We start from the raw sequence: 72089 nt of genomic DNA on the forward strand, positions 1-72089 counted from the left end.
TGACATAGGTCTTTGAAAACATTTAAATATGGATACTTGTAACAATTTGTAACTCTTTGTATGCAGTTTATATGCATTTCAAACACGCCAAGGCTGACCTTTTTGCAAGCAATACTTTATTTCACTGGGAATCATAATTCATTATACAAGCAAGTTGGCAAAAATAATTCTTTGTTGAATGTAAAGTTGAAATTATTGACCGTGCGAGAAATTACCTCATTTTGGATGATCACCCCCAGATTTTGACTGATGTTTTTTTTAACTCTGAGAGTGCATTGAGGCCTGCTAACAAGACCTCAGTGCCAGTGTTCTAACCTTTTACAAAATGTATGTAGAATTGGCGAGCCACAATTGGCATAAGTTAACTTACTTTTAAGTCCCAGGTATTTTTTTATTTTATTTTATTTAATGCGATTTTATATAGCGCAAACATTACCCGGAGGTGTCAGAGCGCTTTACATAAGAACCAGTCGCGATACATAAGGATTTAGGATTACATGCATTACCTAAAAGATACAAACAGAGAAAAAAATTGCAATGTACAAGTTCTAAAGTCACACAAGGAAGAGATACAAAAAACATTGCAAATGTAAAGGTAGTAAAGTCATTCAAGGAAGGGATACGAATGGATATACTCTAAGAGTCACATAGGAACGGCAGATAGTACAAAAGTCTACTGCATATACTAGTGATTAGAGTTATCTCTATATACATAGAAGGGATATGAATGGATATACTCTAAGAGTCACATAGGAATGGTAGAGAGTACAAAGATCTACTGCATATACTAGTGATTAGAGTTATCTCTATATACATAGGGAAGGGATATGAATGGATATACTCTAAGAGTCACATAGGAATGGTAGAGTACAAAGGTCTACTGCATATACTAGTGCTTAGAGTTATCTCTATATACATAAGGAAGGGATACAAATGAATATACTCTAACAGTCACATAGGAATGGTAGAGAGTACAAAGGTCTACTCCATATGCTAGTGATTAGAGTAATCTTTATATACATATATATACAAATAGTAGATTTTCTCAGGTCAAGACCCAAAAAAATAGTAGAGCAGAGTTCCATTAAGTGGGGGCGGAGGGGGACACAGTCACAACACCAAGGGAGGGTGGGAGGGATACAAGGTTATGGATGAAAGGCAAATCAGAAAAAGGAAGAAACATTTAAGGATCGTCACGGGGGAAACGAGGGGAAAGGACGAGGGAATGGACAAGATGGCGGGTCAGGGTCCAGAGAAAAGCGGCCGAGAACAGCAGCAAAATGGCAGGCAGGGCAAAAGAAAAAACGTAAAGAAGTCCATTAGAGTGACCCAGTGAGAATAAATTAGAGTGCCAGGAGAAGTCTGGGGGGTTACATAGTTCAGAAATCAAAGTCCGGAAGGGAGAGGAGGCGTGAAGGTCCGGATCCACTGGAGTAACTTCGAAGACAATCAGCCGGTCATGGCTCCCTCGCCCCCATACCTGGGAAAAGTTCACTGGTTCCTCGCTCTTGCCTGGCTGCAGCAGCACTTTGTTTGACTACAACAGAAGTTGTTGGAGAGGGGGCACATAGGGGTTGCTGCAGTCTGTGTTCTCACGCCTGGGTGGAGGGTCAGCTGGGTTCTCCCAAACCCATGGGTTGCCCGGGCTTACAGAGCCGCGCTCACGAATCATTCTCGGCCGGCCAGCACCCCCTGCAGCCAGAGCCCGGCTCTCTAGGGCGAGGAGGGGCAAGGCTCGGACTGCCTCCGCCTGCTGCACGGGGCTTCCAGCGCCGCATCTCTCTGAGCTCTGTTGGGTGCTGCTTTCGTTTTGTTGCCGTCCTATTGGCTCCTATCTATGGCCTATTTATGGATAAGGTCCGAGGCACCCCAATCAGCAGGTCGCAGTGTCGGGATGTTGCATGTTGTGTGTCTTACACGTCTCTTGGTCCCCTCAGAGCGGCGGCCCTCAGTGTCTCTTCTGGGATCTCTCAGCGGCAGTAACAGTTTCTGGGCTCCACGATTACTTCCCATTCCTGTCTTGCGCAGTTTTGCGCTCTTCCGGTCTCTTGCCTCTGCCGCTCCTGTAGTCCCTTACCGGGACCAGTCCTCCTCTGTTAGGGCAGTATATCTGGTCCTGGGCACACTTTGCAGGGTGAAGGCACAGGGGGTTGCAGGCCCGCTTCAGAGGCGGCAGCGATCACCGCCGCACCCCAATCGGTGTCCCCCGCACCACCATCTTGGGGTCAGGCAGTCTCAGCGGAGCGCGCCTCAACCTACTTCTGCCCCCAGCCCTTCTGCCACCTCACGGGTGGGTCCCTGTTATTGTGCTGGCCTCTTACACTTCTCCGCAGGCCAGCAGGCACATCCAGCTTTTCAGGTCTTCTCACCAGCAAGGGTCTCTTCGACGAGCCGTGGACGCCATTTTGTGCAGAGCAGAGAGGAGAATCACCCGTTTCTCAGTGTCACGGCTCCTCAGTGCCACGAGATTGGATCCGGGTGGGCACTGATTGTGCCAGCCTGAATGTGAGAAGGTACAGCATGGCACCCAGCCTGTCACAGTAGACTGGAAGAACAGATTTAAACTGTTAGTTCAACTTTGCCATTTAAACCAATGGCAGAGCCCATATCCCTCTTAATGATTTTTTTTGTTGTTTAAATATCTTTATTGGTATTTTATTTTTTAACATGGCTCACAACACACATCCATACAAAGGCTTTAGATGTAAGTAAAGCAACTGTGGCTGACCTCGGTTTCGCACTCAAATTTCAATGTCGGATAATTAGTTCAGTATTGTGCACAACAACATCCGGAGCTGGCCATAAAAGGCTCCACTGTCAAGACAGATATCAAATTTTGTAAAGCGAGGGATGGTGCACAAAAATCAGCAGTGCAAATACACTGTCGTATTCTTGAAGAATCCTTTATTATTTTCAATCTTTAAAAAGGCATCAGCCAACGCGTTTCGTTCAGATATGAACTTCTTCAGGGCTAAGAAATAAAACCCGGTGACATGTAAGACAACCAAGTTCAGTTTGTGAGTAGAAACTTCCACCTCGTCAAGACGTCAGAATCTTTAGAATAAGTGGACGCGTCGTATTTAGGAGGAGTTTCTAACGCAAATAAGCATCATCGAACGAAAGTAAACACGATCCAGGAGTTTGATAGAGATTCAGTATCAGTGAGAGACTGAACCACAAATCCTTGACATGTAGGCTGTGAAACCCTCAATTGATCTCAAAGCTAGTTGGGATCGAAGAACGCTTTCCAATGAGTTAGATCTTGCCTAACCGATATTGCAGATCAGACATACATGAGTAATGGAGGTAGGAACTGTGCATAAATCGATAGGCCGTGGGATAGGGCATGTATAACCCTATACCACCAATACTGGTCTCCCCAAACCGGAGTAGGTAATCTCCGTAAATCCGAAGTCCACGTCTCAAGACTCGAAATATCAAACGATTCGCTGATGAGTACCAATAAAGCATATTTTCCACAATATTCTAAACAGAACTAAAAACTTAAAACATCAAAAGAACATCTGCCATCCATGAAACCCTAATAATGCTAACCATGCATGACTGTATTTAAATAGATATCATTAGAACACTACCACACATCCGCACACTCAATGGATAATTGTCACATCACACATATCAGGGCAGAGCAGCCATTAACGAGGAGAACCCCTGTGTCTGAGGACGAAGGGGGGGAGATGTGTGGGGAGCCATCTGTAACAGACCAAGGGGAGCGACATAAACCAGGTCCGCCAACACTGAGATGTGCCAACTCTCCTTAGTTAAGTAGTGGGGAGGAGGGCTGGTGAGTTTATCGCTGATTGGCTAACGGAGCGGCATCGATTGCTGTCTGATTGTCAGTCTGGAAGGTGACTAGCAGTGTGTCCCAGACTTGTGCAATGGGGAACTTGCGAAGCCCAGCTATCTCCTCTCTATGTACCGCTGTACTCCCCGCCTGATCCCATACTATGAATGAACCCCTCCGGGGAACTGCATTTTTCCATTTCTTAGTTATAAGACGTTTTGTAGTGATGAGACCCAAGTCCCGAAATCTCAAGGTAACTTTATTCTTTTTTGATCTGGCGTACAACCCAAGAAGGCACACCTCCCACGACAGTGGCATGTCCGTGTTTGTGCATGAAGCCAGGCTTGTGACCACCTCCCACCAGTAATGCTGAAGGGATGTACAGGTCCACAGCATGTGGAGCAGATCTGCATCCACAGATTGACAATATAGACATGCGGAAGTGGTGATGTGGAAGTACTTATTGATCATGTCAGGCGAGAGATATGCCTTTTGTGTGATGCACGTTTGGATGAGCTTGAACCTCGAGTTTCTGGGTATGTTCCTAGCACCCTCCAATAGAGCATCCCATTCCTTGTCCTTCCAAGGCCGACCTCTATCTGCCTCCCATCTGTCCTTAAGTCATGTCATTGGTCTCAGCGTGTGTGTGAGAAGTGCCTCCGCCATCCAGTGCACCACATGTGACCCTGTGCCCATCACATGCAAATATTGCACCAACAGGTGCGTCAATATATCCCTCTTAATTATATATGTGTCTTCCCTTTGGAAGGCCTATTGAGCCCTTAAGCAGGGAGCTGTATATTGTTAAGTAGGATGTGCACTTTCATATGCCCAAACAGTATAAGCCCCAATTTGTAGTTTTTACAGTGGAAAGGCCGGTGGTCCCATTAGCAAGTACATTATTACACACTGGCTCCTCAGCTGTGCTAACTCCTCAATGGGACCACTGAAATGGGTGCTTCAAGGCATCAAATTAATCATAACATTAAACCCGACTTAATAACCAAGTCGAATTTGATGTCATTTTAAGGAAGGGCAACTTTTAGAAAGCTGCCACTCAGTTACTCGGTTTCTCCAGTGGCCATTAACAGATACTGGCCACCAGACAGCATTCTGCCCTTCTGGGGAGGAGTGCTAATGATTCCCAAGTACAGGAACAATATATGCCCACCGGAGAGAGAGATGTAACCTTCCCCTCACAGGAAGTCACACAGGGTGTCGGCATAAAACGTGAGCGCCAAAGGAGAAGCCAACTTTGATGCGCAAATGGCAACCTCACTCGAGAGGGGCTGCTCATTTGTTCAGGTAGATAGGCTGCCAGTGGGAACAGAGAGGGAAGACCAGTTGCCAAACTGGTTTTTGCATGGGTGTGTAGCCCACAGGTAGCCACACATCTAGGGTGGGCTGCCATGTTCTCCTCACCAAGAGAGAGGGCAGGCATCTTGGGAGTGGGCAGAATAGTGCACTGTGGGATAGCTAACATGCCACACATAGTCAGAAGGCATCATAAGGCGGGAGGGAACCTGGTAGTCCACTAGCTAGTGACCGATTCATCTCCTGGCAATCTCCTGGCAATCTCTGGCAATCTGACTTCAGATCACATCTGGACTGGAGAGAAGACTGAAGAAGCGTTGTCCTGCTGACCTCTAGACCTAGCCAGAGAAGCTGCCCCAATCGCTGGACTGCACTTGCTGCTCCTGGGGTTAACAAAGGGAGGAATGTGCATATGGGGCCTGGCTCATAGAAAAAGTGCTCCGGAGCCCCAGATAGAGAAGGTTAACGCCAAGAGTCAGTCGCCTGACTTTGTTTCAACACCAGGGCCACAAAAGCTGAAGTAGCTCGTTTGGGCCAGTCAGTAGCGAAATTCACCAAATCACAGCGAACCACAAATGTGCAGCCAAGAATACCTCTCTTCGATGCTCAAAATTAGCACCCTATTCTGCTGGACCCAGGTGTAGGAAGGTAGATCCCTGACTATGGTTGCCCCCAACTTTTTTGCCTGGTGTTTTGCTGGTTTTCTGACTTAGTTGACCTGGAGCCCTGCTATTCAGGACCCCAGGCCTACTGCTCTCTCTGTAAAATGGATTCCATGTACCTTAGGTACATATCTAATTGGATACTGAGTCACCTTATCAGTCCCTGTACAGAGTACCTTAGGTGCCCAGGGCATAGGTGTACCCAGGGCCTACCAGGGGCTGCAGCATGTATTATGCCACCCCTGGCTGGCCATCCAAATCTGACCCAACTGGCTGCACGGCAGCTGGGGCAAGGTGGTGTAATCACCCTTTGCTTTAGATATAGTATTCCTATATCTAAACCTAAAATGGGCACATATATTCCTATCAGTCACTCCTATGGCAGGCCTTAACAATCCTGAAGGCAGAGTGCGTGGAATAATGTGAAATGGTGCTCTGGCATGAGCTGAGCCCGTTTGCAGCTTGCGGAACCAAGTTCTAATAGCTGTTCCATGATAACGCTATACCATATACTCTTAAGTGCATTATAATCCTCACGGTTATATGCCAACTCTGCTATCGCTTTATCAAAACATGTCGAGTAAGGTGTCATACGAATTGGAATACTAACCCCTCGCCAATTCTGGTGACGGGGTTAGCATTCCACCCTTCTAGAGGGACACGACATGTTGGTAACCTGTAACCCCGGTTAAAGTCAGACATAGCCTCAGCTCCACAAGATGGATGCTGCCACCGAGACACAAGTCTGCCCTCCTGCTGCTGGGAGTCCTCCCAGCACAGGAGGCAAGGACAAAGGGTTTCCTGCCAGGGGCGGTGCCAGCACCGTCCCAGACAGGATTTTGTGTATTCTAGGTAGGCAGGGCTTTAGAGGAAGGTGACTGCAAGTGGCACCCCGGTGCTCACTGTGCATATGCCGGCTAGAACCAGTTCCAGGGGCACACCAGCCCCTGAGCTGGGGAAAGCCCGGCATGGGAGAGGGGTGTAACCACCCCCCTCCTAGTCCCACCCATAGGGCAGGACTTAGTCGCGTGCCAGCCCCTTTTTGCAGGATAAAGGTAGGAACTGGCCCCCTTCCAAACTAGATCAATCTTTGAATCCTGAACCGACTTTCTACGAGAGGAACTCAAGACTCTTCCTAAGATTTCTCCCTTGTGACTAAGGAGTAGTCACCCTGCAGCAGCAGGCACCAACCAAGCATCGCGGTCTGCTGTAAGTCTCTCCTCCGGATCAAGACTGCCCAGCACGACGAGAACCGGCTTCCCTGGCACCTCTGACCTCAACCTGCATCATCAGCCCAGCTGTGATCCGTGGGTGTGACGAGACCTCGAGGGACCGGCCATCTTTAAAGACTGCACGATGCTTGTCCAGCACGACCACCGAGTGACCCTCGACTGAGTGCTTTGGGGTAAGAGAGGCCCCGACCCTGAGCAGCTCCAGCACCGAAGTTCAGCCCCCCTGCATCCACGAGATCTGCGTGGGGCCCTTCTGCTCTTTGCTGCTCACCGCGTTGTCCAGGTCACTTGCCCGTTGGCTAGTGGCCCTCTTACGACGCTTCACGACGACAAACACCGCTGGTCTGGTTGCTCCAGACTAGCCCTTGCTCCCCTCAGGAGCACCCTGGACCCTCCTGGTCCACTCCAGACTCCATTTTAAGTCCACCGCGTGGGCTTGCATTTGCCAAGACTTGTTGCCCCAATCCTGGGTCCAGCGACGTCGACAGCAGATACCTTCGTGGGACAGCTCGCACCTCCATCCTGGTCGCCGACAACGCCTCCTGGTCCGAGAGACTGCAGAGCCCAGCAGCGCCCACTCACCTGGTCGAGGTGACTTCGTCCGGTGCCATCCTGGTGCCCACCTAAATCACTGGCTAGTGATTCAGAACTTGGTCCCCTCTGCTTACAGGTCTTCTTCTTCCCTGATCCAGGCTTGGATCACCACAAACTTCTTCACTGGCCGCCTGCCAGCAACTTCTTTCTTCAGGCTCCTGGTTCTTCAACAAGGGTTTCCGACGCAACTTGAACCCTATGCAGCCGCAGCCCCTGGGCTAGGTAAACTGAGTACTCCGGTGCTCCAGCATAGTCCAACACCCTAAGTGTTCGGATCCACTCTTGTTTTCGACCCACCTAGTCGGGTTCGCCCGAGAACAGTAACTTTGTGATTGCTAGTATCCATAGACTTGTTCCCGCATTACGCGTGAGAGTTCCCACTCTGCACACGGCGTCCCTAGGCCTCCTGCTTCTAATCTAAGGGTTCAGCATTGTAGGCCTAGCGTTTCTACAGTCTACAAAAGTATTACTTACCTGCTAGTAACTTCGCATTCCATTTCTTGTGTATATGGTTTTTCGTGCCCCTCGGGCATTTGTGTAAATTGTGCGACTTTAAGTATTTCTTTAAGAGTTTTGTTGTGTGCTTACCTCCCTGTCTCATAAAGAGCCAGGGTAGTCCTGTTATAAATAAATATACTTTATTTTTGATAACAACTTGTGTGGTGTCCTTTCACTTGGTGTTCAAGGAGTAATGTGATGGTAAAACAGCTGGCTTAACACGCCCTCTAGAGTCTTAGCCTTAGACTGCTCGTATCCATGCTACTAGGATAGCTGGTCTATAAGGTTGACTTACAACCAATCATCAATAAGGGTTGTCTGGACTGATACATAGTGATCACTAGAATAGTGAGCACTGCATATCAGGCCAACTTCTCACACCAGGAGAGTCCCCAGAATGCATATTGGTCACCAATTAGGGACACTAGCCTTCACCAAAGAAAACCGCTGGACTCTCTGTGATCGGAACCCGGTAGCCCAGTTATCACTGGACTTCTGCTGGACCAAAGAGGACTTTGAGGGCCATCGATCCTGTGGCTAGAATTGCTCCCCTTTCCCATGGACCAAGGTATAACCCCAGGAAGACCCCTGATGACTGCACAGCACCCTAAGCATCCTATACCATCCTCAGCATCCTGTATGAATTGGTCACCCAGTCCGGGCCAGAACAGACAAATACAACTCATTAAAAGTTTTAGAAAGAAGCATCGGGCAGACCCCCCGACGTTCACGGAGCAAAAGCAACTGGAGATCCAGATCTAGGAGGCGCTCTACCTCCGGGGGCGGCTGATGGGAAGACGGCAGCCCCCGACCTACCGATGACTGATCCTTGAACTATAAGCGGCAGAACTTTGGAGCACATGAACACCTGCGGTAACTGGTAGGATGGGGACACCCTACTGGGCAACCTTGAGGCTGAAAGGAACGGCTAAGAGAGACTGTTGAGCTATAGTGATTTTGATTGTATGGGGCGGCGGCAGCGGGGAGGGGGGCTGTATTAAGGGCAGACGCTTTCCCCTTGTACAGAGTTTGTTTCTTGGGGGGGAGGCTGGGTGAGTGGGCGGGTTATTGAGGATCCATTGGTGTGGACGCCCTCGGGTCCCGCGTTCGGGATCAGGGGTTGCCCACGCCGCGACAGGTACTTCAGAGTTCTTGAGGTATGGGAGGGCAAGGTTGGGGGGGAAAGGGAGAACTGGGTGTAGGGGGTATGTTTGGGTTGTGCTGCACAGTTGTCATGTGATCTCACTAGTATGTGTGTACAGGTATACGAGGCCTAGTAACTGGGCATATGTCCTAAATCTCCCCGGATGGCTGACGAGGGAACCAGGCCGCTAAACCCCAGGGCTTCCATGTATGTCCTAAGCTGGAATGTGCGGGGAGTGCTTGACAAGGTTAAGAGGGGGGCGGTTTTGCGACAGGCGAAAAGAGAAAAAGCAGATGTTTTGCTATTGCAAGAAACACATTTGTTGGTCAACAAAATACTATGTTTACAAAGATATGGCTACCAACAGTTTACCATGCTTGGTTTGTTAGAGGGTCCAGGGGAGTGGCCAAATTGGTGCATCGTAGACTGTCGTATGTTCACTCGTCACAGTGGTTTGACCCGCAGGGCCGGTATGTTTTTATTAAAGGAACGATCGGTGAGGAGCCTGTGGTGTTTGGGAGTGTGTATGCCCCACCTCCACTGCAGTGGTCGCTTGTTGAGAAACTGTTTGCAGTATGGGCGGATATTCCCGAGGCACCGGCAGTGATTTGGGGGGACTGGAATGATGTTATGGACTGCCGTGTGGATAGATGTCGACCGGGGGAGGGCAGGTGGCTGATACGCCCCCTAAATTGGGAGATCTGATTACCGGGATGGGTTGGGTAGACACATGGCGCTACTTACATGCACAGAGCAGGGCATATACCTACCTGTCAGCGGTCCACAAATCTTTCTCGAGATTGGATTACATATTCGTTCCCCGTGCAGTGATCGGTCGGGTGGAATCGGCGGTGATCTTGCCGCGTGGGTTGTCGGATCATTCCCCAGTAGCAGTAGAATTTCGGCTGGATAGGGGGCGGCAGCCATTCCGGTGGCGCCTCTCCACATGGCATCTCCAAGGGGAAGACTATACGAAACATATGGGGGAGGCCATAACGAACTTCTTAGATGAAAATGTTGGTTCGGTGACGGACGCTGGGATGGTGTGGGAAGCCCTGAAACCCACACTGCGTGGAGTTGACATGGCATGGTGCGCGGCTGCCCGAAGGTAGAGCCGGGAAGACATGGTGCGCGCAACAACAGAAATTGAGGCCCTGGAGAGACGTTGCAGTGAGGAAGGGGGCTGTAAATCAATGGGGCAACTTCAGCTGGCACAGCAGTCCTATGTGTCCCTCCTGCTGAATGAGGCGCGACAGGTGTGGCTGGCGACGCGCAGCAGAGTCTATCAGTGGGGGGACAAATCGGGTTCGATGCTCCATAGGCTCTGTCAAAATACATTCCAAGCACAGACCCTACCGGGAATCAGAGACGCCGTTGGGTCCCCGATCACGGACCCGCGGGAATTGGCAGACAGCTTTGCAGCCTATTATGCCGAGCAGTATGCCCAGAGGGAATACCTCCCAGCAACCGAGGTAGACAAATTCATTGCGGACTTGCCGCCACGTGCGGTATCCGATGACGTGCGAGAGAGCCTGGATCGCCCATTGACCGCTGAAGAGTTGGGTACTGCATTGGGGGAGCTTAACACTGGGAAGGCACCGGGACCCAATGGGTTCCCGAGTGAATTCTTTAAGAAATACCATCTCCAACTGGGCGCTCATTATGGAGCGGCGTTGGAAGAGGCTAGGGAGCGAGGTAGCCTTCCGGCGGATTGGAGACATGCGGGGGTGGTAGTGTTTCACAAACCAGGTAGGCCTCTGGATCAGCATGCGTCCTACCGACCGATATCCCTCCTGAATGTGGAGGCTAAGATATTGGCCAAGGCGCTGGCTAACCGTCTTCTCCCACACATAGCAGACCTGGTCCACCCGGATCAGGCCGGGTTTATGCCACGTAGGGCGACGAGGCACAATATTAGATGCGCCCAAATTGCGGTGGCGGCGGTTAGGGGCACTGGGGAGCAAGCAGCCCTACTCTTAGCAGATATCGATAGGGCCTTTGATTCCCTAAGCTGGGTTTACCTCTTTGCACTCCTGGCGCGACTAAACTTTGGGCCCCACTTCCTGTTATATCTCAAACTGCTATATACGGACCTAACGGCGTCAGTGAGGGTGGCAGGAGCTATATCCGACAAATTTTCCATCAGGCGAGGTACAAGGCAGGGGTGCCCCCTCTCGCCATATCTATTTGCCCTTGCGATGGAGCCACTGGCTGCATGGGTGCGCATAGATGCGTAATTGCGGTGCTTCGAGTGGGAGACCGGTCCGTCGGATAGGATAGCGCTCTACGCGGACGACGTTCTGTTTTTTATTACCAACACTAATAGATCGGGACCGCGTATCCTAGAAATCATGCGGATATTTGGCGAAGCATCTGGGCTCTACATGAATCCGCATAAATCAACCTTATTGATCCTGGGAGAACGCTCCCGGGTTGGGTCGTGGGCGTCCCCGTTGCATGTGGCGGTGGGTGGTCTCAAGTACTTAGGAGTGTTCATATCCGAGACTCCTACTGTATCTTGGGAGAGTAATGTAGCGCCATAGTCTGATCGGGTTCGAGCCGAAATGAAGACATGGTCTCGTATGCCCCTCACAATATATGACCGGTCAGCCATCTTTAAGATGGTTGCCCTCCCGCGTCTCCTCTACCAGCTGCAGAACCACCCCTACCCGATTCTGCCCCAATGGTTCAGGCAGGTGGACTCGGCGCTGGGACAATTCTTATGGACGGGCAGTGCTGTACGGGTGGCATTGCGCACCTGTTTCTTGTTGACGTACTGTGGAGGGTTGGCAACATTATCGTACTATCAGTCATCCCACTTACTGGTCCTAAACGAGTGGTGGTACGGGGACAGACGGGACCCCGCGTATGCTTTGGAAAGACACCTAATGGGGTCAGACACCCTTCACACAATCCTGTACTCGGCACCGTTGTGGAAGAGGCTGCCACCAGCCACAAGGTCGTCTTTCAGACGTGGAGGCAGGCTTTACGTCGTATGGGCTGGTGGGGCACCTTAACTGAGGAGACTCCCCTGTGGCATAATGGATGTCTGCCGGCGCTGGCGACTCTTAGCGGGTTCCGAGGCTGGGACAATATAGGAATATCGACACTGGGGGACGTAATGTCTGGCACGACTCTTATAGCCTTCCAGGACTTAAGTAGGGAATATGGGATGCCCCGGTCCCAATTTTTTAAATATCTCTAGTTCCGTCATGCCATCACACCGAGTTTAGCGGGCCTTGACTCTTTACCTGAATTTAGCCCACTGGAGGCCAAAGTCTTCATGGGGGATCTAGGAGATAAGAAGATATCCAGTATATATCAAACCCTGATGACCCACTGCTCTACCTCCCTGCACAAACTGAGGGATGCCTGGGAGAGAGATGTCGGGGCAATGGAAGAAGAAGATTGGCGGGAGGCACTTGAGGCCCCCAGAGGGGCTGCAATTGCAATGCGTTTGAGGCTAGTTCAATTTAAATATTTACATAGAATCTACTTTGCAAGAGAAAAACTGTGGCGGTCGGGCCTGATTGCATCCTCAGACTGTCTTCGGTGTGGTCGGGAGGTGGGGACATTGATTCATACGGTGTGGAGCTGTGGCTCCTTGGTCAGGTTTTGGGGGGGTGTGGAGCAGTTTGTCTGAGGTTCTGGGATGGGAGCTTCCGCGTACTCCGCGGTTGGGTCTACTGCATGTCTTAGAGGGGGTGGGAGGAAATGCATATAAACGGCATCTGTTGTTGCTGGGCCTCACCATTGCCAAGCGGGATGTAGCTAGGGCATGGAAGGATCCCAGGGCGCCATCAGTACTGGTGTGAAAGAGAGGGACAGACTTCTGTATGGGATAGGAGCGTCCGATATTTGAGGCCCGGGGATGCCTAAGGAAACACTATAAAATATGGAAGCATTGGGCTGACTACAGAGGCCTGTGGCTAGACCCCCAGTGGAACGGGAGGATTTTCCGGGGATGATATAAAGGGACTGGCATAGCTGATGATTGTACACATCTGATTGGGCATTGTACTCGAAATATCAGATGCTTTCGTGCGGCAGGGTGGGGAGAGACCTGGGAGGGGGGAGTTTGGGGCTAGGGGTGGGATAAGGTGAGGGGGGAGCATAGAATGGGATTTGCTATTGTTGTTTATTCTAAGAGATATCCAGATTGCCATTTGCCTGATACTGTATAAATGCTCCCAGTTTTCTCCGGGTTACGGAGTGCTGCGCCTGGTGTGCAATCTTTCAGTAAAATCTGTTCTGAAAAAAAAAAAGTTTTAGAAAGCTTTCAAATTTGTTTGTGCTATGGACTAAAAAGGTGGGATTCGCGTTGTACTTAAAAATCTAAATCTTCTAAACCCTTTGGTGGATTTTGCTTGTCTTGGTGTCTAAAAATTCATAAAATATAATCTAGTTTTATAAATTCTGTCAGATTTCTTTGGTAGGTTAAGATAAGGAATCACAGGTTTAGAACTGACAAGTAACCAATAAGTATTAATGATTTGATTTTTTCTTACACTTGTAAAAGGCCTGCCAGATAAAAGAAGATAAGAAAAAAGAAATCGTCTGAAGCTGAAGAAAGAATCAGACGTGGTGTAGCAGTCTCTTCTTTATCCCATCCCCTTTCCCCCCTGGGGTTTCATTGGCATTAGTGTTTATATACACGCAGTGCTGTGAAATCTTGGAGAGGCATTGGGAACTTGCGACATTCTGCTCCTGTGCTTTTGAGAAGAGCACGTTCTGGCACCGTCTTTGAAATAAAAAGCACTTGCAATTGCTTTGCCAGGCAAAATAATGACCTTGGCTCCTTGGCTCCCAGACCTAGCACTGGAGCGCGCATGCGCTCCTCGCACTGCGAGGCTAATTGTAATCTGTAAAATTTCAGAAGTGGTGTTTAAGCCCCGCCCCTGCATTTCATTGGCTTGCATCATCATCCATGCTAAACGCTGGTTTTGGATTGTACAGAAGGCTTCTTACTTCCTCCTTGTTACCGCCCTGTCTATTTTTAGCCCCGCCCATCCGGACTGCACGGTGTACTTGCAGCGGTACACTATTGACTTTATTAGTTGGTGTAGGCACTTTTTTCATTAAAGTTAATCTGCTTTCACGTCTATGCATAACATATATTCTTGCTGCGTTACATTGTTTTCTATATTATTATTATTGGTTGTAGGCAATTTTTTATTTAAGTGTAGCTGCTTTCACATGTTCGTGTTGATGCGTGGCGAAGGAAGCGCCGAATGTCCTCAGATTGTCCAATATGAGCCGCGGAGAGGTTAGTACGTTCGGGGAAATAGGCTGTGTGTTCAATTGTTGCTCTTCTTCTTTCACGGAAGAGGTTAGTACGTACTGGGCAATATGTTGCGTGTTCAATTGTTGCTTTTCTGCTTCCAAGTTGCTGTGCATGTTTGCGTGTGTTGATTTGTGGCGAAAGAAGCGCCAACTGTCCACCGATAACTAAAAGTCATTGTAATTTACAATGTCAATCGCTTAAACGTGTGTAAATGCACGATCTAATGCATTGCAAATGCTTGTTGAAACTGCATGGAATGAGTATGTTATTGTTATTGTTGCTCTGCAGATGCCTTCTGGAGTCGCCGGCTGATCTTCAGAAGATTAGTCAGTGCCGGCTGATCTTCAGAAGAAGATCAGCCGGCGCCTCCAAAAGGCACTCTTAATATTGATGAGCGTGAAGAATGGTCTTGGCCCTATTATGTTTAGTGCACTATGGCATAAATATATGAGGGACAATGCTGAGTTGAAATGGCCGTTGATGGGAATTTTGAACAGAAATAATAGTAATAATATATATGTTTGTTTTCACATAGGAAGAGGAGGCAGTCTATGTTTGATGCCCTTTGAACATGGTGGAAGGAGGCTAATAGAGGCTATAAATGATGGAAAGGAATCTACAAAAAAGGGGGGCGGGTTGATGGCACCCATATTTCACCTATAGCTTTAGGCATTGCTGAATGACAAAAGCTGCTTTGAGTCTCAGACATGGACTGCATTCTGGGAGTGGCACATAGAAATTCGATGCATGAAGAGTGAAGGCAATGAATGGGGCCTGCTCAGATGCTTTCAGTCTGATGAGTAGTGTAAGGAATGCTCAATTAATTAATTCATGATAAATTTGAGTGTGTTTAATTTAGATTTCACCTGACCATAGAATGCGCATTTCATTTGAAAAATGTGTTTTGAACATTCAAGGTAGCTTGTATTTGTGCTGAATAAAAAAGCATTTTTAAAGCGTAGTAGGGAAGATGAACAGACAGCTTGTGATTTAGTTTGCTTTGGAAGGCTCAATGTGCGGCCTTGAGATAAGAATGGAAATTTTCTCTCCATTTCTGTTCTGCCTCTTCATGCAGAAATACACAACCTTTTTCTTGAGTTCTGCAGAGGAAAAGGAGCGGCTCATTGGGCAGCTTCTGTGGGAAGACAAGGAGAGGCAGACATAGATAAAGAGCGTGGAACGAGGGCAGATTTAGATGTTAAAAGTCTACGTTTTATGTTTTGACTAACTGGCTTTATAAAGTTTTAATTTTCCTAAGCATTTATTTCTCTTCATGGTAGATTTTGCAATTATTAATTATTGATCTAGCTATGTGTTGAACTCACCCTTGCATTATATTTCCTGAACACTTTAAGAGTCCTCACTGATTTTTATGCCCTACTTTCCAAATAAATAGGGTTTTCTTCCTTTAAGGAGGGTTTTGTGTACAATCTGCTTTGTAGGAGAATAATTGAGGATCTATACAGCTGTTATTTCTATTTCTGCTGCTTCTGCTCCTGCGTTGACTATGGCACATCTTGCTTTTCTTTGTATTATGACTGCTGGTACCCCTGACACACCTATTGCCTCAGGCCCTTTTTCGCTAACGCTTATATTTGCAGTACAGCCAGCAGTGATGATAATGTCTGCTATTTCTGTTGCTAATCCCATTGTGGTTTTTCCTCCCCCGATATTAGTGAGTACTGGGTCACAGGTATGTGGATTTGAGGATAGAGACTGGACAAAATTGGAGGAACATGTGGGCCATACGTGTGATCTGAAGTGGCAAATGAAGGAAAGAGGGTAATAGCTAATAAAGGTGCTCAGTGGGTTCGTGTGGTAGGTGTGTGGAATGTGATAAAAAATTATAAGCCTTTTGTGCAACAGCTTGTCCTTAGGAATATGACGGCTATATTGCTTGGTTTCTAGGAGAAGTGTTTTCAAAGATGCTGGGCTGCAGATTTTGTGTGATATTAACTGGGATACTTATTTTGCTGGGCGGCATTGTCATGCCTTTGGATTCTCTTACTCCACTGAGAAAAAGGATGGGGGTAAGTTAATGGCTTGTCGCCAGAGCAGATGAGAGTGTGTCTGATGTAGTTTTTTTACTTGTCTTGAAGGTGTTCCTAGATTATAGTGGGCAGGAGTTGCCTCCTGAAAGGGGATTTGATTGTTTGTTCACAGATTTGTTCCTAATGTGTTTTATTAAATAGTGGCTTGGTTGTAGACTTTTGAGAGTACTTGGTCTACATTGCCTCTTTCTGTTACATATTTAACATAGCACAATATTATGAGTTTTTCGTTGGGTTTTTCGGATGTATTAGCTGTAACACACATTTTGCGCCCTCTTGTTTTGACTATTGGTCCTTTTACCATGGATTCTCTGTTTCAGTTAATGTCTAATTGTGGTGAGAATATGATGGGTTTGGCATCCTACTATTACTGCTCTCTGGCAGGTGATTGTATGATGATGGGTCTTATTAGTGTACGTAGTGACTAGTGTTTTGTTTTTTCCCCCTGAGTTTTGCAGATGCGCCGTTCACTTTGTGGGCAACAGGCGATGCAGAGGTGGGATTGCTACAGATATCGCTGGTTTTGATCTAAGCTATAGACAACGCTATCTTGCTTTGTATCCCTTACTGTCGGATACAATGGGTGGGGCAGCAAGCCTTGTTGTGCATGATGCAGGATTTGGTTGAGAAAGGCGTGGTTGAGGAGACAACTGTTAAATTGTAATAGACCCATTATTTCGATTGTGTTTACAATTTTGTGACTGATTGGTGTGAAGTTAATGAAAATGTGGTCCTCCAACATCCTGCTGTTCTAGCCATTGCTATGCTTCTGCTTATGGTTCCTCCTGCTGCTCAATATTTTTCTGTCACTGATCTAAAATACATTCTTTGGCAGTACTATTTATTTCACTAATAGGTCTTTGTCCGGATTCACATTGACTGGTAGAAGTCATACGCTCTGATGCACTTCTTAGGACTATGCAGAAAGACAGAGCATCTATGGTTAAATAAATAAAAAGATGAGTTACTTGCTCATCGTTTAAGACACAGGGCAAAGCTGTAGGGACAGTACAGTTAAATAGTTATTGCATTTAGCTTCGAATGGAAATGAAGAATGCTTTTCAAAGGTAAATATTGTCCACAGGAGTTCATCTATTTAGTTCACCTACTGTCGAAGGGGGGTAGGAGATTATCTCCTTGGCAAATTAACACATTAAAGAAGTGCATGAGGTGCATAAGCCTTTATTCTGAATGCCTGAAGCAGTCTTTTGGGCACTAACGCTTGAGCAACTAACAAACTGCACTTCTCCTGTGCTTGGTACACAAATTGTTCCATGTTGTTTTGTGTTGTAAGTACACAAGACAGTTTGTTGTGCGCTTTCTGTCTTTGATACTGTCGCAAGAGCCCTGCCGAACTGTCTAGGGGCGGTCATGACGGTGGCCGTCTTCATAAGACAATCGATTGGACTCGTTTTAGCCACTGATTTCACAGATATTGTACCCCATGCTGTGAACATGCCCTTGAATAAAAAGAGACACAGCACCTTACCAGTGCATGTCTAACTGGCTACAAACTAGCATTGTTTGGCAAACACATTGTGATTAAAAGATTTGCCACTTTGAACTCAGCCATGTTACTGCCCCTCCCTTCTGCTAAATGATGGAATCGAAAAGGAAAAGGAGATGAAAGGATGATTAGACTAGATTGATGTTTCCTTATCTGACCGTCAAGGGGAAGTATATGTCAATGGCTCTTGTTTAAATTCCCAGGTGGCACCAACACTATTGCTTATGTTACAGCAACACTACATACAGTCGCAGAGATATCACAAGTCCCCTATCAGTTAGCCCAAGTAACTGAGCTAGACGCCTTTATTAGAGCTTGTGAATTGTAAGTGTAGTGCCCACTGGAAAGTAACTGATGATGTGGGAAAGGATAATGTGTTTTCAGATCAGACAGCTGAGGAAAATCCCCAAAATGAAATTAAAAGAATGTTTGTAGCAGGCCCTGCTTGTTGGGTACCGGAAGTCACAATGTTTAAGTTGAAAGTACAGCACAATTGAAAGGATGAGGGATGGTGAATTGATAGGCAAGGGAAGAAAAAAGAATGTTTCCAAATGCATGTGTATTTCCCGTGGTTAGGAGGACACATTGCTCAGCCCATGCACTGTATGGTGCGTATGATGCACGATCCTGGAAAGGGTACCTGTTTGCCCCCCTCTTGATAATTTCGCACCACACACTTTTCCTTTTTGAGGTTCTTCAGATGAATAATATAGGAATAGACAGATGCAATGATTCAAAGTATGTCCTGATTGTTCTTTAAGAGCTTAGAACATGGATTGAGGCTTACACCACTACTCATTGTTAGTAAACAAAATTATCTTTGCCAGTTAACTGAAAGCTTGTATTCTATGTCAGGACCGGAGGCTCCGATTATGCTTCTCATTTCTTTTACTGAACTCACAGCAGCCAATAGAAAACTCAGTAACAAAAACGCAGCATGGATCACGTGATCAACCATAGAGTCTCTGCCTGTAAAAGGTCCATCCACCTAATTAGTGTCCTCTTTTTTTGCTGCACCCGCAGCCAGTTAAGTGCTCTTCACCTTTATCTGGTATCGTTCTCAGATTGTGCCTTCTATGTGCTGGGCGGCCAATTTGCTTAGGCTGCCTATCGTGCTGTGTTAACCGCTTTTCTATTTTGTGAGGATCGGTGCCCACAGAGATGTTCCGCTTGTTGTGGCGCCTGATTGGCTCTGCGATCAAAATCTTCAGTAATACCTTGGCTGGCAAGAACTATTGTGTTGTATTGCTCCTTCGAGCGCGTGCTTACCGGTTAGCGTTCTCTGTATCGTGCAGCCTTGTCGCCGGTCCTTTTTTGGCGGAGCGGGAGGTGCCGGAGAGCAAGGATGCGCGTCCTAGGTAACGCGTAGTCCTCTTTCTGTTTTCAATGCACGGCAGCCATCTTTGCTCTCAGTTAATACCAATCTGGCTTGAGTAAACGCGCACCTGCGTTTTCAGGCTCCTGACCCTGTTTTTCACAGCATTTGAAGCGTGTAAGGCTTGTTGTGCTCCCCTGACACTCTGCACTCGTTTCACGGTGTGGGACCTGTATATTGCTTGCATTGATTTTGCCTAGAGTGGCTTTCTAACAAGCTCTTCCTCCTTCCACATCCTACATGAGTATTGCTAACATCCTTTACAGGATTATACTGAGTTTGCCTGGGGACCTTTGCCACTCCCCCTGATTGTGTCAATATATCAGCCAGGGTATACATTAAGATCCTAATAATAACCCTAATCCTAATAATAATAATCTGAACCTCAAATTTACAGGGGAAATTAGTGCGGAAGCGGTCAATTTCCTAGACCTGAAGGTTTTCCCTGTGGAGGGCAGACTGTGCACGGCATTGCACAGGGAATGGACCGCAGGGAATTCCGTACTGCACGCCAACAACTGCCATCCAGAGAAAACAATAATTAGCATATCATATGGCGAGCTTTTAAGAATTAAAAGAAACTGCACACGGGCGTGTGATTTCCAAGTTGCTGCTAAACAAAGCATGAGGAGGTTTGAGGCGAGAGGATACAGTAAAGCCACTTTACATATGGCAAAATCTAAGGTTGACAAGAAATCCAGAGAAGATTTGATAGCTGTAGGAAAATCTAACATCAAGAAAGAGAAAGCAAAAGAAGATAATGCAAACAGCTTGAGAATGATAACCAACTATTCCTGTGACTCTATGAATATCAGGAGGATCTTTGCCAAAATGTGGCATATTTTGAAGTCGGACCCAGTAATAGGGAAGGACTTACCTAGGGCACCTCTTCTACCTTTTAAAAGAGCGATATTCCTACAGAACAACCTAGTGCAGAGTTACTGCGAAAAGGAGAGCAGGGTGTCCCCATTTGGGAGATTGGCAGGGTTTTACCCATGTCTTAAATGCAGGGCTTATAAGAATAGCAGGAAAGTGTTGGAATATCAGGTACCAGGCATGAAGGAACCCATGAAGATCAAAAGCCTGATGAACTGTAACACAAGCCACACGGTATACTGTTTGGTATGTCCGTGTGGCTTGCGTTACATTGGGAGCACGATCCACCCCACCAAAATAAGAATTTTGGAACACCTCAGGGCAATACAGAATAGGGATCCATCGTATCCGGTGGCTAGGCATTTTGAGAGGTTCCACGACAGCAATAGAGATCTTTTGAACTTCTTTTGTATGGGCCAAGTGCCCTTAAATGTGAGAAGAGGTAATAGACTCTTACAGTTACGCAGATTGGAGTCACGGCACATCATTGAAAATCAAACCAAGAGGCCAGGTGGCCTAAACAGTGGTGAGGAGATGGCCGTACATCTGTAATGCTCCCCATTCAATAATGTATAATATGTGATTCTGTACTGTTTGCATGTACTGGTTTATTTAAGTAACAGCAACTCTATGGTTATTTTGATGGAGTAAGCATTGGCCCAGATCGTGGCCCATCCAGGCCGAAATAACTTTGAGCCAAAGAGATACTTTAGTATTATTATGATTAGTATTTGGTAGCCCATCCAGGGCATTATTATTTACTTAATGTTTAGTCACATGTCTAAAGAATTTTATGCTGTGATTGATGCGTTTTGACTTTCTCTTTACCATTATGCATGTTTAGAAATGGCCGACACCTTTGTTATTTTTTGTTTGGGTGTCCTTTGTTTATTTTTCCAGTATTGCATTATTTAAACTTGCCTCATGGCGGCGCCGGACATTATTGAGAAAGGTGGCAAACCGAAATGCGTCTGGAGTTGTACTTCTTGTAAACCCAATAAATCTAGGATTTATAGCGTTCCTGTGAGTGTTTTGCATTTTGTGCAGTGGAGCTTTGGATTGTTGGATCCGCGCGGCGTCTGTCACCGCGCTGGAAAGCACCCAATCGCAAGTGAATGGGAAAGTGAATGACGGACAACGGAGCAGTATATATATATATATATATATATATATATATATATATATATATATATATATATATATATATGAAAAAAACGAAGGTTGCCCTCAGTAGAAAGGTCACACCCGGGGAGCTGAAACCTCCATCGTGAGGACAGCATTAGAGCCAGCATTCACCTCCCAGCATTCGCCAAACATGTTTCGGAATCACTGCCTTGATCACTGGCAACAGGAGGACATACACCAGCAATGATTGGAACACGCCTCTTTATTGTAATAAGTCCCGCCCCAGTGGGCGTAGAGGTCTCGCTGAGTAGGCGTGTGCAAAATTGCACCCTGGTCTTTGTAGTTCCGCTCAATTTAATCCAAGTGGGTGCTGCTGTACTCCTCCCATTAAAAACAATGTTAACCCCAGTGGGTGCATGGTGCCAATGCCAGTATCAATGTCACTCACAGTTGTGTACTCCCCAGTCCAAACGGGTCTCTGAGTGAAAAAGACCCTGGATCCGCTTGTGTCAGCGGCGGGACCTCTCTGCGACCGAGCCAGCCGCTAAACAGGAAAAAAACGAAGGTTACCCTCAGTAGAAAGGTCACACCCGGGGAGCTGAAACCTCCATCGTGAGGACAGCATTAGAGCCAGCATTCACCTCCCAGCATTCGCCAAACATGTTTCGGAATCACTTCCTTGATCACTGGCAACAGGAGGACATACACCAGCAATGATTGGAACACGCCTCTTTATTGTAATAAGTCCCGCCCCAGTGGGCGTAGAGGTCTCGCTGAGTAGGCGTGTGCAAAATTGCACCCTGGTCTTTGTAGTTCCGCTCAATTTAATCCAAGTGGGTGCTGCTGTACTCCTCCCATTAAAAACAATGTTAACCCCAGTGGGTTTGCTTGAGGGGTTGATGCATGGTGCCAATGCCAGTATCAATGTCACTCACAGTTGTGTACTCCCCAGTCCAAACTGGTCTCTGAGTGAAAAAAGACCCTGGATCCGCTTGTGTCAGCGGCGGGACCTCTCTGCGACTGAGCCAGCCGCTAAACAGGAAAAAAACGAAGGTTGCCCTCAGTAGAAAGGTCACACCCGGGGAGCTGAAACCTCCATCGTGAGGACAGCATTAGAGGCAGCATTCACCTCCCAGCATTCGCCAAACATGTTTCGGAATCACTTCCTTGATCACTGGCAACAGGAGGACATACACCAGCAATGATTGGAACACGCCTCTTTATTGTAATAAGTCCCGCCCCAGTGGGTGTAGAGGTCTCGCTGAGTAGGCGTGCGCATATATATATCTCAGTCCTCCCGGAGTCCTAGAATCTACACTTCTGGTGTTTCAATATGGCTGAGTATTATGAGGACTACTATTATGAGGAAGATCCATCAGGATCCATGGAACAGGACCTGGTGAAGCCCCTGGACGCAGGAGTCCAGCAGTCTATCAATATATCTCTAGTCAGAGCCATTGACCCCTCAAACGTCATTTATGCACATATGCCAAGAAACAAGGATGGCTTCTCACTGCAGATAATCGCCCCAGTGCCGGTGGAAAAGGGGTTAGGAACCCGCACGCTGCGGATTTCACCAGACTCACAAAGTCTTCGGCTGACCAGGAATATTCCACTCCCATCAGAGAAGCGACTATTACAGAGGTCCCTCAGGATGATGACCAGGATACATCCTCGGATCCTTCCATGGATCAGGAAGAAGCTCCTAGACCCTCCAAAAAGCAGAGGAAAGAGTAGCACGTGGATGCGTCCTCAACTCCCAGGGTCCTTAACTTTGAGCCCACGGAAATTGTACACCCCAATTCCTCAGCCAGGCTTCCACCCCAAGAGGTGGCAGAGTATGTTCAGTCCCTTCTTCGTCAGGCTTTTGACAAGGAGGTAAGGGCGAGACTTAGATCTGAATGCTCCAGACCTGAGCTGGCAGGCAAGTTAGCGGAGACCCCCGAGGTAGATCCGTCCATGCTTACGTACTTAAAGAAATATTCCAAAGATCCAAAAAAGGGTCTTGATAGGTCTTGGCAGTCCCTTGACCAAAATTTTGGAATTAGGTTTTAGGGCCAAAGAATCGACAATGGCAATCGATCCGAGGAACTAATCGGCTGGGTCCAGAGGGCGGTATGCGAGCTTGGCAAGGCCAATTGTGCGTTATCTCTATCTTACTAAAATTGGACCCAAAGTTAGCTGAGCTCTCAACATCTGAATCGGGTCCCCTGACCCAGGGTCTACTGTTTGGGCAACCCCTCTTTAAAGAGCTAACAAAGTTTGACAGAACTTTCAGTGGCCTGGACAAGGCTCAGGGTTCTCTCAAGCAGGCTTTTTGCCTGTTTTTGGCAGGGCCGGATGATTTTGGGGGCGCTCGTTCGGGCGGGGTTACAATCAAGGCACCCTGCGTGGACATCAAAGAGGAGGTTATCAAGACTCAAATACCAATTCCTCCTTCTATCCTACCTGACACTCCAGAAACAGATTCCGCAAAGGAAGATTTGGAGGTAATGTAGGCGGCCAACAAGATGCCGGAAATACAGGTGAGATTAATTTCCTGTTCAGAAGTGATGTTGGAGGGCAGAATAGCGTGTTTTCTAGACAGCTGGCGCACAATCTCTCAGGATGCTTGGGTTTTGGAAACCGTACAGGGGTACAAGTTGGAACTGTACGACTTCCCTTACCAAGACAGGCCACCTCTACAGATGTTTTTTTCCCAACAAGATCAGATCCTTATCTCCGTAGAAATAGATTCCCTTCTGCAGAAAGGAGCAATAGTGGTCTCTATGCTCCACCCTCAGGGTTTCCTCAGCAATGTCTATCTGGTGGAGAAGAAAGGGGGTGTTTCCAGACTAGTCTTAAACTTAAAAGACTTTGACGCCTGGATAGTTTACAGACACTTCAAGATGGAGGGCATCCATCTTTTACGCGATCTTCTCCGTGAAGTAGACTGGATGGTCCAGCTGGATGTGAAGGATGCGTATTTGTCCATTCCCATCTTCACCCCTCATCTTCGGTTCCTGCAGTTTCTCTAGCAAGGTGCCTGTTAAGAGTACAGGGTTCTCCCTTTTGGCCTGTTGCCAGCACCATGGTGCTTCACGAAGCTTCTGCGCCCTGTTGCGGAGTCTCTCAGGGCTCGGGGGTTCACCTGATCGTCTACCTAGTAGACATCATTATTATGGTGAACACTCCCCATTGGTCATCTCGCACCTCGAATGGACAATCAACCTCTTGCAGAGTCTGGTGTTTATTGTAAACCCACAGAAATCGATCCTGATTCCGTTGATCGACTTTCGGGAATTCTTAGTCAACTCCCTTACATGCCAGCTCCTTCTTCCAATGCAGAAAATCAGAGCTATCAACCGGGAGCTGAGATCAAAGCTTCACAATCAGATCGTATCCCTCAGATCTGTGGCTCGGATCGTGGGTTTGTTGGCCTTGTCAATCCAGGCAATCTTCCCGGGTCCCCTCCACTATCGGGCTCTCCAGCGGCTAAAAATTCGACATCTCCAGAAAGGTCTTGGATACTCAGAAACGATTCCCCTCTCAGAGAAGGCGAGGCTGGAGATGTTATGGTGGTTGAAGCACATGGAGGCTTGGAACGGCCGAGCCCTCTTCGGATCAACTCTGGATATAGTGATTGAATCAGACGCCAGCCGGTGAGGTTGGGGAGCCCGTTGCGGCCAGTTGTCCACGGGTGCGCGTTAGTCGCCGGAAGAACTACAATTACAAATCAATTGCCGGGAACTCTTAGCTGATTCCTTTGTGATCTGTTGCTTATCTCCTCAGAAAACAGACTGTTCTTCTTCGGATGGACAACATATCAGCGGTACAATATGTGAACAAGTTGGGCGGTACGAGGTCCAAAATGTTGGCGGAGATTGCCACGGACTTCTTGCATTTTTGCCTCCATAACAGGATCTCAGTAGTGGTGGAATATCTTCCGGGCCGCAACAACGAAGTGGCGGGTTGGCACTCACGTCATTTGGAGGATTTCAGCAATTGGAGGCTGCACCCCCAAATATTTCAGATATTGAACACCCTTTGGGGTCCCTGTCACATAGATCTGTTTGCTTTTCGCCTCAACCAAGAGATTCCCAATGTTTTCAGTTGGCGGCCGGATCCGGAGTCTCTGGCCACGTTCCTACATGAGTGGCCAACATCCACATGACCAGATGTCATTGAGCGGAATTCATTCTAATCACACCACTATGGAGAGCGCAGGTTCCCAGTTGTTCTGGAAATGATTTGTGAGGTTCAATCCTTCTTCCGAGGTTAGGGAACCTGTTGCTGGACACTCTACAGAATCCTCATCCGTTGGTGGAGTTGGGGCAACTCCCGTAGGTGGCCTGGTGGGTTTCAGGGATAGATGGAAAGTCCCAGGCCTTTCAAAAGAGGCTTACAGATTTATCAATGAGGCCTGGTCGGCCAATACACACAAAGGATACTCCTCTTCTTGGAGACGATGGTGTGATTGGTGCTCTCCACGAGACATAGATCCCTCTAAAGCACATGTTTCTTTAATTGTTAATTTTCTGGCTTCCATCGCGGCTTCAGGTCTAGCCTATACGACAGTGAAAAACTTTCGGTCCGCTATCTCTGCAGGTCATGTACACGTATATGGCAAACCTATTGGTGAGCATCCACTGGTGTGTATACTGCTCAGAAGCGTTCGCATGGTGAAGCCCCCGTGTCCTAAGTACTCTCAGTTATGGGACGTTTCTGTTGTCTTGAAGTTTCTGGAGGGGTATAGAGTCAAAATATCGAGTTTTTAATATCGATATGCATTAATATCGATTCAAAAATATAGAATGGACACAATATCGACTGGACAGAATATAGACTACAAAAATATTGAATAGTATAGCATTAATATTGAATCAAAAAATATAGAATGGACATAATATCGAATGGACAGAATATAGATTACAAAAATATAGAATGGACAGAATATAGACTACAAAAATATCGAATTTGAGGTAAGTAAGTTAATATCAATTTTTTAAGTGTTTTTTATGTTAGTATATGTTTGAAAAGTGTATATCTATTATATTATTTATATTAATTAATTATTTTTATGGTATTTAATTTTTGCGTAATATAATTCTGTAGCGGGTTGTGGGTTTATAGGGGAATAGGGTGGGAAGTAATTTAATTATAATTAAATAAATATGTTAATTTATTTATTGGTATTTATTTTAAATTAATTGTTAATTAATTATCAATTGGTAATTAATTAAAATATAATTGGTAATTAATTTTAATTATGTTAATTTTAGTAATTTATTTTCTGTAGCGGGTTGTGGGTTTATAGGGGAATAGGGTGGGAAGTAATTTAATTATAATTAATTAAATACGTTAATTTATTTATTGGTATTTATTTTGAATTAATTATTAATTGGTAATTAATTTAAATATAATTGGTAATTAATTTTAATTAATTGATTAATTGATAAATATGTTAATTTTAGTAATTTATTTTCTGTAGCGGGTTGTGGGTTTATAGGGGAATAGGGTGGGAAGTAATTTAATTATAAATAATTAAATATGTTCATTTATGTATTTGTATTTATTTTGAATTAATTGTTAATTAATTATTAATTGGTAATTAATTAAAATATAATGGGTAATTAATTTTAATTAATTTATTAATTGATAATTATGTTAATTTTACTAAATTATTTTCTGTAGTGCGTTGTGGGTTTATAGGTGAATATGGTGGGGAGTAATTTAATTGTAAGTAATTCTATTTTTTAAATCTTTTTTTATCTAATTTTTAATTATTTTTTAATTGTTAATTAATTTATTGTTAATTGGTAAATAATTTGTATTAGTATGTATTTATTTATATTAATTAATTTGTATTTGTATTTTTAATTGATTAATTAATATATTATATAAAAGTGTTCATTATTTTAATTAATTTGTAATTGGCATTAATATTTATTTTATTTTTATTTATATATGAAGTATTTAGTTTCCCTACTGTTGCACTCACTGGAGTGGGAATAGTAATTTTTACACTCCTGCTATCCAAAGCTTTCCCTACTGGTGCACTCACTGGAGTGGGAATAGTAATTTTTACCCTCCTGCTATCCAACGCTTTCCCTACTGTTGCACTCACTGGAGTGGGAATAGTAATTTTTACCCCTACGCTATCCAACGTTTTCCCTACTGTTGCACTCTCTGGAGTGGGGATAGTAATTTTTACACCTATGCTATCCAACGCTTTCCCTACTGTTGCATTCTCTGGAGTGGGAATAGTAATTTTTACCCCTACGCTATCCAACGCTTTCCCTACTGTTGCACTCTCTGGAGTGGGAATAGTAATGTTTACCCCTACGCTATCCAGCGCTTTCCCTACTGTTGCACTCTCTGGAGTTGTATTAGTAATTTGTACCCCTACGCTATCCAACGCTTTCCCTACTGTTGCACTCTCTGGAGTGGGAATAGTAATTTTTACCCCTACGCTATCCAACGCTTTCCCTACTGTTGCACTCTCTGGAGTGGGAATAGTAATTTTTACCCCTACGCTATTCAACGCTTTCCCTACTGTTGCACTCTCTGGAGTGGGAATAGTAATTTTTACCCCTACGCTATCCAACCCTTTCCCTACTGTTGCACTCTCTGGAGTGGGAATAGTAATTTTTACCTTTACGCTATCCAGCGCTTTCCCTACTGTTGCACTCTCTGGAGTGGGAATAGTAATTTTTACCCCTATGCTATCCAACGCTTTCCCTACTGTTGCACTCTCTGGAGTGGGAATAGTAATTTTTACCCCTACGCTATCCAACCCTTTCCCTACTGTTGCACTCTCTAAAGTGGGAATAGTAATTTTTACCTCTACGCTATTAAGCGCTTTCCCTACTGTTGCACTCTCTGGAGTGGGAATAGTAATTTTTACCCCTACGCTATCCAACGCTTTTCCTACTGTTGCACTCTCTGGAGTGAGAATAGTAATTTTTACCTCTACGCTATCCAACCCTTTCCCTACTGTTGCACTCACTGGAGTGGTAATAGTAAATTTTACCTTTTCCGCTATCCTACGGTAAAAATATTGTAATTTTTTTATTAATATTACGCTTATATACATATATATATATTTATATATATATATAAAATCAATTTGTATGTTTTTTTAACTTACATTAATTATTTATTAATTTTAAGGTTATTTAAGTATTTTAAGTATGTTTAAGTTAATTATATTTATTATATCATTAATTTTTAATTAATTTAAAGCATTTTTATATTTTTACATCGATATTTTTGATTCGATATTTTTGTACTTACCTGTTTGTAGATAGGAGGTCGATATTATGGCATTCTATATTTTTACCTCGATATTTTGGTAGGTCGGTAATTTGGCATTCTATATTATGTCAGTGATCCTTCTGGAGGCTTGGCCTTCTAATAAATATCTCTCTCGCAAGCAGTTATCCGCTAAACTGACTATGTTATTATGTTTAGTTTCATGCTAAAGAGTTTCAGATGTTCGTGCCCTGGACCTAGCGGGACGTAGGTTTTCTCCAGAAGGAGTTAGTTTCATTATATCTCGGAGGACTAAGTGTAACACTTCCTCAGTTTCATATCTAGCTTTTCCCCATAATCCTAAACTGTGTCAATGTGTAAAGGATTACAAGGTAAGTACTGCAGAATTTGGTGCTGATATGCAAGGCCTATTGTTAATTTCTCTGCAGAAACCCTTTCGCCCAGTGACTCCAGCTACCTTGTCACGATGGATGCGTTGGCTCATTGGCGAAGCGGGTATTGATGTTTCAAAATTCAGGGCTCATTCAGCCTGAGGTGCTATGACATCTAAGGCCTTTGCAGCAGGTGTCAGTCTGTCAGACATTATGAACGCAGCTGACTGCTCTACAGAAAGTATGTTCAAGGCCATTTATTACAAGCCCATTGTGGATGTGGCCTCTGTGGTGGTGTCTTAGCTTTGAACAGGCATAATCGGAGCATCCGGTCCTGACATAGAATTAAAAATTTGCTAACATTCGTAACAAGAATTTTCAATTCTATTAAGGACACGGAGGCGAGGATTATCCCACCCAGAATGATGTATTAACATGTTGAAGTTGTTTGCTATATGGTGTATATATTTTATTAGTCATACATGTTACTCTTATCCTGACCCTTTCCATTGTTACAATGTTCAAACAGTTTTGGAACGGTGCTACTGTTTTTTTTCCCTGTTCCTCTCAGGTGCTGATACCAAATGAAGCTTGTACAAAATGGGGTGGTGATGGACGGAGCATCAGAACCAATCAAACACTCACACCCAATCAAAAGATCTGGGTTTGATCCATCACCGTTCTTTAGCCCACTCTGCCACCCCAGTTCAGACATGGCTTTATGCAAATCAGTCTGACCCTGTGCCTCATGGGAACAGTCCAGCCCGAACTGCCAAGCCATGCCTTCCCTGGACCGGAAACAAGCTTCCGAGGACCGGTTTCTGGCATTCCAGCCGTCTTCAGCCCGGCTTGCTTGAATCCAGTGGCAAAGTGAGCAAGGGACTCACGTCTGAGCATACCCTGCCACACGTATGGCGGCCAAAGCGGTACAAAAGGGGGTGGTGATGGACGGAGCATCAGAACCAATCGAACACTCACACCCAGTCAAAAGATCTGGGTTTGATCCATCACCGTTCTTTAGCCCACTCTGCCACCCCAGTTCAGACATGGCTATATGCAAATCAGTCTGACCCTGTGCCTCATGGGAACAGTCCAGCCCGAACTGTCAAGCCATGCCTTCCCTGGACCGGAAGCAAGCTTCCGAGGACCGGTTTGTGGCATTCCAGCCGTCTTCAGCCCGGCTTGCTTGAATCCAGTGGCAGAGTGAGCAAGGGACTCACGTCTGAGCATACCCTGCCACACTTATGGCGGCCAAAGCGGTACAAAAGGAGGTGGTGATGGACGGGGCATCAGAACCAATCAAACACTCACACCCAGTCAAAAGATCTGGGTTTGATCCTTCACCGTTCTTTAGCCCACTCTGCCACCCCAGTTCAGACATGGCTATATGCAAATCAGTCTGACCCTGTGCCTCATGGGAACAGTCCAGCCCGAACTGCCAAGCCATGCCTTCCCTGGACTGGAAACAAGCTTCCGAGGACCGGTTTCTGGCATTCCAACCGTCTTCAGCCGGCTTGCTTGAATCCAGTGGCAAAGTGAGCAAGGGACTCACGTCTGAGCATACCCTGCCACACTTATGGCGGCCAAAGCTGTACAAAAAGGGGTGGTGATGGACGGAGCATCAGAACCAATCAAACACTCACACCCAGTCAAAAGATCTGGGTTTGATCCATCACCGTTCTTTAGCCCACTCTGCCACCCCAGTTCAGACATGGCTATATGCAAATCAGTCTGACCCTGTGCCTCATGGGAACAGTCCAGCCCGAACTGCCAAGCCATGCCTTCCCTGGACTGGAAACAAGCTTCCGAGGACCGGTTTCTGGCATTCCAGCCGTCTTCAGCCTGGCTTGCTTGAATCCAGTGGCAAAGTGAGCAAGGGACTCACGTCTGAGCATACCCTGCCACACTTATGGCGACCAAAGCGGTACAAAAGGCGGTGGTGATGGGCTAAAGAACGGTGATGGATCAAACCCAGATCTTTTGACTGGGTGTGAGTGTTTGATTGGTTCTGATGCTCCGTCCATCACCACCCCCTTTTGTACTACCAAATGAAGCTTGAACATCTCCTGTGGAGAATAAGTCATTTCTACGCATTTCTTCCTGTGTTCCAGGTGCCTGGTCCCTGTTCAGAATGGAGCCCCGTTGGGCCTCACGTTAATCGGGCAAGAGGACTTTCTTGTTTGGATGCTGTTCGTCTGGAGCAGGGTGTTCAGAGACTTAACTGATTCTATGTTTAAGAAAGAAAGAGGACACTAATTAGGTGGATGGACCTTATATATGCAGAGACTCTATCATGTGATCTTTACTGTGATTTCTATTGACTACTGTGAGTTCAGTAAAAGAAATGAGAAGTATAATCCTCGCCTCCGTGTCCTTAATAGAATTGAAATTTCTTGTCACGAATTTTAGCAAATTTTGAATTCTATTCACTCATAGGTCCGTGACGCCCTGCAGTCACATCAGAGGGCCCGGACACAATCCCAGCCTGGCTACTTGTTATGGCCAATTTGAAGTGAATAAGACTAAGACGGATCAACAGAATAATTAAGTGCTGAATGAGGCAGTACCACCACGAAAAAAAAAGAGAGGAGCTATCCAGAAGTAACAATTTCTCAATAATTCTGTACCTGGAGTCCCTGGATGCAATATGTGGCCTTGGATGGAAGTATAGTGCACCAAATGAAAAGTCTAATTAGTAGGGATGGACTGCATGGATGAATGAATGAATCAATCATAGCATTTATAGAGCGCACTACATACCTGTGAGGGTCTCAAGGCGCTGGGGGGGCGAGCTGCAACTGTTCGAAGAGCCAGGTCTCGAGAAGTTTCCTGAAGGTTAAGAGGTCTTCGGTATGCTGCAGGTGAATGGGGAGGGTGTTCCATGTCTTGGAGGTGAGGTGAGAGAATGATCTGTCGCCGGCGGTCACTCTTCGGATGTGGGGGACAGAGGTGAGAACGCGGTCTGCGGAGCGAAGCTGGCGAGTGGGGGCGTAGAGGCTGAGTCAGCTGTTGAGGTATCCTGGTCCGGTGTTGTGGAGTGCCTTGTGTGCATGGGTGAGGAGTTTGAAGGTTATCCTCTTGTTGATGGGGAGCCAAAGCAGGTCTCTCAAGTGGGGTGTGATGTGGCTGCGGCGCGGGATGTCGAGGATCAGGCGTGCGAAGGCGTTCTGGATGCGTTGGAGTCGTTTCAGGAGTTTGGCCGAGGCTCCTGCGTAGAGTATTCGGGTATTTATAAATGATGCAATTTATAAAACTCATAAATACCCCAGATGGTCTATGTGTGTGTTGCTTATGATTAAATGTTTTCTCTATGAATAAACCCATGATTGGTTCAATTGTTCAAAGAAATAATATTCACCCGACAGAACCAACTGTTACTTTTGCATACGATTGCCCAGGTTCTGAGGGATACTGGGTTACCCCATTGCTATAAACTCGAGTGGTGCCGGTGGCTGCTATTATAACACAGAAGTGTTAGTGGCACAGGCAGGCAGGCAGCCCAGACTACTCAGCAGACATTCTGGGGGCTGGGCTCTGAGCTGCCTGCTTGCTACAATGTAACAGCTAGTTTGAATCACCGTGCTGCACCTCGGCATACTTTTAATTTCACTAGTCATGGATCGAGGCTGCCGCCTGTGATGCTAGCAGGCAGCAGGTAAATTCAGAAATTGGCCCCTGCTGTTAATGAATTCCGATCTCCGCTGTCGGCACGCTAATGAATCCCGCTGCCCGTTGCATTTCAAGTGACCAACACAGCTAGTCCCACCATGGCCCGGGCAGCAGGTGTTACTTAGAACACCCGGACATACTGGGGCAGCCAGAGTGGTTAATTCACGGCCCCAGAGCACCGGGACCCATGACTGTGAAGTTGAACAGGTCTGAGCAAGCCTGATACGGGCAGCCGGTCACCACAAAAGAGAGGGAAGCCAGGCAGCCGGCGTCCCCTAAATGCAGCTGCTCTCGAGCTGGCAGCCACTGAATTAATTTCAAGTAAGTGTGTTCCTAGTCCTGGAGTCAGTGAGGGGAGTACAATAAGAATTGCTGTCAGTAATCAAGTTGAAAATCTGTGCTCAGCTTGCCTTCTGACCTCCTCCAAGTTCCACACCCACACTTTCAGCCACACTCAGACTTTCACATAGCAGCCAACAGTGACGCGCACACACCACATGCTTGGCACAGCACCTTTCTCAAGCCGGCTGATGTAACATGATTTCTCTGTGCTGGCCTAAATGCTCACTTGACACTGCTTATTAATGCCACTACAAATGATCTATCATCTCCCACATAACTGCCTACTAGCTCGAGGCTGCAGCTGCGTAGGATGTGACCAGTGCTTTAAATGGGCCGGTACTCACCGGTACGGAGTACCAGACTATTTAGATGTGTCACTCTGAGTACCGGCACTTCTCTACTGCCCGAGGAGAGTACCGGTACTCATTAAAAGGTCGGCTCACTGGCTGAGAGTGCTAATGAGCATAACTGGAACTGTCTGGCAGCCAAAGCGCCACTTCTGTAGCCCCGATCTGAGCCCTGCTGAGCTATTCGGCAGGGCTCATTTGAATAATGTGCGGTGCTCACCGTCAAGCTGTGCTTGACAGAGCAGGGTGGAGATTTATTTTACCTGCTAGTGTGTGCCTGTGATTTTCAAAGCGCCGCACTTCAGGTAGTGAAAAGTCAATGCAGGGTAATACGTTAAACATACATTTTTATCAGGGGCAAGGTTGGCGGATTCTCACACTTCTCGTTATTTCTCTAGATCGGAGGGTTAATGTCCAGCCAATGCGATGGAAGAGGCTCCTTGAGAGCTAATATAACTACTTTATGCACCTACCTTCCTAACGTCAAATGCCTCAATTACCTGGTCTGTACATAGAAGGCTTTCTCTGATGAGACACCGCAGCAGGGCCGCTGTGTGACTCTGAAGAAGAGACAGGCTAGCGATCCACGCAGTGCCAGGCCAGAAGCTCCTCTCGGTGGATCGTTCTGACTGCTGTAAAGAGATTCAGCTAAGTCAGATAATAATTTAATAATTTCCTGCTGCTGATCGACATTTAAAATGTTTGCTACAGAAATGATTAGGGGGCTTCAGCATGGCAGAGGGCCTTGCAAATGGGCACACTAGAGTTGTCCATCTGTGCTGAAAATGTGCTATGTTTTGTCTAAACTAGCAGGTTTGGTGATTTATTAGTAGTGCAAAGTGTTTACCATCCCTGCTCGACAGTAACACTACTAAGCAGCACCCTTTATTTTCTCAGCACAGTTAGACTTGCCAAGTCATGTGATTATTGTTGCCCTGGAGAGAGGTCAGAGTTTTCTCTACTGGCAGTTTTCACTCTCATCATAAAGTAGCATAGAGGGTTAATATGCCTCCTTCAAAAAAGCATATTGTATTGTACTGTATTGTATGTGGATAGCTCAGTGAGTTGCTGTTTTGTCACAGAGATCCCTTTGTTACATGTGGTTTTACCGCAACTGAAGCTGAGGTTTGGTGGAGGGTGCTAATTTTTTTTTAGAAATTAACAATAGCTTCAAAAGCACTTGCTACAGAGTTTGACTTCCTTGTTGCTTAAATGAGTGTGATTTCTGATATTTGTCTATTTCCATTGACTTCATTCCATGACTTTGGTCGCAAGAATGGGCCACTCTTACTGTTACCCATCTAGTTGTTGCCTGACTCTCATAAATCCACTGAATCTATGAAAATGTCACCACACATAAGCAATCTGAAACATTAGCAGCTAAACTCAAATGAGTGTAATTTCTGATATTTATATGATTCCCTCCTCGTCATTGCTTAATTTTGCTCGCAGGAAAGTGTCACTCATAGTCGTTGAAATGTCACTCATAATTACAATGAAAATATGAAAACGTCACACATAAGCAATCTGAAACCATGGCAACTATGGAGTCCGTTCAGGCCCTGTGCTGTCAATCACATTCACAATATCCTATGCATTTGCGCAAACACAGGAATCATGGCAGTCCCCTGGCAGTGAAGATTAAAAAAGACTTGGTGAAGATTATAACATGGCTTTTAACATACCAGAGGCTTTTGTGTGTCTGCTTATGTTTGTGTGTTTGCCTGCATTTGTATGCCTGTTTTTTGTAAGAAAAAAGCGAGAGAGAGAGAATCAAGACACTCTTGTGGAGAGGTGTGGCTCACTGGTTAGAGGCGGCAGACCTGTAAGCAGAGAACGGCCCGGGACCAGGGTTCAATTCCCGACGCGGCAGGATCTTGGACCAGGGTCAACGGACTCGATAATTCTCGCCTCAGTGCCTACTCTAACTAGGGAACACACTCGGTAACTCTGGGCATTAAGCTTGCCTCATCTCTACAATGGCCCCCCACAGACGCCGGGGATGCCTGGTTTCACCCTGGAGATACCCAGAAAGGGAGCATCTCACAGAGAAAACCAGGACGGGTTCCCCAGCGATCTACAGCGCCAGGACACTCGGGTAGAGTAACAGTGCGCTTTACAAGTATCCCACATTTACATTTAGGAGGTATTTTAAAGAAAATGGGTGGAACTTTGTGTGTTCATGTCTGCGGCGACAAAGGTTCATGAATAACATAGTAGGGAGGGTTGGTGGGTGAGTGAGTGAGTGGATGGATGAGTGAGCAAGGGTGGATGTATAGATGGATGGATGAGTGAATGGATGGATGAGTGAATGGATGGATGAGTGTATGGATGAAAGAGGGTGAATGATTGGATAAAAGGGCGCACGATGGGTGGATAAGTGAGAGATTGGATGGATGAATGAAAGGGAGGGAAGATGGATGAAAGGGTGGATGATGGATGAGTGAAAGGAGGGATTGAGTGAAAGGGTGGATGGAATGAAAGGGTGGATGGTATAAAGGAGTGAAAGGGTTGATGGATAGATGAGCGAAAGGATTGATGGATGAGTGAAAGGGTGGATAAAAAGATGGATGAGTGAAAGGATGAATGGATAGGTTTAAAGATGGATGGATGGATAGGTTTGGATATGAAGGGTGGACAGACGGAATGGTGAAAAACTGAATGATAGATGAAAACTGAATAGACAACAGAATGTAAAGGGTAAATGGTGGACATCAGCAGGTAAATGGTAGGATGAAAGGATAGATCAATGGAAGAGACAAGAGAGATCTTCTGGGGAGGGTCATGATGATTTGCTTTATTTGCTTGTTGCTATAAGAGCTTCGGTTTGATGTGGGGGTGTTTTCAGTTTCTTCCTACTCATGTGCTAAAAAAAATATATAGTATTGTGGCAAACAACATCAATTAACAGTATGGCATTAGGAAGGTGCAACTATTGCAAAAAAAGGAAATGTTAACATATTATCGCATTTCTCTTTCATTTTGTGTAATGAGTTAACCTGCTTTGTTTATATAAACACATTTATCATGTGTTTTGGTGTGTGCTGCAACTATTATGGAATTTGTTAAGTATCATTATGTCTTGCCCTTAGCCTCGCCCCTAGCCCCGCCCACTCACTAGAACTCTAGCTCATTTTAATGAGTACCTGCACTTATTTTTTCCCATTTAAACCACTGGATGTGACCAAGTAAGTGTGTGCTTCACAGGGCCTGAGGCAACCTTGCCCAAAATTCCCGGGGTGCGTGCTCCTGTCTGCCCCTGTCAGTTTTCACTTCACTTCACTCTGGCGAGCCAACAGCTCAACTGTGCTTTACTTGGGTGATGATAGGCACTGGCGTAACGAAAATTGTGGGGGCCTCCCTGCAAGGTATGTAGAGGGGCCCCCTCCGGGCTCAATTAAGAGCTCTCCGGACAGAGAGCAGTAACGAGGGGGCCCCCTGGAGCTTCGGGGCCCCCCCCGCACTGCGTGGGCTGCGGGGGCCTGTGTTACACCCCTGATGATAGGAAATTAAATTAAGCGTTTTCAAGAGGCTTGTAGGTGTCTCTCAAAGGTAGTGCCCATGTTTGTGAGGCGGCTGATACCGGATGTATACGTGTGGTACATGACTGCAAGCCAAACTGAAGTTGAAGTGCATTAAAAATACACTAATTATTTGAGCATGTGGATGGAAAATAGAGCAGGACGTTTATTTTGTATATTAACTTATTTGTGCTGAGCAGCCTTTAGTTGAATGGGTCTTTCCTTGAAGAACTTGGAAACAACTGTCTCAGTGTTGAGAGAGACTCGTTTGTAAAATTATAAACACTACAGCGCACTAGCTGTTGGCTATGCCTGAGACTTCTCTGCACCTCCAGGTGCTTTGCTGCAGTAGGATTTTTTTTGTTGCTCAAATTAAATTTCCCTCTCTTCATTGCTTGATTTTGCTCGCGAAAAGTGTCACTCGTAGTCATTGAAATGTCACTCATAATGACATTGAAAATAGGAAAATGTCACACATAGCAATATAAAACCTTGGCAGCAGTGGTGAAGACTCCATCTGGGCTAGGTATATCTTCTTTTTAGTCTTCTTTATTCTGCCTTCACTATAGACCCTGGAGTCTGTTGTGCTTCATAGTGGTATATTGGGGAGTTAACCCCTGATGGTGTCTAAATCTCCCTTGGCAGTCACTTTTGTGAGTTGATTTTTAACACAACATACCCTAGATATTTGCAATTGAGTAACTCAGGAACAGAAGCACGCTCAAAAACAATGCAAAAAGCATTCCCACTCCAATATCTAATTTGTAAAATTCAAAAAAGTTGTTAAAATAAAAAATAATACCTCTGGGACTCTAAATAAGAAGTACTTTTAACACAGCGCAATCTATTTAAGTCCTTCTAACTCCTCTTTTTTGCGAAATTTTGAGGCAGTATTTGGATTTAAAAGCTCTCTGGAATTGATTAAACAGAGCAATACTCGTGGAACTTCGTTTCTCACGTGCCTTAGAGGTCACGGACTTTAAATAAATACTACGCAACTACGGGTGATACTACGCAACTAAAAGAGCGTCTCTTTAAGATGGCCGACGACTTATGAGAAGAAGCGCTCAACACCGTGGTGTAGGCAAAAGACATTCAGTCACTCAACAGACTCACGGTCGCCCAGTCTTTTCTGGTATTTATCTATCCGATTTGTCAGGTATCCAATATTACTTTGTTTGCTGCGCTGTAAACGGAAGTGCTGCAGAACAAGTCAGACGTGTAAGAAAAAATATTTTTTCGTACATGAAATCAAACAATTGTAGACCTTCGTCTCTTTCTACTGCTAAGAGGTTGTATTTCTTTGTGACGTAACGTAGTCCTCTTTTTATGACGACAACTAGGTTATATATATATTTACACGATTAACCCGCCCACCAGAGCGCGCGCGACTGCCGTTGAGAGTGGACGAGGTCCATTTTGTGCTCTGTGTGGGAAGATGAGCGACAGCGGCGAGCAAGCTTACGGCGAGCGGGTAAATGTTCGAGCTCTGCCCTTTGGGGGCACTTAAGACTTTTGATGACTACTAGAATTTAAGATTTATTTCCATCTACAGCAGTATTAAACAGATATCTTTTGTCTGGAGGCTAAATATCATGTATCAGGCTGAGTTAAGGGCGCCGTGGGTGCATTGTTACCTGATGGAATGCATTTTAATAAATGTGATATGCTTTAATAGTTTATTACTGTGATGTATGCTTAGTTTATAAACGTGTCCGCTGTGCCTTAACGCGGGGCCGGTTTTGCCGTTAGGATTTACGTGAGGATATCGAATAAGAGGGTGGTAGTTTTTCGGTTCAGGACATTTACGTTGCATTGGCTTTGTCCCCTAAGGGTCCTTGTTGCCTCTGCTCATTGTTCTGGGCCTCCGTGAATTGCGACTATAGAAATAAAATGGCGGTCGCCCTGAAAGGGGGCAGGAAACGGAGTAGTCAGACGTCACTTCCTGGCGCCATCTTGGGGTCTGACTGGAAGGGGCAACGTGATCATCAAAATGGTGCTTGTGGGCGTCAGGGGTTTTTCCTGCATCTAATGCGCTTTGCACAAGAGGGACCTTGGCCCTCTAAATAAGTTGGCTGCAATATTTGCTACATGTTTAATATGGCTTAGACAAAGTAATGGTCATTCCAGTTGGTGAATGTGGTGTGATTGCCGTTATTGACCTGTTACCAGCGTTACGTTTTGGACAGCTAGAGAGTTCATTCAGTATGATTTGCATTAGCTTACGTGCTATGCTGCAGTGTAACTTTCTTTAAAATGGCGCTCGTTACACTAACATTGTTGCTGGGTAACGGTAATTAGGCGGAGTATACTTAAAACGTCTCTTCTACCATACTGATACAAAATTATCACCCGCCAACTCCTCGTATACGAATCTAAATTTTTGGGGGTATTACTAGTTGGTCTTCGCTCTTAATTTTAAGTGGGACATGTGGACATTTTATTAACTGTCGTAATTCAAGTTGTTTACACCAAAACTGCTGTTCAAATGCGAATAGCTGGCTATGGGTTGTAATTGATTTGCTCAAACTGTTCTAACTGAATTCATTTAATTTGCTTGTTTTTTAAGTTGCCGAACATCATCTCTGCAGAACATAATCACTTGAAGTATTGCCTAATAATCACACGAACGTTACAGAAAAAAGAAATGGGGGCATGCGCAATTTACTCTGAATGTTTGGATGAGAAGCACGGTTGCGTATTTTCAGCACAATGAAAAATGAACATTGCCTTATTAACAACGCCGCTCCTCCTGAGGAAGCATACGATTGAAGACATTTGGGGTCTTACCGCTTGCCCGCTTTCATAGTTGCCACCAGGGTGTAATGGAATCGCTGTTTATAATCCCTAAGAATGGCTGTTGGCGTTTTCAGTTATTTTGGGGATGTGGGTTTTCGGGGCGACTGTTTCTGAAGTTTGTTAAAGTCGACAGACATTGCATTCGCTTTCTGTGGAACTGTGCAATAGGAGGGGAGCTGCCTGAAGCCATGGACTAGTCGTTTTAGTTCCGAGCTTGGCGCTTATTTTTATCCCTGAGTTTTTAAACTTTCTTCATCCTGTTTTTTTCTATTAAGGTTATTATTGAAGAAGGAAAATGCAGAAGAAGTCATTTGACAAGTTTTATAAATGAGAATTATTTGAAGCTCAGAAATAAGTGAAGCCGAAATTTGAAAAAAAGAATGCATGCTAATTTTCAAACCAGAAGTCCCTCTTATAGAATATTAAGAAATTTGTGTGAAGTGGGGAAGATGACAAGAAGTCAGAATTTGAAACGGAAGAATGAAGAAAAGAAATAGAAATGAAGTTAAGATAAGAAGTAATCTGGAATCAGAAAGCACTACGCTAAGTAATTATTAGTATGTTTCTGTGTCCCTGTATACTATGCTGAACATATGCATGCATCATCTTTTTAAGAGAATCTATATACAGGGTAACTTAACAGGCTTAATAAATTCAGGCAGTTATAATTGAAACTGCTCATAAATAAATGAAGTTCAAAATAAATCGGCATTTATTTCACTGCAGCTTGCTATAAATTAAGCACCTAGTTATAGTTCTTGTTGTATAGCTATGTACGTTTACACTTTCAATGTCTGCGTACGTAGGTATCTCGTTCCGCTTCTAGGAGCGCAAGTGCACGGCGTTCTGGTAAATCTGCAAGCCACTCCCCTAGGTCTAAGGACGGATCGAGGCGCTCCAGAAGCAAGTCCAGGTCAAGATCAGACTCTAGGTAAGTGCTGGAAATAAGAACGGTTTATATTGGTCTCCTATATTTTTGTTGTATCGGGTTGAGTGAAGGAAGGTAGTTTAATAGTTTATCGATGTGATGTATAGCGGTTTAGATCCGGTTCCGTTGGGCCTTAAAGCTGGACGTGCGCCCTGCCATGGCTGTTTGTAAAGCGCGCCCTGTCACCCGTAGGGGTAGGCGCTGAAGATCCTAAGTTTAGCTATTTTAAATCACGTCTATTAGGGTCATCTTCATTTCAGTAGGTCGCTTGTTGATTGTCTTAAGCTGAATGCTTGTTACGTTTAAACTTGCAATGTGGCTTAACTCCGAGGGCTTTTGGCATAGTGTGATTTTCCCGTTAGGAAAATAAGCCAGTGTAACTGCAGGATATCGTACTTAGGCAAAATGGCAAAGTCAGAAGCCCTGCTGTAAGTAACTTTCCATATGGAAGAATGCCTCAAATTAACTTAGTTGCTAGTGTTACATTGTCTCCCACCGCTAAAACCAGCTGTGTTATATTCTGTGCAGATAAGCCCATGCTCTAGTGGTGGATTATACTAGTGGCTTGCTATGTTACTCTGTGTGCATAGATGTGCGCTTTACATAGAATATCAGTTTAGTTCTTTCTGTCCATCTTTTAGATCTAGGTCAAGGTCGCGGCGACACTACACAAGATCACGCACTCGGTCTCGCTCACACCGAAGATCCAGAAGCAGATCGTACAGCCGGGAATATAGGCGGCGTCGCAGCAGTCACAGCCACTCTCCAATGTCCAGCCGCAGGCGCCACGCTGGGAGCAGAGTAAGTTTGTACTAGATTTAGTCTACAAAAACATAGATGCAAAATGTTTATCCTGGTTGCCTTTAAGGTACTTGCCATATCCAAGGTGGCATCGGCGTGTAATGCTAGCCTAGCGCCTTATACACCCGACTTGTTTATGGTGGTTCCGGTAACACTGGAAGTCAGATTTTAATTGGAGACTTGATCTATGTACTGGGGAAACATCATTTACCACGAAGGCATTACAACTACTAACGTTTACCACGTGACACTTACCACGCAGGGTGCCTTCCACGCAGGGTGCCTTCCACGACGTCTTTACCACGGGCTGGGGGGGAGACGTGGTATTCCTTCAAGTCGTTCTGCGTGGGCTTGGGGGGCAGAGGGGGGGGGGGCTCGGAGGGGGGCTGGGGGGGGTCTCCCCCCCCCAAAAATAACAAGCAGGTTACTTAAAAAAAAAAACGAACATAAATTTAAAAGAAAAAGGAAAGAGCCTCCCCCAAAGACGTGCCGTGTACGTCAAAAAAGCAGTCCTTTTTTTATTTTGGTATACGTGTTTTGACGCTTGTTTCAATGGAGGATGGAAGTAAGGGCTCGTAGAGAAAGACGTGCAGGTAAGACGTTTCTAGGCGTAGTAAAATCCTACGTTGTAAATACCAGCGTGGTAAAGCCACTTGCGATGTAAAATTCACGTGGTAAAGCCATGCGTGGTAATTGAAATCGTGGTATAATCATATATTCGTATTCCAGTGGCCTTGTGTGTAGAGTAAATTTCTCCTTTTGTACACAACTTGGGATTTTACGTAACTGCATAAGATCTGGAATAGTACATCAGTTGTGACTACTCTAGTCATTGTAGTTGGTGCCTTCTCAAATTGTGGTGGACTTTAGGACTAGAAATACTGTTTCGAAGTGTGTACATCCGTAACTGAATTAAACTTTATTTATATGGCTCTTACTACCCCAGACAAGGCGTTGAATTGACTTATGGCAAGTAGCATGCCACTTGACTAGTGGTCACTCCATTGGTTTTTTGGGTTTAGCCTTGCATGCTATAGAGAACCATCCTATGCATTTAATCAAGCTTCTTTATCGTGTATTAGTTACTTGGGTGTGGTCTTTTGCAGAGTCTTTGTGAGAAAGAAATGCATTTTTGAATTAATAGCTACTGTTGTGTATACATCAATGTCATATCTAGCTCTAAACTCAAGTCATGCAGGACATAGAAGGAAAGCGGGGGTGCGTTCAGAAGTGTAGTTAAAATGGAGGTCAATAAATGCAGGATTCTAAAGAGTAGTAGGTCTAAAGCCACTTAACGTTTTAGAGGTGGTACAGATCACATGGCTTCGTTGTACAAAGGCAGCAGAGAGCTCTCAAGCAGTGTCCTTTAAGCGCAAACATTCCCACTTGCAGTTTTACAGTCTTGGCCAGGGGTGTTCGTACTTGAGCGGTATATCCAGTACCATACTGTTAATGCTGATTATGCTAATCGTTTTTCACACACATTGGATAAAATGTGGATCTGTAATGCCATACAACCACCAGGTTCGAAACCAGACAGCTGACAACCGTGTAGCAGCCAACCTAATTAGTAAACGCAATGTATTTGAGCCATTCAGGTCCCTCTTTGGAAGGTTTTGCCCCATAATCCACCCGAAGAGACCAGGCCCCACAGAACAAAGGTTCAGAGGATGTGTTGAATAAATGATCAATATAATTGCATTACAATATTCATGTCACGTAGTGGAGGGCGGCTGTACATAACTTTTTTTTCCCACTCTTCCCACTCTATACTAGTTTTCTGCTCTGTACTGTCTCCCTGTAATAGGCAATGTTGTATGCAAAACCCTTTGCCTATCTTTTTAACAATCTTTTCTTTCCATTGATGCTTCTTATTTATTTGTGTGGATCACCTTTATAACTTTCTACATCAGTGCATATAGTCGATTAAAGCTTTCTTTGTTGGTTAAATGATGTCATTTAACCCTCTCCTTAGACACAAAGGACTTCAAAATCTGCTTCCAGGGGTGAAAAAAGAAGTGGTGATTCCTCTGTAGATCGGGTAAGGAGCCTCAAGGGGAATGATCATTGTATTCATTGAAGTTTAACCATTGCATATGGTCTTAAAGCAAGTGGTTGATTTACTTGTAACGGATATTGCGACTTCAGTGTACTACTGTTTGCACCCATATATCCAGAATATTTCATTTATCAAGCTTGGCGAAAGTTTTCACTTTAAAAAGGCATGCAAAATCTCAGTAAGACCAGTAGTTTGCGGTTCTATATGCGCGCTTTGGGGAGGGAGGTTCGCCCCTATAGTAAATTGGCACACATTTCTTAATGTCGTTGTCAAATCTTTGAATTTATTTTACAGGCAAATCCCGACCCCAACTGTTGCTTGGGGGTGTTTGGCTTGTCTTTATATACCACTGAGCGAGACCTGAGGGAAGTTTTTTCAAAGTATGGTCCACTTTCTGACGTGTCAATTGTTTATGACCAACAATCGCGACGATCAAGAGGATTTTCATTTGTGTATTTCGAAAACGTCGAAGATGCCAAAGAGGTATGTTACATTCAAGAACAATTTCCGTTTTGCTGCCTTCGAAGCATGAATATTTACTATTTGATTGCATTAAGTCTAGGCTAATCACTTGATACTACTAATCCCCAGTAACCTTGTATTTGTTTGCCACAGCCTGGCAACTACAAAGTAGTGACTTTCATGTGCGTTATAAACTTTAGAGAATTTAGTATGTTGCAAGGTCTTCACAGAATTAGTAATTGAAGTGACGCTCTGGCTCTTTTACAGGCAAAAGAGCGCGCCAACGGCATGGAACTTGATGGGCGCAGAATTCGAGTAGATTTCTCGATTACAAAAAGGCCTCACACTCCAACACCTGGCATCTACATGGGCAGGCCTACCTAGTAAGTATTGAAGCATTTTCTTAAAGTTTGCATTTGTAAAACGAAATGTCTGCTTTACTGAAAGTAGTATGACGCTTTTTTGTTACAATTTTGGTTTGTCTGGTTTTGCAAGCATTTACTTATCTTTGAGCTAATGAGGCCATTGATTGTCACTGTACAATTGGAATCACCTATTTCTGGCTTGTCCCCCTAGCTAAAACTTTCATTTATTGGCTATTTTAAGTCTACGAACAGACTAAAGTGAACATGTGCTGGGTACTTGTTCCAACGAGAGGAAGTTGGTTCTGGCTACGTTATTCACAAGGACCAAACTTAGCATAGAATTGTGCTTGCTACACCAGTACATTAGTATCCCGGTTAAAACAGGCGTTTAGTTACACTAGCTCAGTGGTTCCCAAACTTTTTTGACCTGTGGCTCCCTTGACCTAACCGGCAGTTGGCCATGGCTCCCCACCATTTTTTTTTTTTACCGGTGGGTGGGGGGTATGTACTTCCTGTTGTCTTCCTTGAAGTAATTGGGACGCAACAAAGGTATTATAATGGTTGGAATGCTTGAATTATTAATCTCCTTTGACTTCACTCATCTATCCATCCCTCTGTCCATAAAACCCCCTTTCACTCACCAATCCTTGCATCCACCCTTTCACTCATCAATTCATCCATCCACTTGCCCATCATCTACCCTTTCATCCATCCACACACCCATCCACCAATGTATTCGCTCATCAGCTGCCCTTTCACTCATCCATCCTGTCACACACCCTTCCACCCATACATCCACCCATACATCCATCTATTTACCTTTTCTCTCATCCATGCTTCCAATCATTCGCTCATCCATCCTTTCATTATCTATCATCCCCCTTTCATTCCTTTCAGTCAGACATTCCTTCACTTATTTACTCACCCAACTTTTCACATGAGCTGAGCCTTTGTCTGCAGAGTTGCAAACAGAAGAGGCCTATCAAGAATGAGCTAGAGCAAGGGGGGGGTCACTATACTCCTGCACATAGGCAGACTGAAAACGTAGAAGTCATGAGTCACACATGATGCACAGTACCAGGATGTGAGTTGACTGTAACATGGTGGTGTTTCCAGGGCTTTAAGTGGTGTCAAACTGGGGGGTCTCTGGATGTAATTAAGAGCGTAGTTTAAAACACCTAGGTTAAATCTGCGCTTAGCATAGTGTTGTGCCTGACTTGTATTATGATTCTGTCATTGCATCCAGATATATAATACAGCAAGTATCATTACACCAACAAGCCAGGACTATTGGCTTTGTCAATGGTTGCTAGTTCCGTAAAATAACTTGTTTTTCATGCTTCTTTAAATGAGCTTGGGCGTTTTACTTTTTTTTCTAACAGAATGCCCCGCTGTATCCTGAGCAAGGAGGAGGCCTCTACAGCCACATTCCAGACTGCCCCATTGTCATTCTGTAAGTGGCAATCAGCCCCATACAGAATTTCAATGGGCGGGAGGGGCTGCTCTCGTGCCCCAGGAGGAGTGCGAGGCGGCTCCATCAGGGGGTGTGGGGCCCTCACAGGGAGCAGCCCTGCTCCCTGTGATGGCCAAAATTAAAATTTACGGACGGTTGGTCACCCTAGACTGTGCGCGGCGCCCCTGGCACCTCATTGCGGCGCACAGTTTGGGAACCACGGCAATAGCTCAATTAACGAACACAAATACTGTTGGGTGTAACTCAACTAGTTGACACACTTTAGGTTAATCTTGCGTGTTGCTAAATTGACGCCAACCATTTTTTTTTTTACCTGAGGTATCCGTGCTGGGGAAATGCTTCATTGCACAAAACTGGTTTATAGACTAGCTTTTACTCTATAACCAAGGGCATTGGGATTATGCTGAAAGTGTTCTGCTTACTCATAGATTTGCCGTACATTCACTGCACAAATTACACTTAACTTAATATTTAGCTTAGCAGCTCAAGTTACTACTACAGTTTAAAGTGATACTACTAGGCTTCCAAATAAGTGCTTTAAAAGGGGATAACTTTCGGGTTGGTAGGTTAACTTCCAGTCTGACCGATCAACGGAAATAACTTGGTCGCATACATTGATCAATGTGCTAACTTCTATGCCTATTCTCGCTAATTTACCACGCTGTATATTTTCGGCTAGAGGTGACCCTTTTTAGTCCTGATAACTAATAGTGTTGACTGGTCTTGGATCAAACCATTAATTGTATCGTATCTTGGTTTCAAGACCAAAAATGCACTCTACACTAATGCAGTTCTGTGATCTTATTAGGAACACAACTCAATCTGTTCTAGTGACCGCATCCTATCACACTTATTGGAAATAACCTCCGCCAAATACATTAGCATAGTTTGTAGTAAGCACGATGTTAATTTTTATTGAGATATTAATTAGATTATCTGTACTGGTCACCAGTGACTGAAGTGAGACCATTAAAGGGTATATTTCATGTTCAATTCCAAATTGATTGTTCCAACTGTAACCACGATGTGCACCGTTTAAGTTTAACATGTGTTTAATGCACTTTGACTCTTTGCTTTTAGTGGCAGTAATCGTCGTAGAGATTACTACGACCGTGGATATGACCGAGGAGGCTATGATGACCGTGAATATTACAGCAGCAGCAGATCATACAGGTGTGCAAAGACTTTTTGGATAGTTTTGGTGGCAAACGTGCTGAAAGCTAGCAATGCTGTCATCCCTGGCCTGTACATTGATCAAATTGGATGCCCAAGTGCTATAGTGAAGTCGGAAGTGGTGGGCTGCAGAATCAAGAAGCTGGGCTTAAATTATCAAGCAGATGTTTTAACTAAACTGATTACAACTGTCACCTACTGAACTAGTGTTCTACAAAACGGATACATAGGTCTCTTCGATTGCTCGTATCATAAGTGTTCATGTGCATTGTACTTATCGGTAGCAATGTTGGCAGTAACGGTCAGAACAAATGGAGGGGCTTAAACATCCCTACAGTAGTACCCTTTTAACTCAACCTTGCTCACTGGCGCACGTTTTCCGAGTCCGTCATGGTAGATTATCTGATGTATTGCTCCTTGTAAAAAATTAGTCTTCATCATAGCCCGAAAGCACTCGCAGTAAGTAGTACGGCCTCGGAACGGACTATTTGATATCGGCCAGTCATTTGCCAGTTCCAAATCATACCCTGCTTTAGTAGGCTTCCTGTAGAATTCCGGTTGGTCGAGCACCCCAGGAAGTGGTGTTGCTTTTTTTTTTTTTTTGCCAGAAAGGTACCTAATCTTCTTCTAAACCTGTTCGTTTCATTTGATCAGTACATTTTTTATTGGGTTAAAGGAGAACAATACGTGTATTTTGAATGTGAAATTACTGTGGGCGGGGTTTCATGGTGCAAGATTTTGCGGCCGTTTTTCAGAAAGAAGCACGTTCTTGAGTGTCAAATGATCTGCTACGGCGGTTCTTTTCTCTAGTTAATGCGGTGCATGCTGGATTCCAGAATTAAGGATTTATGTACTTGTTTGCTTGGCATGCGGCGTAATAAATGTGGAATTAATGGTATCTGCTTTCAGGTCTGTATATTCTGTACTAGCTTTCGAGCTGAATAAATCTTTCTAGTTGCATGTTTTAATTGAATCCTCCTATTACCCAGTCAATAGCTCGAAGATGTGCAAGTACATACAATTAAAATTTCCAATTGCTAACAACATGGTCATTGCAGGAATTTGAGGATTGGAAGTAGATACTTTTGACAGGAATCTATCTTTTCTTCCATGGTATCGTTGTCCTAAATTTCACTTGGTATTGGAGGCATTGGTCCTACAAAGTGGATTCTGAGGCTTTTAGGTTGTTTACGTGAACCAAGATGAGCCGTTTTGATAAATTTATGGCGTTGAGCGTATGGCTGCTCACTTGGCGAGGTTCATTTCCAGACTTGAGTTAATTATGTGATGTGCTCTGTTTCCAACCATATGGTGACCTCGACTCAAGTAGGTAGGTTTGGGTGAGCTATTCCTATTCTTCAGAGCCAAATGGAGCAAAAAGCTGAAGTATACCACTGAAGTTTGTACGTGGCCGGTTTCTGAGCTATTTTTTTCCTGTAGAAGCTCTGCTTTCTATGGGAGTAACTATAATGTATGGTCAAATTCCATTTGGGGCCACCTTCGTGTAGTTGCGGGTGCAGTATAAGCTAGCATGGTTTCAATGATGCACATGACGTGGTTTGGTTCAGCGATGTGTTCTGCCTATTATATTGACGCCTTATTTTCTTGGGATGCTGTATCTAGTTTGATTTGTCTGGCCTCTTGCAACTTGTTCACATCAACTTTGAAGGAAAATGGCACTGCAAGTCTTATATTTGATGCTGTGAATTACGTTTTAATTGTTTCCTTTATATTCAAAGTATCAATGTAAAAATTAAACCTTACTTTGCTTGTGTGTTTACAGAGGAGGCGGAGGAGGGTGGCGAGGTGGCCAAGACAGAGATCAGTATTACAGGTATGCTAGGCAAGGTGTTGGTTTGAAGATAGCATTGAACGTGGTTTCAACAAAATAGTAGCGGTTGTCCGCTTGGCTAGGGCCCACTTTAAAAAATCTTCTCTTGTGGAGCAGATTATGGTTTAGATGAAGACCTGGGACTCGTTGTGCCAATGAGCAAAGTTTGGTTCTTGTCCTTAATTTGCTTGGGGGTGGTTTAGCTTTGCTTGGGTGCAGACCAGTTATGCTGATTTAAAGGCTGGGAATGCAGTGCATTAAATGTTGGTGTAATGGTGAAATGTAATTTTTGTAAGTGACCGTCACAGAACTTAATCATTACTTGGCAAATGCTGCTTATCTCCATGCTATTCCCTATACTGATTTGAGGACAGTAACTGCTCACCTTTGATTATTCATTAGAATGATCTGTGCAATTTGTTTTTCCTGTACTCCATAGCAATTGTTTGATCTTATTGTCAGATGTAGACCTATTGTCTTAAGCAGAATTGCTTGATTATAGTAATTGGTCACATTTTCGATCTAGTGGGAACAAAAGTATTTACTACTTGCAATTGACAGTGGCTGCCTAGGCAATCGTACACAGACAATCGAAATTGTAATGGCTACAAACTGACCTTAACTTGAGGTTGGGGGTTGCCAGGCTAGAGACTGGCAGGAAGTATTACTAGAGCTCTCTGGCTACTTTTCAGTGTTGCGAATGTTGTAAACCCATATTATGGAGTGACGCTAATGTAGTTTAATTTGTCCCAACATACTTGTAGAATGAAGTAACCAGAAACGTTAAATAGACTTGGACTGGTCCATTTTTTATAAAAGTTTTACTATTTATGGTTGCCAAGATAGCAAGCAGTCCTTTTGATTTGGTATTGCTACAAAAATGGGATAATTATGTGAAATCAAGCGTGGCTTACAACCCTCTTTGCATTCCACTCTTTTGATGGGGTATAAACTGGTTGTATTTTTGAATCCATGCTTGTGTTGACAACACAGGGTAATGGATTGAAGGTTGGAGTTGCATTTGTTTCGCTCCCACTTAGTGTTGGCAAGGAGCATTTCTTGATCACTAGTCCAAAAGCAGATCTACCATACGTGGTTGTTGCCTTACTTGTACTTTTTAGCGTTTTCCGTCTGGCTATTAAAGCATGCAGGTGGTTGCTGAAAGTTGTGGATTAAGTTTATCCTTGTAAGGCTTGCGTTTCTAAAGCAAAACTGTTCTTTGCCAACGCAAAAAACAGCCCATGTTTATCTTGAATTAATCTAGTATCTGATTCAAACCTTCAATTCATTGTTGGAAATGACTCCTGGTTAGATGTACAGGTTGACAAATGTTTTTATTTAGTTCAGCAGATTTTCTTAGTTTTTATCCTAGCAGGGAATCAATTTGGGGCATTTTTCAATCGACAAATTGTACACCTAAACTCTTCTTGCTAGTTAATGCTGCAGCTTATTTCAGACCATGCAACGCACCTTGACGACTTAAAGGTATTGTCTAGTGAGGCTTTATTCTATGTAGACTTTAGAATGGAGGGTTAATTTCGAGGCAAATGTTTGCTTTGGTATAGTTTTGAATTGATATATAGGTAAGTAGCATGAAACGGGTCTCAATTGGCTCCTGACCCCTTGTCCCATCCCTTTAAACCTCACTCCCTTGCCCACAACACCTTCCATCACATCACGCCTTGCCCAAGTCGTTCTCACGTTTGCCCCATGTTTCCCTGATTTCACTACTTTCCCCATCTCTGGTAAATTAATACTAACGCTTTTGTAAACCTATCCTCAAGTCCTGCTTAACTAAGACACCTCTCAGATTGTACGTCTCGGAATACCTTCCTTTTTTCTGCATTCGTTCAATGTGCTTTCGTGCCTTAAAATCATTACTTATTCCCCTCTAACTTTTGTAATTCCCACTCTATTCAATACCTTAACAGGCTGTAGAGGCAACTTGTGCAACTCGTTTCAAAACCTACATTTTCTCCTCTTGGTTTATTTGTAATGCATTTTTAAAGATGTGCAATGGGTAAGTAGCGTGTTGCTGCTGGTTTTTGACAGTTAAGCCAATACATTTAAGATTTTTATTTGAGGAATGACTTCACTTTCCTTTTTAGCAGGAGGCGATCTCCCTCCCCTTACTACAGCAGAGGCGGCTACAGATCCCGTTCAAGGTCCCGATCATATTCGCCTCGTAAGTTGAATTATGTTGGACCATTGCAATACAATACTCATTGATTACTTTGAACGTAGACTCCCCAGAGACCACTAGTAGGACTTGCAGTTCATAGCCTTTAGGGTCAGATTGAGGAGGTTTTTTTTGGGGGGGGGGGTGTGAGGGAATAGTCTCCTACTGGTAAACCTACTTGTTTCAGGAGAAATGTTTGTGAATTGAAACTAGCCTTAATACAATATGTTGTCTTCGTGTAAGAATGTTCTTGCTCACCCTTTTATTGTAATGTAATCTGAGTGAATGGGTTGCTTGAAATGTGCTAGTTCTGGTGTCAGCTCATACAGGAAACTTTACAGTAATGGACGTTTTCAGCTTACATTTGTTGACTCCCTATTTTTATGGCCCGTTGAAAACACAAATCCTTCACAGCCATGTTCATTGCTGGTCGTGATTAACTTCTTTTAGGTCCCAAGCTGGCGAGCATTGGGAGTGCATTGTCTGGCTGTATAGAATTTAGATTTTCAAGCCTAGAATGTTTGAATATATTAACAGAACCATAATGCTGTCGGAAGTTTGATTATTCTAGGCAGCAAATCTTTCTAGATCTAGTTAAAAATGTTTTTAAGTTCAAACTGTCTAAGCTAGTTGCATCTAAATGCAAGAAAAAATGATGGATGGAATGCAGAACAATGTCACTCGCCCATTACAGATCTGGGCCTAAATTAATCTGTTTTTGCTCACCAGATTGGACCTGGCCATGATTCAAATCTGTCTTGCCCCTGCTCACCAAGGTGAACAGTCCAGCACAAAATGGCAGGCAAAAAGTATGGATTGAATAGAGATCTGTGAATGGATGCTTGACCAGCATTCCATCTGTGTTGCTAGCTCTAGATGTAGATAAAAAAAATCGCTATGTGGCAGCAAATTTAAAGCACTACCAATCTTCATAGGAAGCAAACTGATTGTGCAGGAAGCACTTTTTTATTTGCATATCTAACTGGTGTTCAATTTCTTTCAGGTCGTTATTGAAGAATGAGTTCTGAAGAATCCTCAATTTGGCCCTAAGTTAGGGTTGCAGTTGTGGGCAGCACCTTTATTTTGTAACGTGAACATTGGCTAGCGAATAGATGGCTTTGCAGTTTATGAAGTTCCAAATGTACATTGCTGTTATCATTCTGCATATTTGTGTAGGTTGGTGCTTTGTTAATTTCTGTTCTACCACATTGTGCACGTTTATTTTTTACAGTACACTGTAAATGCTACAGTAACTATTGTACCATAACTTGAATGTTTTTTTATTGCTTGAAAGTATTCAGTCTGGTCCTCGGATATTGGAAGATCAAAACAATAAAAATACTTTTTCTTACCTTCTACTTTAAAATCTTATGTTGCATGCTCTGAATGGATGGTATTGTATACATTTCTTGAATGGCAGCAAAAGTGCTAATTGTGTCTGGTGGCTTCTGCCAATTGAGTTTAGTACGCATCACTGGAGTCCTACGAATCTTAATGTGGAGCTACCACATATAAAATATCAACTTTATCGTGGGTGAGTCAAAGTATGTCGGTTGTGATAGCTTTTGGCACAACTGCTTAGACTTTCAAATGAATACTGTTCCCATGTAAATAGAACAATAAACTTACTTTAAAAATAGTGTCTTGCTCTAATTTGGGATCATCTGATTTTAAACTATTCCTTATTTTGTATTTATTAGGACTTGCAATTATAGCATTTTGTTTAACTTTTGGGTTAACCATCTGTGGGTGGGTATCACCTAGCTGCTGTTAAAACTGTTATACTTAACTGCACAATTGTGCATGTCTATTCCAGTTCAGTGACTGTTGTATTGCCCACAAACTGGTTATACAGAAAAGATCTAGGTTTAGTACAGACCCTGTACCATAGCATACACAGATGGGTGTAAGTATATAGCTGATAAAGCTGTAATTTTCTATCAATGTCTTACATTGCTGTGCATACCTATATGGCAAGGCTTGCGTTCATAAACAGCTGGTTTGTCTAACAGACAGAATTGCAGGTGACTAAATACCCATCTCGTGGGTAGATGTGAGCAACTTGTTCAATGCTTGGCTTATTGAAATGTGCTTACAAGGTAGGACTGGGTGGCCAAGGGTGCTATCCATAACTACATGTGGCGGGGCAAACAGGCCGATATTGCAGCTAGTGACAGACTGAGAAACTGATACAATATACGGGACTCCCACCTGCATCCCGCAATGGAGTTGATTATTAAGCAGGAGATGCCTTCATTGCGGTACTTCCAAATAATTAAGCAGGAGATGCTTTTATTGCGGTACCTCCAAGTAAAAGCTAAGAATTGCGGGGCTTGCAGTTCCTCTTAAATAAGTCAAATTAGGTGTTGAAACATTAAGTGCCATAGAACTTAACGTGCTCATGAACGAGGGAATGACCAGCAGTGGAGTCTCACTCCTCTCCTGTAAAACTACTCTATTAGCACGTTCACAGCAATGGGTAAATGGCAGTGACTGTAACTCATAGATGTAGCTGCTCCAAGTGGGTCATCTATAAATGTTTCATGCACTCGAATTGAAATGTTGATGGACAAGAACGCTGTGCATCTATACTGCTAAGGGTTTTTCGGTTGCAGTGAATGGAGTCTTCATGTTTTTTCTAAATGTGGCATAGCGTAAGGTGCATCTTCTGTAGCCGTCAATTATAAATACAGTATGACATACTAATACTGTCAACTGCATAAAGTACTTCATCCAAATTAAAAAATAGGGATGATTGTTCTAGGAAAAGTTTTGGAGCCAAAGCATTGCAGCACTTTAGTAGATACTGCATAGTGGTTATCTGCACCGAAGGTTGTACTGTCTAGATCAAGGTCTGGAACATACATCCTGATAGAAAATAGCATTTTGTATGGGGTTTAATGTTCGTTTACCATCCGCCCCCTCCCCCCCCATATCACCCCACAGTGGTGATTTAACCACCACGCTCTGTACCCTATTGGATTCCACACCTGAATTGCCCATAGCTTGAGTGGAATGCAACAGTCCTACCTCCAGATGAAGACTTTCAAGTCTTTAACAGTTTGAGCGTCAGAGTACTGTGGCCAAACCCAGATAAACATGGAGCAAGAATCCACTGCAACCAAGACATTTGAAAGCTGTATCTGAAACCAAAGGTCTGCAATGTTTAAGCCAGATCCAGCTGAAAGGATACAAATAAATTTGCATGTGTTGGAAGAGACGACTTTTAATTTTCTGACCAGTCACACAACAGACTTCTGGGGTTGCTGGTATAAACTGTTCCATCAATAATGTAAAAGGGAGATCGTGGCAGCCGCTCCCACGTGTGAAATCCACACCTTCATTCATGGCAATAAGACTGGTCAAGATTGGGTATCATGCGGATCACCAACATCAGGAATTGTAAGACAAGGTACTTTATGTTCATTCAGGGAGTATGAATATTTAGATGGAAAACTAGTGGTGCTGGCCTGGTGGAGCATGGACAGCAGCCAATATATTAACATTGGTTTTTGAGCGTGTCACTGCTGCTATTCTACATGTCTACTGCAGATTTGGCTGCCTCATCAGCCAGAGTTCCTTAATGTGATTGCTCCCACACAATTGCGGTCTCAATTTATGGATGACGTGTTTGACAATTTATCGTTCGAATCTGCCAGCCTAACACAAAGCAGTTTATGCTTGATTGAGTTACCTTGGAAATCCTTGAAGTCATTCTGTTGCCCAAAATGTAAAGTAAAAAGTGGGGAACTCTAGATTCTTATTTTCAAGCGTGAGAAGCAGTGCTTTCAGTTCAGCCAGTTGTGTCCACTAGTCTCCTAGAGATAGTGATAAATGAAATATGCCATTCGACATAGAGCCCGAACCCACTGCAAGCTGCGAAGTATTGCGGTTTAGAACTTGTAGCAGTTTGCACTGAACCGTCACTAGATAATACACTGATATTAATCAAGTGGAAGATACCAGATGAATGTGCTCATTGTGAACGTGGTTTTCAACCCTTTACAATTTCTGCAAACTGCTTTTAAGGATGTAGCCCATTGAATCCAAGCGTGAAGGGCTTTCGAATTTGGAACGCTTTTGTGGCAGCCTCTAAGGCAGGCACGAGAGTTATTTGAGGATCACCATCTGGATTGCTGTGTATTTTTTCAACTGATGCCAAACACATTTCCTCCTGGGACTATAAATGCAACTTGTATGCAATGGCAACAGTATCACCTACATTAAATGTGATCTGGGTAAATCCAAACTCTAGATTTAATTGTGTTGAGAAATGTATGTAAGTGTTGCATTTCAGGCAAATCTGATCTGATTGGGACTATCTCCGGATCTGTGTATGCAGTCATCAGTAGGATGCTAAAAAAAATCTGGAAATACCTAGGCCTAGAATGCTTTAATATGTTGAGCATAGTCCGGAATATAAATTCTTTTAAATTTTAAAAAGCCAAGCAAAAATTGTAGCTTCGTGAGCAGATTAGGTTGCAACTGCACGCATTTTTCTAGACTGAGGGGCGGCACTCCTTAGTTAATTCGTAACCAAGGACTCTTGTCATGTAAGACGAAGCAAACACAAAGAGGTGATGGACAGAGCGTTGGAACTTTTCATACACACTTCCCCACCCCCAGTCAGTGTTGGATCTGGATGAGTGGCTGATTGGGGCTGAAAGCCTGAAACTGGATGCTTGTTTCCAGTCGGAGGACCTGGCCTGGCAGTTCCCATTGGGTGCAGGGTCAAGACAGATTTGCATATGGCTGGGTGTTAGACCTGTCTGCTCCTGTGAGTCCCCTCACAATTATGATTTATCTTGTCCCCTTTGGCCTCTGAGTGTTACTAGTTTTTTTTTTTTGTCCACCCGGAATTTGTTGTTAGCATTGACAGGGGGGCTAGGTGTTCCTTGAGTAAGACGTTTCACCTTCCCCTCTCTCCCCCCCCCCCCCCCCCCTCCCCCCCTGGGCCTAGTCATCCTCCTGAAAATTTAGGACAGAATAGGACCCTAAAATTGAGTCCATCAACTGACCTAACGGTCACTCTAGGCAGGCAGGACCATTGGGTACTATGTGGAAGTTTCTAGAACCCTCTAGTGGTTTCTAATGAACTGAGGCGAGACTATATAAGGCCAGTGACCAGGGAGCCATGGTGTGTAGCCTCGACCAGCGTAGAGGGAGGCGACTACAGGAAGAGAGCTTTGCACCGATAGGAACACGATCGACTTGTGGGCCGGCTGTTCCCTATCTGGATGTGACCAAGCCCCGCTGAGTCAGCAGATCTTCTGTGCACCAGAAACCTGTTTTGCCATTTTAAACCACCAGAGATCTTAGTGGTGTAATTACAGCAAACCACGAGGGCTCGCCGTTCCTAAAGATAACCTTTGACAGTATTGGACCTGATCACCCCCTTGGCGCAGCGCTACAGGAGAAAAAGGCATGCTGAGGGAATATCCATGATAGCGCAGTAAGCGTCACGGAAGGCGTACTCACTGTGTGAGGAGTGGTGACAATTGAAGCGTCTCCCCATCAGGAAAGCGGTTGGCCCCGCACGGTGTTGCGGATGCGGCCTCCGAGGAGGTGAGGCCCAGCTGCAGTGGTGACGTCGCGGGAAGAGGCGGACCTGCGCCGAAGGAGAGGATCGTGTGGAGCTGTCCTGCATCGTCGACCCAGTGAAGGCGGGGCGGCGGAAGAGCTTACGGAGGTGAGCCCGGCGTCAACAGAAGGCGGTCCTATGCTGGAGGAGGAGCAGCGCCGGCCCGAGTGAAGAGGTCGTGTGAGGCCGGGTCGTGTCCTGACGTCGCTGCTGACAGAGGTACAGCTGAGTGACCTGGGCGCCCCCCAGAAGAGGGGCGGCTGAATGGAACTGTCCCCCGCATGAGGGAAGATACCGGCGGAGAACAAAGTAAGCGGTTTCACGGGAGAAGGGCGGAGACAGTTTTGTGCAAAGCTGTGCCTCAGGGGGTGCAGAGTTGACTCCACAGTGGACCGACCAGCCAGATCCCCCAGACGTTTGAGTTGCCCCACTTTATTTAATTCAAGAGCTTGGGGGTCGACACACTTGTACTGCCAATTCTATGGTGGTGGGGTAGTGTGAGCTGGGAGGGAGTAAGACTTTAATAAACGAAACAGACCAACTTCACGGAGAACCAAAGTCTGAGTTTGAGTAAAGGGGTAGAGTGTAACCAGAGTCCCATCACCCCGAAAAGAGTGTTCTAGAGCTTACAAGAGTTCCTTTACAGAACGAAGGGATTTTGCTAGTGATTAAATGAGATGTGTTACTAATTTACCTATTCTCTTCTATTGTTACAACTGTGCAGATTAGTGGCAAACCATTACAAGTCAGTGAGACTAGAATCGGGGTGTCCCTGCATGTCTAGGGGTAAAGTATACACTGAGTCACTGTGAAAATCGCCAAGCTCATTAAGTCTATTGTAACTGTAATGTACTTGATTTTCTAAGGAAAAGGAGGGACATGTGAATTATTCGTGAAACATGATGTGAAAGTGTAATAAGAGCTGAAACTGAAGTAATTTAAGAAGTGATGTACTAATGTGACAAACACTATCGAATATAGAGAACAGTCTATTTTTTTATAAAGCACGAACCGTATTTTCCTAACGAGGTGTAGTGTCATTTTTTTTGGAATGGATGGGCGCTGAGTTCCTGAGAGGTTATTACGCAAGCTTAACACATATTAAGCCTTTGGAGTTAGTCTTCCCCTCTGTGCCAGGCTATCCACGTGTTGGCTAGGATACCCCTAGGTCTAACATATTGGTGTTTCAGCGGTGGGATGCAACTTGTGCTTGCGTATACCTTGCAGTAACTCAGGGTGCACCATAGGCCTACACCTGGAGTTTTCTCCAAGCGGACTCCAAAATTTACATTTTTTATTTTCCAAATTTACTCCTGGTGGGGGGTGGAGGTTGTCCTCACATTACACACTTCCTAGTTCTCTCCTGAGTGCCCATTTGATACCATATTTGAAAAATGGAATTGAATCTTGAAGAAATAGAGACCTACACTGTGGCCCAACTCAGGGAGTGGTGTCAACGGAATGGGGTGTTCTACAAGAAAGGTGCCAAGAAAAGCGAGTTGCAAACAAGCTTGAGGGCATGGGTGGAAGCTCATACAGAGGAGGATCGGGAAACAGAAGAGAGTGATAGAGACACTCTCCTTGGGGCAGGGCTGTTGTACCAAACTGAAGGGGGGAACCTGCTGACAGGTCCCAGGACACTTTCAAGGGAGGGCAGCAGTGTCTCGGTGAAGAGTTTTACTGAAGCTGAACTGGAAGACTGGAGGGAAGAGTGGAAACTGAAATTGGAGTTAGCTAGGTTGGAGTTGAAGAGGGAGAACAGGAGGTTGGCCCACGAACTAACATTGAAAGAGCTAGACCTCAAAGCCTTAACATTAGGGTCCCCCAATCCTAACAATGGTGGCAGCGAAAACAAAAATCACCAGAGAACCCAGACCCTACTTTCCCAAGGATGTTATTGCTAGCTATAGCCCAGGTGTTATTGCTAGCTATAGCCCAGCTGACCAGCCCCAGGAAGCTTGCTGAGGAGGCGGACATCTGGGCTAGTACCCGGGTATCCTCGAAGGGGACTGGAGGGGACTCCCAGAGGTCTGGACAGGAGCCCCCCAGAAGAAAGAGTGGGGAGATAACAAGAGGGAGTTCTCAAAAGGTCCACAAAATACTTCTCAAGGAAGAGGCAGAGGATTCATCCCTAAGGCTAACCCACCCGAACCCCTAATCCTGGCCAAAGCCAGCAGCCACGGGTTGTCCATTGCTTCGAGTGTGGTGGTGTGGGACATTATAAAGGAGACGTGAGATGCCCAAAAAGACCACCCCCTCCCACTGGAGGAAAAGCCCCGGGAATATCTAGTGTAGTGCTCGGGGAGGAGATGCCCTTGGATAAGGGGGGGGGAGCGGGCGGGTGTCACTTTAGTGTCCCTGGGAGATAAGGAGATGGTACCAAAGACCCAGCTGCCCCAAATACTGTCAAGTATGAGCAATGGGTCACCGTCAATGGCCATAGAGGGGAGGCTCTGAGAGACACAGGAGCCAGTATGACTATGGTAAGGAGTCAACTGGTGTCTCCAGAGCAGGTACTTCCAAATGTACTCCACCCCGCTGTGATGGCTGACAGCAGATTGGGTCACTATCCCGTGGCCGAGGTTCCCTTTGAGTGGGGAGGGTTTGCAGGTTCACTTCGAGTTGCCGTAAGCCCTGCCGTGCCTGTTGATTGTCGGTTGGGAAATGACATGGAGCACAATGCTTGGTGGGAGGTGGAATACCGGACTCATTCAGAGATGCTGGGTACACCTGACTGGGCCTGTGTCAGCACAAGGTCCGCGACTACCCGGAGGAGGGAGTTCGCTTACGCTGGAACAATGGCCCAGCCAGGTGCCGGAGAAGAGAAGGACAGTAGGCAGGAAAGTAGGCAGGAGGAACCTGCCTCAACATCTCTACCTCTTGAGATAGATAGGCCACCTGCGGAGGTGGATCTGGAGTCCACTGAGGAGAATGTTACTCCATTGGAGAACCTACCCATCCCTGCTGAGTGGCATGTGGAGGGAGGTCCTTCCAGGGAGGAATTCTGCAAGGCTCAGAAGGAGTGTCCTACTCTTGAGGGACTGCGGCGACAGGCCAACGCCCAGGCAGTAGGGAACTACCAGATTTACTGGGAGGATGGACTCCTCTACAGTGAACCCAAGGTGCCCGGACATGGTTCATCCCGGGCCTTGGTGGTCCCTCAATGTTATAGAGCCTTTCTTCTAGAACTGGCTCATGAGATACACTTGGGTCAGGACAAAACCTTTGCCCGGCTTGTCCCCCACTTTTTACTGGCCTCGGATTAGAGTGGCGTCTGATACATACTGTCGGACGTGTGTGTCTTGCCAAGCCAGTGGGAAAACCGGGGTGAAGCTGAAAGCTCCCCTGAAACCACTACCGGTCGTTAGCACCCCCTTTGAAAGGGTGGGCATCGACATTGTAGGGCCATTGGATCCACCAACTTCAGCTGGTCACAGGTTTATCCTGGTGGATCATGCCACACGGTACCCAGAGGCAATTCCTCTGAGGACCATTACTGCACCTGCAGTGGCAAGGGCCCTGATGGGGATCTTCACCCGAGTGGGTTTCCCCAAGGAGGTTGTGTCCGACAGGGGGACCAACTTCCTGTCAGCTTACATGCGGGCTATGTGGAAGGAGTGTGGTGTTACCTACCAGTTTACCACTCATCACCCACAGACCAATGGTCTTGTGGAAAGGTTTAATAAAACCTTGAAAGGCATGATAAGAAGTCTGCCTGAGAGCCTGCGGAGGAAATGGGACGTCCTCCTACCCTGTCTCTTGTTTTCCTACAGGGAAATGCCACAGAAGGGAGTGGGCTTCAGCCCCTTCGAGCTTCTGTATGGGCACCCTGTACGCGGCCCTCTCAGCCTGGTGAAGGACGGATGGGAAAAGACTCCCAGGAAGCTTCCCCAGGATGTGGTGAGCTACATGCTGGCCTTCCGGAGCCAAATGGACAAGTTGTGGAAGCAAGCTTCTGACAACTTGGAAGCCAGCCAAGCAGTGAAGGAGTGGTATGACCACAATGCTCACCCAGTGGAATTGGAGCCTGGACAAAAAGTGTGGGTGATGGAACCTGGAGAGCTAAATGCCCTCCAGGATCGTTGGACAGGCCCCTTTGAGGTATTGGAGAAAAAGGGTAAGGCCACCTACTTGGTGGACCTTAAGACCCCGAGACAGCCCCACTGGGTGCTTCATGCCAATCGCCTCAAGCCACACCATGAGAGGCACGAGGTCGTCTTAATGATGGTGACTGATGGAGCAGAGGAAGAGGAAAGCGAGCCTCTCCCTGATCTTTTCTCGTCTCAAGAAAAGGATGGGTCGGTGGAGGGAGTGATTCTCTCACCATCCCTGACTCCTGAACAGCAGAGAGATTGCCGCCAGATCCTGGAGCAATTTTCCTCACTGTTCTCCCTTGTCCCGGGAAGAACCCACCTGTGTACCCATGATGTGGACACAGGAGACAGCCCACCTGTGAAGTCTAAGATCTACCGGCTGTCAGACAAGGTGAAGGCCAGCATCCATGGTGAAGTCGCTAAGATGCTGGAGCTAGGAGTGATTGAACCTTCTTGTAGCCCTTGGTCCAGTCCGGTGGTTTTGGTACCAAAAGCTGCCACACCTGAATTGAGATTGTGTGGATTACCGAGGACTAAATTCAGTAACGAAGACTGATGCTCATCCGATCCCAAGGGCGGATGAACTCATTGACCGGCTGGGAGCTGCCCAATACTTGAGTACCTTTGACCTTACTTCAGGATACTGGCAGATTTCCCTTACTGATGGAGCAAAGGAAAGGTCAGCCTTCTCCATGCCTCAGGGACACTACCAGTTCTGCGTGATGCCCTTTGGGCTCAAGAACGCCCCTGCCACTTTCCAGCGGCTGGTGAACAAGGTCCTCTCGGGTATGGAAGCTTTTTCTGCTGCTTATCTGGATGACATTGCTGTCTTCAGTAGTAGTTGGGAGGATCATTTGCAACACTTGCAAGCTGTTCTCCAGGCCCTGCAACAGGCTGGCTTGACAATCCAGGCCAGCAAGTGTCAGATCGGGCAGGGGTCGGTGGTGTACCTCGGCCACTTGGTGGGCAGAGGGACGGTGCAGCCCCTCCAGGCGAAGATCGAGGCTATCATGGCCTGGGAGCCCCCCAAGACTCAAACCGAGGTCCGAGCCTTCCTGGGCCTCACTGGATACTACCGACGCTTCGTGAAGGGGTATGGCACCATTGTGGCACCCCTCACTGAACTTACCTCAAAGAAACAACCCCGACGGGTAGTCTGGACGGAGGCTTGTCAGCGAGCCTTTGTGACTTTGAAACAATCATTGTGTACTGCTCCAATACTCAGGGCCCCTGACTTCTCAAGAGAATTCATTGTCCAAACAGATGCATCAGAACATGGCATTGGGGCAGTGTTATCGCAACTAAATGACGAGGGCTTGGATCAACCTGTGGTCTTCCTGTCCAGGAGACTACTTCCCCGGGAACAGAGGTGGAGTACCATTGAGCGGGAAGCCTTTGCGGAGGTTTGGGCTCTGAAGAAGTTGCGTCCCTACCTGTTTGGCTCGTACTTCTAGTTCAGACCGACCACCGGCCCCTTCGTTGGCTGATGCAGATGAAGGGGGAAAATCCCAAGTTGTTGAGGTGGTCTATCTCCCTACAGGGAATAGACTTCCGGGTGGAACATCGGTCTGGAGAGGTCCATGCCAATGCAGACGGTCTCTCTAGGTATTTCCGCCTTAGTGATGAGAACTCCCAAGGGGTTGGGTAGCTCTCCCCACTTTCAGCTGGGGGGGGGGACGCGTGTTAGACCTGTCTGCTCCTGTGAGTCCCCTCACAATTATGATTTATTTTGTCTCCTTTGGCCTCTGAGTGTTACTAGTTTTTTTTTTTTATGTCCACCCGGAATTTTTGTTGTTGGCATCGACAGGGGGGCTACGTGTTCCTTGAGTAAGACGTTTCACCTCCCCCGAGGCCTAGTCATCCTCCAGAAAATTTAGGACAGAATAGGAACCTAAAATGGAGTCCATCAACTGACATAACGGTCACTCTAGGCAGGCAGGACCATTGGGTACTATGTGGAAGTTTCTAGAACCCTCTAGTGGTTTCTAATGAACTGAGGCGAGACTATATAAGGCCAGTGACCAGGGAGCCATGGTGTGTAGCCTCGACCAGCGTAGAGGGAGGTGACTACAGGAAGAGAGCTTTGCACCGATAGGAACACGATCGACTTGTGGGCCGGCTGTTCCCTATCTGGATGTGACCACCCTGGAGATGACCAAGCCCCGCTGAGTCAGCAGACCTTCTGTGCACCAGAAACCTGTTTTGCCCTTTTAAACCACCAGAGATCTTAGTGGTGTAATTACAGCAAACCACGAGGGCTCGCCGTTCCTAAAGATAACCTTTGACAGTATTGGACCGGATCACCCCCTTGGCGCAGCGCTACAGGAGAAAAAGGCATGCTGAGGGAATATCCATGATAGCGCAGTAAGCGTCACGGAAGGCGTACTCACTGTGAGGAGTGGTGACAATCGGAGCGTCTCCCCATCAGGAAAGCGGTTGGCCCCGTACGGTGTTGCGGATGCGGCCTCAAAGGAGGTGAGGCCCAGCTGCAGTGGTGACGTCGCGGGAAGAGGTGGACCTGCGCCGAAGGAGAGGATCGTGTGGAGCTGTCCTGCATCGTCGACCCAGTGAAGGCGGGGCGGCGGAAGAGCTTCCGGAGGTGAGCCCGGCGTCAACAGAGAAGGCGGTCCTATGCTGGAGGAGGAGCAGCGCCGGCCCGAGTGAAGAGGTCGTGTGAGGCCGGGTCGTGTCCTGACGTCGCTGCTGACAGAGGTACAGCTGAGTGACCTGGGCGCCCCCCAGAAGAGGGGCGGCTGAATGGAACTGTCCCCCGCATGAGGGAAGATACCGGCGGAAAACAAAGTAGCGGGTTCTTTCACGGGAGAAGGGCGGAGACAGTTTTGTGAGAAGCTGTTCCTCAGGGGGTGCCGAGTGAACTCCACAGTGGACCGACCAGCCAGGTCCCCCAGACGTTTGAACTGCCCCACTTTATTTAATAATTCAAGAGCTTGGGGGTCGACACACTTGTACTGCCAATTCTATGGTGGTGGGGTAGTGTGAGCTGGGAGGGAGTAAGACTTTAATAAACGAAACAGACCAACTTCACGGAGAACCAAAGTCTGAGTTTGAGAAAAGGGGTAGAGTGTAACCAGAGTCCCATCACCCCGAAAAGAGTGTTCTAGAGCTTACTAGAGCTCCTTTACAGAACGAAGGGATTTTGCTAGTGATTAAATGAAATGTGTTACTAATTTACCTATTCTCTTCTAGTGTTACAACTGTGCAGATTAGTGGCAAACCATTACAAGTCAGTGAGACTAGAATCGGGGTGTCCCTGCATGTCTAGGGGTAAAGTATACACTGAGTCACTGTGAAAATCGCCAAGCTCATTAAGTCTATTGTTGTAACTGTAATGTACTTGATTTTCTAAGGAAAAGGAGGGACATGTGAATTATTCGTGAAACATGATGTGAAAGTGTAATAAGAGCTGAAACTGAAGTAATTTAAAAAGTGATGTACTAATGTGACAAAAACACCATCGAATATAGAGAACAGAGTCTATTTTTATAAAGCACGAACCGTATTTTCCTAACAAGGTGTAGTGTCATTTTTTTGGGAATGGATGGGCGCTGAGTTCCTGAGAGGTTATTACGCAAGCTTAACACATAATAAGCCTTTGGAATTAGTCTTCCCCTCTGTGCCAGGCTATCCATGTGTTGGCTAGGATACCCCTAGGTCTAACACTGGGCATTTGACGTCACCTTAAACTTGAATCTCTAGTCTGTCGGGCGGTGCAATGGGGGTCACATCGGTTTCTAACATGACACAGGTTTTAGTTCAGCACCAGAAGCCATTGTGTAAACACTCCCACCTCTTCTGCAGGAGGGGGTTCTAGTACCGCCCCTCATATGTATGCACAATATCTTGCCCCCCAAATGCCAAGGGTTGAACATTAACTCTGGGACGGACCCTTACCACTGGCACCCACCCCAGTGTCTGCCTACACCCTTATTTCAACATGCATTTATAATGGGATAACTGCAATAGTAGCCAATAACCCTGATTGACCATGCAGTATACACTACCCCTGGGCGTAGTAGTGCTATGCGTAGTGCAAATGCTGTTAGCACTGATTGCTCAGTACCGGATGCTTGTCCGCACTGCAATCGTTGCAAACTGCATCTTGCACAGTGCAAGTGGTCGTTTTCTGCTGCTCCAGTAGATTTCTACTCAAGCTGCATCTTTCTCAGCACGGACTGGTAGTTTCTCATTGTGAGCATACACGACCACTCGCAATGAGAAACCGGACCTCCCCATGTTGAGAATCTCGCTGGGAGGTTAATTTTCCACGGTCGCCATCAGCAACTTGATGTTGCTGATCGCGAACGAGGAAAAGTATTGCAGGGATGTTGATTTTGCTCGCTTGCGGTCGCCAACTTGATGTTTAGGATTGTGAGCAAACAAAAAATGCCTGCTATGTGTTTTTTGCACAGTGCTACGTGCAATTCCCGTAGTGCAAAGTAGCGCAAACTACTGATTTGTTCTCAAAAGAATTATGCCCACACGGTCACTGCCACTATGATTGGAAATAACTCCAAGAAGGCTATGTTTCAGTCAAACCGCTCAGCCGGCCAATCTCCCCTGCACCATTGAGATCCCAAAATAGCTCCAAAACCAATGCTACCTGCTGAGTCTGTGAGCAAGCCATGGTCAGTACTGGATACACTCAAATCCTCACCTCAGCCTGTAGGCGCACATGATGATGCTTCTGAGTCAATCCTACCATTGCCCTAGCTATAGACCTTGAAGGGGTGCCCCATCGGGATGATATAAATGGCGACGTTCAGCTGACCTAACACCTGCAGTTGGTGCAAGGTAACTTTAGCCCCTGCCAATGCTGTGTCAATTGCTTGGGAAAAGGCCTGCACCTTGTCTATTGGCAACCTGCATTCCCCAGCTACTGTGTCAATCTCAATTCCTAGTAAGGACATGCATGTGTCAGGGCCTACAGTCTTGCCTGGTGCCAATGCTACTTTAAATTCATTAAACATAGCTACCAGTTGAGCCTATGCCTGAGTGCACGCATATGATGTTGCTGGGCCCGTGACCATAAAGTCGTCCAAGTAATGCACCACGTCCCTGCAACCTGTCCTGAGTGTAAACAACCACTGCAGCATAGAGCTAAACGTCTCAATGTATCTGCATGAAACTGCACAACCCATTGGCATGCACATGTCATAGTTGAACTGGCCTTGGACTCGCTCGGAGGCACCGTCAGAGGGGGGCGGGGGGGGGGGGGGGTTACTCCGTCCAACTGCCCATAGTGCTAGTCTTCCTCAGCAAGACAAATGTAACAAAAAAGGGAAGTACCCTAATATTAGAATAGGGACAGGGTGAATCTCAAAAGTGTCCCAACTTGGAGGCACAAAATATTTTGTGCCTCCAAGTTCCTCAGCAAGACTACACCCCAGAGAGAGCTCCTCTCCCTGGGTAAGACCTTTAAGAGAAAATGGAGGGGGCTGTCAGGAATGCACTTCTGCTCTATCTTGCTGTGACACATCCCCTCTTTGCCTCTGATCCCTCCTTCCTGCACATGCTACTGGGACACTTCAAGATGGCCTTGTACAGGGGTCTCATGACACCTGGTCTCTGATAAGCCCCCTTCCCCCACTTGCTGACTTCACAGCCCAGGCCCACCAGGTGATAGCTGCTGATAGATTCCCTGTAGCTTCACTTCACCTCTCCCTCTTGGTGAGAAGACCTTCACCTTTGGGAATGCTTGCAATGAAGGGCTAGGCTTCTGATGCTACAGCTTGGGGAGGAAGGTAATTAATCCAGCCTGGCAGGCACACATCAGGACAAACTCTCGTTCTGAGCTGAATCAGAGGAATATGACCGCTGTACAGATATGGCTTTGGAATTCTCAGAATGGTTCTTTTCATACAACTTACAGTATATTTTGATGCATGTATGGAGTTTGTAGGCCATAGAGAATTGAAACTACCCCATGTGGTCTCTTTCTCCATAATAGTGTTCCTACATTGAAGCACACTGACTATCCATTACCCATGTCTCCCCACATTATAAGGCCGATTCCATGTCACCACCCAACTCTGCATAGTCGTTTCCACACCAGTCTATCTGTGCCCAGCTCCTGGGCTGTGCACAATAGGAATCTCTCCCCCACAGCCCATACACATGTGTGAACATGTGCCCACATGTAACCTGTCTGGTGCCACATACCCATGTTGCAGCGCAGTGGCCTTATCTCACAAGGCAGACACTGGTGGAACCCACATGCAGGCCATTTTATCATGAGTTTACCGTGGGTGAGTCCCAGCTTATGAGGCTCTCCCATAGTAAAAGCTCAAAAATCAGGTGTTCAAAAGGGGAAGTTCTGTGTGGCTCACATGGCCAGAACCGCCTTCTTACAGCGCCATTAAACCAAGTGTGGTGTTCCCAGAGCGTAAGAGGAATTTCAAAAAGTGCTTAAGGACGATGTGTTTGGTGCAGGATCAGCAGTATAAGTATGAAACATAGCAGCAATACAGATAAGACTGAAATCATGTTACTAGGCAAAGATAATCCCTTTATTCTGGCCCTATTGTGGCCAGAAGACACTCCTGCTCCCCCAAATACAGTAGAAGTAGTAAAATCTTGGTGTAAAATTTGACCCCTCTCTCATTTTGGTCACAGGCCCTTGTAGTGGCGGGGACGTGTTTTAATTTAATAACATTTTAAAAGTTTTTCGATCTCATTCCTTGCTCTGCAAGGAAGACGGGCAATTACAGTAGCCTAATCTGGATAAAATATGTGCTACTGCTTGCTGGTGTAAAGAAGTGTTATAAGTTACAGATCGTACAACATGCAGCTGCCCGCTTCGTGTTGGAATTGCCCTGCTGTCCTCGGCCTCTGCAGCCCTAACAACCCTTCATTGGCTGCCTATTCAAAAAAGAATATTATTCAAGCTACTTTTAATCGCTTTGAGAGCCTTTGGAGCATCAGGGGCTAAATACCTGTATGCCAGGTTTACACTGTATGTCACTGCCCAGACACTTTGATCATCCTCACCAAAATTGTTAAAGCCCCCCCCCCCCTTATTCAGATATAAAACCAAAGGTGGAAAATCCCCTGGAACCAGAGCGTGGAACCTCCTGCCTAGTAAGCTGAGACTGATGAACTGAATGCCCCCTGTTACTCACTTGTTTATAATACTTGTACACATTTTGATCCCTCCTTCTTACTCCGCACAGCGCCAGGAGAAACAGAGTGACAGTTTCGCTCTGTTAATACATCAATTGATCAATCATTAGCGTTGTTAGCCGGGAAGGTGATCCAAGAATAAAAAACTTCTAAGCAGTGTGCTGCGTTCGCTTCAGTGACAAAAAAATACAGGAGCCCCTGCATTAGGGACACCATGATATAGTGTTGAGTAACCCCTGGGGTAGCAATTTGTCGCAATGGCCATAATACAGAAGCAAAGGAGTCAAAAGGCAGCACAAAAGAGGGTATAAACCTTTTAATATTCAAGTTTGAAAAAACCAACAGAACTAGGTAGTCCCTAAAAACTGGATGATAAGTCCCAAGCACCACATACCTCTCCGCAGAGCGGTGCAAGGGTATTGTGGACAAGCACTAATCCGGGTTCCGGCAAATAAGTACCAGACAAAATATTGGTGCTGCTATATTGGAGGGATTCTGCTCAGACAGAACTATTTTGGGACTAAAGAACACTAGTAGATGGGGACTGAGTCACCATACCATGAGCCCGAGTACGACTAGCTATAGTGTTTCACTTTCCCTCCTACTCCTACCCAAAGGGGCTAGTGAATGGACACCCCTTTCACTCACTTGTACCCGTCCACAATACGATATAACAGCGACACGAAGAAAGTTTGAAATGTTTATTTAAACTTTTGTGCTCTAGAATGCAGTATACGTGCCACAATCTGAAAACAACTGCCTAGCAAAAATACTATCAGCTTTGTCGATGAACTGTATATTATGAAAAACCCTGTCATATTATAAGACAGAATAGCCTAAAACCCCTCCTTCTATAGCAGCAAACTGATTATACAGAAAAGATCTCTGGGTTTAGTTGCAGACCCCGTACCTTAGCATACACAGATGGATGTTCTACATCGCAGATATAGCCACGATCTTCTCTCAGAAAATATTGGTCTCTCTCTGTGTTACATTGCTGTGCATACCTACATGGCAAGGTTTGTAGTGTAGTTCCTATATTACCCATACAGGACCTGTGCGTTTGGATAACATAAACTTTAGTATTGGTGGCAGATTAACTCTGAGCACCCCCACAGAGTATGTTAACCTGTTTGCATTAGCTAGTTCACAGTACCACTAGAATCTCTTATCAGGGAGAGAATAGTTTCTGGCAACCTAAGAACATGATCCCCCAGGATTGTGGAAACAATGTACTACCTTTCGCTCAGTCACTCGTGCTCACTTAGTTGATACCAGAGAGTTACACAGAAGAAACAGTTGGGTGTGTTACAATAAGTATTTATTGCACAGTTGTTCTAGTGTAAAATATGTGTGCTGTGACCAGTAGCAGAGATATTTATTATCAGCAGTACAGTGAATATAAAAGGATAGTACAGTTCTACCATTTTGCAATAGTCATGAACACACGTGGATATAAAATGAATGAAAAAGAAAGCGTGCATGATTCTACGATGCCTATCTAGATGTACCTAAGTGAACCTAGCATGTTAGTAGGTGTGAAGCCAAGAATCTCTCTAGGTTTACTCTAACCCAGTGGTTCCCAAAGTGTGCGCCGCGGCACCCCGGTGCGCCGTGATTAGAAGCCAGGGGCGCCGCGGCGTAGGATGTGGATTCAATGAGTGATTGACGGAGAAAGCCTCACACATGCCAGACATTGCCCCGCAGTCTTGGGAGGGCGGAAAGGTCTGTGAGTGGGGCTGTGGCTGGACAGCCCTGGGAAGCACCAGAGTTTAGTGGCGGTCGGAGGCCGATGGCTGGCTAGTGGAAATACAACTCTGGAGATGCAGGGTAAATTACAGAGCTGCGGAAGGAAATCTTAAATTACACTGAAACGACCGGGACGCCTGGGGTGTAATTACAGACCCCAAGACATGGGCGTAGGAAGTGTGGGGGACGAGTGGGATATATCTCCCCAGAGTTTGGAGTGCACACGGGGGGGAGGGGGGACAAGAGTGGTGGGGACAAAGGGACAAAGGAAAGTCTCCTCCGTGATTAACAGGGCCATTAGCGCGCGAAAGCGCTATGCATAATGATGAGCCTGTAACTGCCCCCTGATACCTGTGATCAGGCTACACGCTTGTAGGGGCTAAAAGGAATTTAACACCCCTGCTTCTCCCATCTCTCCTCCGTCCTCCGGCCTGTGTCTGAGCCCGGGCTGCTGCAGCTCGAGCTGCTGTTTCTGGCGTCTTAACACATACGAATTTCACAGGTTTTCAAAAGCGCATTTACGTTCCTTTGGAACTGGTTAAGGAGGGTTTGAGGGTTTGTTGTTTTGTTGACTGATTCCAGTATCCCATGTGTCCCCACTCTGCCTATTCGATATTTCATACTTTTTATTTTATTTTTACTGCCTCAGTGGGGGAAAGCATGTAGTGAAAAGACATCTTACAAGAAGGGACTACACATTTTCCCATGTTCACAGAGTCTGCAAGAGAGCATTTTGTTAAGAATAAATTGTTACTTCATTTTCATTTTTTTGTTGTAATTTAGCCTTTAATGTTGGTTTTCCACAAGGGGATGTCTGGGGAGTCCATAGAATCGCCTTTATCCCACGTAGAAGCAGGCAGGGTTAGAGGCCTGGTGGAGAGCGTTGGGTGGGTAGAGGGTCAGAGGCCTGGTGGAGAGCGTTGGGTGGGTGTGGGGTCAGAGGCTGTTTACGAATTTATGCTGATGTGAAAAGCCTCTTGCTCCGTGCTCTTTGTAATTTTACTACGTCATCTGATTTAGTGCTCCCCAAAAGCAGCACAAGTCCCCCTACCAAGTATTTTTTTGCAGTTTTATATAGCGCAAACTCCACCGGAAGGCATCAGAACGCTTTACATTCGCGCCAGTTGCATTACAGATGGACACATTCATTTTTAGGCACCGGGAGTCCATCATACTTTTGAAATGGTGCCATTGTTCCAGGTGGCAGTCCCCTCCATTGGGTGGGAAGGGTGAAAGGGGGTTGCCGAGAAGGGTGCAAGGCAGAGGGGAGAAGGGTGCAAGACAGAGAGGAGAAGGGTGCATGGTAGAGAGGAGAAGGGTGCAAGGCAGAGAGGAGAAGGGTGCAAGGCGGAGGGGAGAAGGGTGCAAGGCGGAGGGGAGAAGGGTGCAAGGCAGAGGGGAGAAGGGTGCAAGGCAGAGGGAAGAAGGGTGCAAGGCAGAGGGGAGAAGGGTGCAAGGCAGAGTGGTTGCAAATAAAGTTTTATGATAGTGATGGCTATTCTCTGAATCCTTCATCACGTCTAGGCTTTGATCTTCATGTAGACCAGTGGTTCCCAAAGGGTGCGCCGCGGCACCCCGGTGCGCGGGTAAAAAAATGGTGGGGAGCCACAGCCAACTGCCAATTAGGTGAAGGGAGCCACAGGTCAAAAAAGTTTGGGAACCACTGCTCTAACCCCATAACCTGAAGCAAGAGTGTAGGACCCCTTCCTGGTCTCGAGTTGGACACCCCGCAAGGGAGTTTTAGACCGCTGTCAGCTGGAGCGTTTGAATGCAGGAGCCTCAGCGTCTCTGGTATGTGTGTCGGCCTGGAAGTCTCGGTTCCCTCTAGCTAACACTAGCAAGAAGTGCTGTGTACATATAGAAAGTATCTAAGGTTCCTTTTCCCCATGTTACTTGTACTAGTCATTGTTGGGTTTGAGGATGATGGGGAGGAAGGTGGTGTAGCCCCAGCCTTGTCTCCAAGAACCCTTATGAATATTCATTCATTCTGTATCAGTCTAAAGATGGAGTCATAGAACGCCATTGTTCAGGGAAACCCTCCTGCAACCAGGACTAGAACTAGGTAAAGGTTCAATCCTAAAAGGCTTGTTACTGTGTAGAGTAGGGGAGGTGATGTAGGAGAAAGGGTATGATGTTACCCGGGCCTACATTAGGGTACCTATATGAAACATAACACCCACTCCTCTTCTGAATAGTCAACAATAATGAAATGCTAGCGAACCGTATAGCGCAGTGCACAAAATTATCAGGGAGCCACGTAAAAACATTTTTTTTTAAAACTAACATCTCTTCTAAAAATAGTGAAAAGGGGAAAAAACATTTTCAGAAAATTAGTTCTTTGGAATTGTTCCTTAAGTCATAGTCCTAAACGAGTTTGTTTATATAATTCAAACCCCTACAAGCTTTTTAGAAGGCCATGCTTTTCCAGCGAAGGCGTCAATTTTAGAAAATGTTCCAATTTTAGTTGAGTTTGAAACGAAAAG

General features: G+C 45.6%; 1 protein-coding gene across 7 annotated transcripts; it reads left to right on the top strand.

Moving 5' to 3' along the window:
• Positions 1-38007: 38007 nt before the first annotated feature.
• TRA2B (transformer 2 beta homolog) lies at positions 38008-52400 on the top strand. Of its 7 annotated transcripts, none has more exons than XM_078680472.1 (11): positions 38311-38445; positions 40046-40317; positions 40577-40701; positions 41340-41499; positions 43475-43540; positions 43853-44041; positions 44288-44403; positions 46940-47032; positions 48816-48866; positions 50972-51048; positions 52046-52400. In XM_078680472.1, the coding sequence occupies exons 4-11, from the start codon at positions 41467-41469 to the stop codon at positions 52054-52056; spliced, it is 636 nt and encodes a 211-aa protein (XP_078536598.1). In that variant the 5' UTR covers positions 38311-38445; positions 40046-40317; positions 40577-40701; positions 41340-41466; the 3' UTR covers positions 52057-52400. The 7 variants fall into 7 exon arrangements, with proteins under 7 accessions (XP_078536600.1, XP_078536594.1, XP_078536595.1 ...); XM_078680473.1 differs by having other exon boundaries at positions 38347-38445; positions 40174-40317; XM_078680474.1 differs by lacking the exons at positions 38311-38445; positions 40046-40317 and adding an exon at positions 38008-38106.
• The last annotated feature ends 19689 nt before the right edge of the window (positions 52401-72089 follow it).

This window comes from Lissotriton helveticus, chromosome 3_1 (assembly GCF_964261635.1).
Source record: "Lissotriton helveticus chromosome 3_1, aLisHel1.1, whole genome shotgun sequence".
Lineage (NCBI taxonomy): Eukaryota > Metazoa > Chordata > Amphibia > Caudata > Salamandridae > Lissotriton > Lissotriton helveticus.

Coding starts and splice junctions, on each gene's coding strand:
- TRA2B (XM_078680468.1), top strand. CDS start 38,410: ATGAGCGACAGCGGCGAGCAAGCTTACGGCGAGCGG. Junction 41,500..43,474: donor GGCGCCACGCTGGGAGCAGA/GTAAGTTTGTAC, acceptor CCCTCTCCTTAG/ACACAAAGGACTTCAAAATC. Junction 44,404..46,939: donor TACATGGGCAGGCCTACCTA/GTAAGTATTGAA, acceptor CTTTGCTTTTAG/TGGCAGTAATCGTCGTAGAG.